The sequence below is a fragment of the Camellia sinensis genome, chromosome 7 (genome assembly GCF_055761805.1).
Source record: "Camellia sinensis isolate YWXY chromosome 7, ASM5576180v1, whole genome shotgun sequence".
Taxonomy (NCBI): domain Eukaryota; kingdom Viridiplantae; phylum Streptophyta; class Magnoliopsida; order Ericales; family Theaceae; genus Camellia; species Camellia sinensis.
The window spans coordinates 92,624,846-92,696,934 of NC_138967.1; the positions used below are offsets into that span (position 1 = coordinate 92,624,846).

The following is a 72,089-nucleotide window of genomic DNA, read 5'->3' on the forward strand; positions in this document are numbered from 1 at the left end:
GACATTTTAAAACTTAATTGTAGACTATTCTCCACCACTTTTCCATTTCTTTTCTCTCACAACTCATCTCCTCCATAAATCATAGCCTTCATAACCCTAGATTACCCAAATTTCACACAAGATTTTCCTCACTATCATCAAAGAAAAGGTGAAAGGGATAGTAGATCAACAATTCCACCAATTGCTTCACAAGTTTTTTGCCTTTTCATGTGTGGTTCGCTACCCTAGCTACAAATTCGAGGTAGGGGTGTCTTTAACTCTTTATGTCTTCAATTTTATGTAGTAATTTCATTAGTTATTCATGTGTATATATATATATATATGGATATATATATGAATGTATTGATTTGGGCTTGTTGACCAAAGATTGAGAACAATGAGGGTGAAATTTTGTGATGGTTAAAGGAATTACACTTATTGTGATGGAATATCATTGTTTATGATTGATGATTGCCTCAATTTCATAAAGGAGGGAAAAATCCCTATTTTTTTTTTTTTGGTTAAACCCTAAGTTTCAAACTTAATATATAAAAAGGGGTTTTACTCAATTAATTTCTAAAATGTGAAATTGAGTGTAATTACTTTGTTTTGGGTTTGAAATGCAAGTTTGGAGGTTCCCTCTTTATGTTGAAATTGTGATAAGATGATGAATGATGATGGGAATGCTTTGATTTATGAAATGGGAAGAGTTGCACTATTGTGAATTAATATCATCTTAGGAATATTATGCATTATTTACACACTCATGCACCATATTCATTGTTCATTTCTTTTGGTTCTACTTCTATGAAAACAATTGAACATAAAAAGGAGGTAAATGGTGTATGAGTCCGTGTAGTGAGTCAGGTTGGTTTTGAGTTGCATATCGTAATTGATACCAGCGCGGGAGTCGAGGTGCCCAATTACCCTGTCTGCGTATATCCCCGGACGAATATGGGAAAATGTTTTGGGTGTTCACGTTCTGTCGTTTCTGGAGTCGGCAAATGTGGAAAAATGGATGATTTTGGGTGTCCACTCCCTATCGTTTATGGAGTTTATGGAGCCAGCAAATGTGGAAGGTCAAAATGTTTTTTAGTGCCCATTGGCTCGCCATTTTTGGAGCCGACAAACGTGGGACTATTTTCAATATACAAAACTATATTACTTATGCATGTTTTGACTTTCAGCTCTTACTTAGGATGCCATAGTTAATTTACCACCCTCAATTGTAATGGAAAGGATAAGGCTGCATTCATGCATCATATTTACACATTTCATTTATGCACATTGTTTTATACTCTCTTTATATATACACACTCACATGGCATTGCATCACCATAAGTTCCTTATAGATTATATGAATTGTTAAATGCATCTCCTACTGAGCTCAGGCTCACCCCAAAGTTGACAATTTCAGGGAATGAAGAAGAAGTAACAGCCAAGAGATGAAGTTGGGGTTGGGAAGAAAACCTTTTGGGGAATTTGGTGGCTATTCTAGATCTTCTGTTAACTTGATATTGTGATTGTATTCGATTAAGGACTTGTAAGTTTTGTGCAGTTAAAAGAGAAATGTATTGTGGAAGGAAGTCACCACGGATTAAATGGTTGTATGTGTCTCTTCTCTTTGGAATTATTTGTGTAATATGAAATGTAAAATAGATTATGTCGTAAAACTCTTGGGAGTAGTTCAATCGAAAAGAGATGTATAATTGTTGCTACATTGTTTGTCGTGATCATTATGTTGGGTTACTTTGTATAAATGCCCGTGTGAATAGGATCAAGAGGGCCTTTTCTCAGGGCATTACACTTAGTGCTTAGCACGGTACCGATTTCCATGGCTCCATATGGATTTGCACCAGCCGAGTTGTATGAGTTGAAGATTCAACTCCAAGAGTTATTAGATAAGGGCTTCATAGTACATCACCTTGGGGAGCACTAGCTCACTTTGCTAAGAAGAATGATGGCACTTTGCGGCTGTGCATCGACTACCAAAAGTTGAACCGTGTAATTGCCAAGAACAAGTACCCATTACCTTGTATAGATGATCTGTTTGACTAGTTGAAGGGGTTTTGTTGCTTTCCTAAGGTTGACTTGACATTGGGTTATCACCAGTTAAGGGTGAAAGAGGAGGATATTCAGAAAATGAGATTTCATACGCAATATGGCTACTATGAGTTCTTAGTGATGCTTTTTGGGATAACCAATGCACCAGCTTTGTTTATAGAATTGATGAATCGAATCTTTCGTGAGTTCTTAGACCATTTTGTGGTTGTCTTTATTAATGACATCTTAGTCTACTCACCCCTCGACAAGGAACACGAGAAACACTTGCAAAACATACTTGAGTTGCTTAGAGCCCACTAAAATATGCTAAGTTTGGGAAGTGTGAGTTCTGGTTAAAAGAAGTTGAGTCCCTAGGCCATATGGTATCTGGAGAAGGAGTGACGGAAGACACTTCTAAGATAGAGGTAGTGCAAGATTGGGAACAACCTAAGAATGCTTTTGAGATCCGAAGTTTCTTGGGCATACTCGGGTATTATCGATGTTTTGTGAAAGACTTCTCTGGATTGGCCTCACCATTGAGTAGATTAACAAGGAAGGGGGTGAAGTTTGTGTGGAGTGAGACTTGTGAAAATTCGTTCCAAGAGCTTAAGGTGAGACTCACCACTGCTTTGGTATGGATTATTCCATAGAGGGATTTAGGCTATTCAGTTTATTGTGAGGCGTCTCGAGAAGGGTTTGGTTGTGTATAGATGCAAGAGGGAAAAATGGTAGCATACAATTCGCTGTAGTTGAAAACACATGAGAGAAATTATCTTACTCACGACTTAGAGCTAGCGATGGTGATTTTTGCCTTAAAAATCTGGTGGCATTACTTATATGGTGAGATATTCGAGGTGTTTTCTGATCACAAGAGTTTGAAGTATCTGTTTTCACATAAAGATTTGAATTTGAGATAGAGGAGGTGGATGGTGTTTATAGAGGATTATGATTTCAAGTTGCACTATCATCTGAGGAAGGCCAATGTAATGGCCGATGCTTTGAGTAGGAAGTTAGTAAACAGTATAGCTAGTATTGTCATCCGAGAATAGGAGATGTTAAGTGCTATTGGTGAGTTCGACTTGCATCTTAGCTATAGCGATCCCGGGTTTATCCTTGTTGTACAGAGATCCGGACATGTGTCCGTGGATGTTAGTAGTTGATTATTATCTTGTTTACATCCTTTTTACTTCGTATTTGGGTTATAGGATGTGTTGGGCGGATTTGTTTCAAGTTGGTTGAGTTTAGAAACCAAAACTAGTTGCCCAGTTTTTGGCCTGTCCGCTCGAGCGGGGGTGTTGGCGCTCGAGCGGGGAATACACCCATCCAGTATTTTTGTGCAGTGTTGTACGCTCGAGCGTGGGCTTGGCCGCTCGAGCGGGGTTGTGTGAGTGCCGCTCGAGCGGGGTGTTTTACGCTCGAGCGGGAGACTGGGTTTAAGTCCCGAAATTGTGACTTTTCAAATCACTTTTTCACTTTCTCTTCTCTCTCTTACTTTTCCAAAATCACCATTGTTGAGCCTCTCACTCTAGAACTCTACCTTCTCTCTAGGTTTTGATCTAGTAAGAGTTGTTTGCTCACCTTTGGCCTTTACAAAAAAAGTTGTTGATCGTCGAGGGCTACTTTTTAATCTGAAAATCACGGGTTTTGGAGTACGTTTGGTTTTGTCACCTTCTCCTTTGGAGCTCCGAATTTGAGGTAGGGATATCCTACTCCTCTCTATGGATTTTGTCTTTAAATTTTGGTATTTTGAGAAGTTGGGGTTGGTTTGGTAATTTTGTGAAAGTTTGGGGCTTTTGTGTAATTTTACAAAAGTTGGAGTTTTATTCATAATAAACCTATATGCATGTTTGGCATAGAGAAATGGAATAAATGTTAAATCATTGATGAAAATGGAACCTAAGGGTTGAAATGTTAATTATGGGAATTGACCTAATTACATTATTTAATTAATTGGGATAATTAATTGTGAAGAATGAGGAAATGAAATGTTGATTGAATATCCATTGTGCATTTATTTTCTGTTTAGAAATAACTGCTTTGAGCTATCGGTGGAGGATAGTCGTGATTGTTGTAGACAATGCATGATGATTAGGCAAACTGAAACTAATCAATGAAATGTGTCATGGAACTTCACGGTTGATAGAATACATTAACTGTATGTATTGGGTAATTGTATATAGAACCATTGTGTTTGTATACGTTATGTGTAGAGGAGGAGAAAGGGGATGTACTCCGCGGTTTAGGGGAAGATAGGGGATGTACCTCTAAACCGGATAGTGATGGGAGAAGATAGGGGATGAACTCCGTAGATACAGCTCATATGCTTGTCTAGAGAAGTGAAGATAGAGCTCTTATGCTTATCCTTGTGAAATGTGGATATAGCTTATATGCTTATCTGTGGATATTGTTGTTATGCATATCTGTTGTAGAATGTGGATATAGCTTATTTGCTTATCTGAGAATGTGGATATTGATGTTATACATATCTGTTGAGAATGTGGGTAGTGCTTTTATGCCTATCTGTTGAAAAAAGGGAAAATGAAAAGTAATTTGGACTCATAAGTCGTATGACATAAATGTGTAATTTATGTGAATGTATCAGTGTTGACCATCTATCAATTGCTAATATTTTAGTCATTGTTCATGGTTGGTTTAGTGTATTTCTACTGGGCTGTGGCTCACCCTATATGGGAATATCATTTTCAGGTACAGGTAGCATGCCACCTCCAAGGACATAGCTTGGGAGGCTAGAGGCGGGCACACTTTTGTTGATTTACTTTCGATGTATTATATGTAAACTCAAGCCAAGGGCTTAACGTGTACGAGTTAGTGCTCTTTTGATGTATCCAAGTGTTAACTTGGAAAGCTGTAAGCCCGTAGGGCATTTTGTTTTGATGTTAACATGTAATACTTATGTAATGAGACGCTAATGAATAATAGAAGGTGGTTTGTTTATATGTCAATGCATGTCTTATTTGATGGGTTTAATGTTATTATTTTGAGGGTGTTACATTAGCCAGTCCGTTGAGTTGGCTGTTTTGTTCACTGTAGTTGCTAAGTTCTAGAAGCACAGAGGGGCGATCACGAAATAAAGGTTATTAGAGGGAAAATAGCTGTGACAATCCTATTCCGTATTATGCTTTTAATTTGTTAATTATATATCTGTTTATATGCTTAATATGAATTTGAATGCTAATTATGTATCCTATGTATTTTTTTGGATGCCTATCTATTGATTGTAGACATATCTATTACAATTTCTGTTATAATCTGAAATTGAGGGCTGTAGAGGAGCCAGAAACCAAAATTGATTAATTTATTGTGATCAATGTAATTTTTAGACCTTACGATGAAATTTAATTGAAAACTGATTCGAATTAAAATAATTAGATTAATTTGAACTCAAAATGGGGAGTTTAGGCATAAACAGGCCTATATATATATGCTTGCCTAATCAACCTTGATTAGGGCTACTTAATTATGCTTTAATTCAATCATATTGAATCTAATTATTTTGATCCGATTCAATTTTTAATTAAATTCCACCGTAGGTTCAAAAAATCATGCTAAGCACAAAAATACTGTCAATTTCAGTTTCTGTCGCCTCTACGACCTTTAATTAAATTGAACAGCAGAAAATCAAATAGATTTTTCCTACGGTGAACAAATAAAAATTCAAAAACACATATAATCATAGAAATGACTCTCAAAATCATATTAGGCAATAATCACAATCATATGTAAGATTAATTAACATAACTCGGGACAGGGTTATCACAATCTTCCCCCCTTTAGGAAGTTTGGTCCCCCAAACTTATTTTACCTCTGTTCAGAAACAAATGCAGATAACATAGTTGCAACTCATCCTCCTTTTCCCACGCAGCGTCCTTCCCATATGTTCTTTCCATTCTACCTTCACCATCGGGATGGACTTATTTCTCAACTATTTCACTTGCCGGTCAATGATTCGTTCTGGCCATTCTTCGTATTCCATGTTTTTATCGAGAGCTGTCCTGTGTTAATCAATCACATGAAACGGATCTCGAAGATAACCCCTCAATATCGATACATGAAACACATTGTGCATTTGTTTGAATCCCGGTGGTAAGGCAACTCTATAAGCAACTGGACCAAGTCTTTCTAGAATTTGAACGGTTCAATGTAACGGGGTGACAATTTACCTTTCTTACCAAATCTCAGCTGGCCTTCCAATCAAATTCACACGAATGGTCGCCAACCTCATACTCAAGAAGCCTTCTTCGTACATCCGCATAATTCTTCTGTCGGCTCTATGCCGTCTTGAGCCTTTGTTGGATGATTTTAATCTTCTCGGAAGTGTCTTGCACAATTTCGGGGCCAAGTAGAGCCCTATCCTCAACTTTTATCCAACAAATTGGCGATCTACACTTTCTGCCATACAAGGCTTCATATGGTGCCATACCGATGCTGGAGTGGAAGCTGTTATTGTATGAAAATTTTGCTAGTGGCAATTAGTCTTCCCAACTCCCTTGAAAATCCAAGGCACACATCCTGAGCATGTCCTCTAAAGTTTGTATAGTTCATTCTGATTACTATCTGTTTGTGGATGGAATACGGTGTTGAATCTCAGTTCTGTTTCCATAGCTCTTTGCAAACTTTTCCACAATCTGGATACAAATTTTGGATCTTTATCCGAGACAATGGATACCAAAACCCCATGTAAACCGAACAATCTCATCAACATATATAATGATCAATCTATAAGCATCAAAAGTGGTCTTCACAGGTAGAAAATATGTGAAAATGCGCAGATTTAGTCAATCTATCAACTATGACCCAAATAGAATCCATACCTCTAGGAGTTCAAGGTAGGCTAATAACGAAATCCATGGTCACATGTTCCCACTTCCATTTCGAAATAGGGAGAGGTTGAAGCAAGCCACCTGGTTTTTGGTGCTCAGCCTAACTTGTTGACATTGAAGGCACTTAGACACATAGTCTGCAATTTGCTTCTTCATTTTGGGCCACCAATAGCTTTGCTTTAGATCCCGATACATTTTGTTGTTGCCCGAATGCATAGAAAACACCAACTTGTGAGCTTCATCTAGGATTCTTTCCTTTAGTTTAAGAATGTTTGGGACACACATTTGGCTTTGAAATCTCAATGCTTCATTCTCAATGTCGAATTCTAGTTTCAAGTTTAATTTAAAATCATCAATTATTTTCTTGAGGAACTTATCTTTTTTTTTTGCATTTGCTTGATTTCATTAATTATTGCTGGTTCAGCAGAAATGGCAGCCATTAACCCAACTTGTTCATGTAACACAACTTCAATCCCAACTTTCTCAAAATCTCGCAAGATCTCTTTCTGTTTAGGGAGTAGGCAAGCTAGGCTCCCCATCGATTTTATGCTCAAAGCATCAGCAACTGTATTGGCCTTCCCAGGGTGATAATGAATCTAAAAGTCATAATCTTTTATTAGTTCAAGCCATCTTCTCTGTCGCATATTCAATTCTTTCTGAGTAAAGAAGTACTTCAAACTTTTGTGATCCGTGTAGACTTTGCATTTTTCCCCATACAAGTAATGCCGCCATATTTTCAAAGCAAACACAACTGCAACCAATTCCAGGTCATGTGTTAGGTGGTGTTCTCATGTGGTCTTAATTGTTGAGAGGCATAAGCAATCACTCTTCCGTTTTGTATTAATACACAACCCAAACCTTTATAAGAAGCATCACTGTATATCTCAAAGTTTTCCATACCTGAGGGCAATGTCAAAACAGGTGCAATGGTTAGTCTCATTTTCAATTCTTGAAAAGAAAACTCCCTTTCATCAGTCCATTCAAATGTTTGCCCTTTGCGTCTGAGTTGGGTAAGTGGTACAGCTATTTTCAAAAAATCTTTCACAAACCTTCTGTAGTACCTGGCTAAGCCCATGAAACAACGGACTTCTGTTACATTTGTTGGTGTAGACCAACTTACAATTGCCTCTATTTTCTATGGGTCCACCAAAATCCATTCTTTGTTGATAACATGCCCTAAGAAAATAACTTCATCCAGCCAAAACTCACATTTCTTTAGTTTAGCAAATAATTTCTTGTCTCGAAGTGTTTGCAAGACAGTTCTCAAATGGTGTTCATGTTCAAGCCTACTCTTTGAATATATTAAGATATCATCAATAAAAACTATAACTAATTCATCGAGGTAAGTCTTAAAAATTCGGTTCATAAGGTTTGTAAATGTTGCAGGGGCATTAGTCACTCCAAATGGCATAACAAGGAATTCATAATGACCATGCCTCATTCTGAATGCGGTTTTCTCAACATCTTCTGCCTTTACCTTCAATTGGTGGTACCGGATCTCAAATCAATCTTAGAAAATACTTGTGAACCCTGACACTGATCAAACAAGTCATTAATACGGGGTAAAGGATATTTATTCTTTATTGTCACCTTGTCAGCTCTCGATAGTCAACATACAGGCGCAAGGTTCTATCTTTCTTTTTCACAAATAATACCGGTGCACCCCATGGTGAAGTGCTTGGTTGAATAAACCCTTTGTCCAGTAACTGTTCTTTCAATTCTTTCATTTTTGCAGTAGACATTCTGTAGGGAGCTTTTGAGATAGGCTGAATGCCTGCCATAACATCAATAGTAAACTTTATCTCTCTGTCAACCAATTTCCCTGGTAGTTCATCTCAGAATACATCTGGAAACTCTCTAACAACAGGAATACTGTTCAATTCAACATTCATAGATTGTTCAGACAATACACAACACAAATAGTCCTGACACCCTTTTCTGATCAATTTTCATGCTTTCATTGCAGATATCAAATAAGGTAGAGGCACTACCCGATTACCCGCAAACACAATTTTTTCCTGCCCTGGTGGTCTAAACACAACTTGTTTCGTAACACAATCGATGGTGGCACAATATTTAGATAACCAGTCCATATCCAGAATTACATCAAAATGTCTAACAAATCTAGATACAAGGTAGCATCCCCAATACGCACATCACAAAATCGACACACAAATGCACACAACACAGATTCCCCAGATGAAGCACATGCACATAACAAATATGGTAATAATTCTAGAGGTCTACCCAATCTAGATACAAATGCATAAGTTACAAAGGAGTGTGTTGATCCGGAGTCTATTAACACAAAAGCACCCTGATTACATATAGAAATAGTACCTGAGACGACGGCTTCCGTGTTTCGTGTATCACTCGAAACGAGTGCAAAGACTCTCCCTTGCCTCACGGTGTCTCCGATGGTAGTAGGCCTCATAGTGTTTCCCAGTTTTAGGATCGATGCAGTTGAGCTGGTAGCTAGTTTTCCACTATTTTGATTACAATCCCTGGCCATATGCCCTGTTTTACCACACTTAAAGTAGGCCCCTAATACACGATAGCAAACTCCGCGATGCCTTTTACCACAATGATTGCACATTGGAGACATATCTCTAAAAGAATTAGAAGTACTTGAGGAGCCAGTATTCTAGTTTTTTGAAAGTCTTTTCTTTGAAAAGAAGCCATGTCTCTTACTTTTCTAATCAGTTGATGATTTACTCTGCCTAGTTATGTTAGTTTCTGATATTATAGCCCGATCTAATACATCAATATAGGTTTCCAGCTTTAGTACATTCACCTTTTCTACAATGTCATCTCGAAGGCCTCCTTCAAAGTGTCTCGCTTTCTTATAGGCGACATCGACCATGTGTGGTGCAAATCTAGCCAATTTAGTAAATTGGCCTCATTGCTTTGCTTAAGTTCCATGAACTCCAACACTTTCCTATTGCGAACACATTGTGGAAAGTACTTGTTGTAGAAAATTTCTAAAAATCATGCCCAACCAATATCTTTATTGCTTTCACACATTAACATCCACCACCTTCTTACTCCATCTTCTAGTGTAAAGGTGGCTAGCACTACTTTCTGTGTTTCTTGACAAGGAAACACCTTAAACAATTTTTCTATCCCAAGGACCCATGCCTCTGCCTTCAATGGATCCAATCCTCCATGAAACTATGGCAGTTTCATTTTCTTGAACTCTTTAGTGAGAGCTATAGTTCGATCATCGTTTTACAAGTCTGGTACAGGTGGTGCCGGAGGTGGCGGTGGAGGTGAAGGGTGTAGCTGTTGCCACTGTTGTTGTTATCTCAATGTTTCTGCCATATCTTGTATTAATCTTTCCATTCAGTCCATTCTGGCAGTAGTAGACTCCTTTAATTCATCACCTATTGTTCTCACCATTATCTGATTAAACTTGCATTATTCCTTATAAAAAAATGTTCACAAGTATGCATATACAATGGAGCATACATATTCAAGTAGGTCATAATGTAAGCAAATCATAAAGTATATTGAACATAGTCATTCATTTCGTAACATTTAAGCATATTATCAATGCCTTCAAGTTCACACTTATCACATGAATGCATCCTAGATCTTTTCTAGATGCTTATTGCTTATTTCGACGAGTGTGTGAGTTATTAACTCATGCTCTGATACCACTCTGTCATGACCCGAACCCGCCCCTATGGATTAAGGTCATAACCGGCCAGTAATCATGAGATTACCTACGACCTCATTCAAAATTAGACATACTTTAATAAAATGGGGCCAAACGTAAGCAGACTTAAAAATTTATCCAATGACCTGTGCTTATATGGCATAGCAAAATTATTCCAAAAACATATCATAATAACTCACACATATAGGCAGACTCGACATTTTAGACATCCAGGAACCTCAAACAATTAGTCAGCCAAACAAAATTTATATACACGGGTGGTACAACGTATTCACCAAAACAAAAGTAAACAAAAGAATAAAACAAAGTCTCATGCATGAGACGTTTAGGTTGACTCCGCAAAAACTTGACTTCCTCTCATAATCTTCACTGAGGCTGGGTTTAGACGTCTCTTTGCTCACCTACATACACATAAATGAGAGTGAGCGAATGCCCAGTGAATAATATCAAAATAAAGAAGTCACATGAATGAAATTCATAATAGACATATCAAACGGCCATGGGCCCATTCATGTTTCGATCTAATGCATCAAACTGCCTCAGGCCCAAACGTATCAAACGGCCTCTAGCCCATCATGTCAAACGGCCCTGAGCCCAATTCATTCATATCGAACAGCCTTTGGCCCAATTATTTATATCAAATGGCCTTTGGCCCAATCATTCATGTCAAACGGCCTTTGGCCCAATTATTCATGTCAAATGGCCCTTGGCCCACTTATTCATGTCAAATGGCCTTTGACCCAATTATTCATGTCAAATGGCCTTTAGCCCAATTATTCATATCAAACGGCCTTTGGCCCAATTATTTATGTCAAACGGCCTTTGGCCTAATTATTCATGTCAAACGGCCTTTGGCCAATTATCTATGTCAAACGGCCTTTGGCCCAATTGTTCATGTCTGTGCACATTTCATACTTGAACTTCATGCTTGAATTATAATCATATCATATTCCAATGGCCTTATTCAATCATTGGCATAACGGACATTCATCCACAATTCGAAGTAACAAATCCATGAAACTTATACAAAAGTAGACATTTAGAAAGTAGCATATTTCAAATATCTTTACTAAGATATTACTCACAGTGTTCTGCCGTAGAATTTGCCATTGTGCTTGACCCTACACAATTTAGAACATATCGGGTCACAAGCGATTCAATCTGTTCTCAAATTGTTTATTTCTCTTAGGCCTCTTTCTTATCCTTTTACTCATTTACAATGTTCAATACATGCCTAAGAGTGCTTAGGAATGAAAGAGAACGGGAAAAGGAACATAAAATAACTTTTCAAAATTTCTAAACAGGGCTCTCTACTCGAGCGCAGGTTTGGTCACTTGAGTGGACTACAAAACTCTAAATAGTACTAGTTGTATGAATTTCATGCCCGAGCGAGGTTTTTGACGCTCAAGCGAGAAGCCTTTCAAAACAGGGCTTGCTCGAGCGCACACTTTGTTGCTCAAGCTATAGTACAAATCTATGCAAAACTTCTGGGAGCTAAAATTTCACGCTCGAGCGGACCAGTCGAATTCTGGGTTTTCCAGCAAACTGTTTAAGCTTCAAAACACAACCCCAAAGGCTTCAAAGTTTGCAAATCAATGCCAAATCATAGAAAAACATTGTGTATCACAAGAACTTGGATAATTTGAGACCAATTGTCTAAAATCGTGGTCCATTTCCAAATTCATTCCAAATTCTCCTTATCAATTTCAAAACTCATGCATCCAAACTTCATACAAACTTCATATCTTCGTGAATCATGCATGCATGCTAATTTTTGACTCCAACCCTACTTCAAATGGCACAAATGATGTTTAAAATCATGAAGCTCAAAAAAATTATCCATGCATGTGTGGTTTGGCACTCAATTCTTCATGATCATGAACATTCTTGGTAATTCTTTACATGCATGGAGATATTAACTTCAATTTCATCATGCATAACTTAAACCTTGTTCTTGATTACCAATTCTCTTTGAATTCATATAATTACAAACTCAAACTCATGAATTAAGGGTTGGTTACCCACTTAGAAGCTCCAATCCTTCCAAAATTAGCTAATTTCGTAAGTCTAGCTTCCAAATTCCCAAGCTTTGAGCCAAAATCCACAATTTGTGCCTCTTCTCTCTCTAGAACCGTCCCTCTCTCTTTAGATTGTATTTCAGATTTTTGAGCTCAAAATGGGGAGTTTAGGCAAAAATAGGCCTATATAAATGCTTGCCTAATCAACCTTGATTAGGGCTAGTTAATTATGCTTTAATTCAATCATATTGAATCTAATTATTTCGATCCAAATCAATTTTTAATTAAATTCCACCGTAGGTTCTAAAAGTCATGCTAAACACAAAAATACCGTCAATTTCAGTTTATGTTGCCTCTACGACCTTTAATTAAATTGAATAGCAGAAAGTCAAACTTATTTTTCCTACGGTGAACAGATAGAAATTCAAAAACATATATAATCATACAAATGGCTCTCAAAATCATATTAGGCACATAATCACAATCATAAGTAAGATTAATTAACATAACGCAGGACAGGATCATGACCCGTACCCGCCGCTATGGATTAAGGTCATAACCGGCCAGTAATCATGAGATTACTTACGATTTCAAATAGAAATCAATTAAAAATTAATAATACGGGGCCAAATGCGAAAGTAGACTTAAAAATTTTGAGCTATGCTTACATGGCAAATTAAAAACATTTCCCATATGCTTGATAATAACTCACACCACATACTAACAGTTAACATCTTGAACATCCAGGAACTTCAAACATGTAGTCAGCCAAACAAAAGTTTATGTACATAGGTGATCCAATGTATTCACCAAGATAGCAAAAAGGGAGTAAACAAAAGAACAAAAACAAAGTCTCGTGCGTGAGACATTCGAGCTGACTCCACAAAACTGACTTCCACTCACATTCTTCACTGAGGCTAGGTTTAGACATCTCTTTGCTCACCTACAAGCATATAAATGAGAGTGAGCTAAAGCTCAATGAATAATATCAAAATAAAGAAATGACATGAATGAAATTTGTAACCGACATATCAAACGGCCTTGGGCCCATTCATGTTTCTATGTAGTACATCAAACAGCCTCAAGCCCAAACATATCAAATGGCCTCGGCCCAATTCATTCTTATCAAATGGCCTCAGCCCGATTCATTCATGTCAAATGGCCTTTGGCCCAATTGTTTATGTCAAATGGCCTTTGACCCAATCATTCATGTCAAACGGCCTCTGGCCCAATTATTTATGTTAAACGGCCTTTGGCCCAATCGTTTATGTCAAACGGCCTTTGGCCCAATCATTTATGTCAAACGGCCTTTGGCCCAATCGTTTATGTCAAACAACCTTTAGCCCAATTATTTATGTCAAACGACCTTTGGCCCAATCGTTTATGTCAAACGGCCTATGGCCCAATCATTTATGTCAAATGGCCTTTGGCCCAATTCTTTATGTCAAACGGCCTTTGGCCCAATTCTTTATGTCAAACGGCCTTTGGCCCAATCCTTTATGTCAAACGGCCTTACTCAATCATTGGTATAACGGACATTCATTCACAATTCAAAGTAACAGTTCCATGACACTTATTCAGAGGTAGGCATTTAGAAAGTAGCATACTTCAAAATATCCTTACTAAGATATTACTCACAGAGTTCTACCGATGGATTTGTCCTTGCGCTTGACCCTACACATTTCATAACACATTGGGTCACAAGTGATTCAATCCATTCTTAACTTACTATTTCTCTTAGGCCTCTTTCTTAACCTTTTAGTTCATTTACAATGCTCAATTCATGCCTAAGAGTGCCTAGAAATGAAAGAGAACGGAAAACGAAACACAAAATAGCTTTTCAAAATTTCTGAAACAGGGTTCTCCGCTCAAGCGCAGCTTTGGTCGCTCGAGCGAACTGCAAAACTCTAAAAAGTACTAGTTGCATGAATTTCACGCTCGAGCGAGATTTTCGACGCTCGAGCGAGGAATCTTGCAAAACAGGGTTCGTTCAAGTGTAAAATCTACTACTCAAGCCACTGTGTAAATCTCTGTAAAACTTCTAGGAGCTAAATTTTCACGCTTGAGTGAAACTTCAATCGCCCGAGCGGACAGGTCGAATTCTGTGTTTTCCAGCAAGCTAGTTCAGTTTCAAAACACAACCCCAAAGGCTCCAAAGTTGCAAATTGATGCCAAAAATGTAGAAAAACATTGTGTGCCATAAAAACTTAGATAATGTGAAACCAAATGTCCCAAAATCACGGTTCATCTCCCGAATTTCCAAAACCAATTCAAGTTCTTCAAAGTTCATGCAATCAAGTTACATACCTTCATGAATTATGCATGCATGTAACCTATTGACTCTAATTCCATTTCAAATGGTACAAATGATGCTCATAATCACGGAGCTTAACAAAACTATGCTTGCATGTTTGAACCAAACTCCTGAAATTACATGGAAATACATATGGATGAGCTCAACTGTGTTATGGTTTGCCAAAATTAAGATCAAACTTCTATACATGCATCAATTCCCTTCCAAGACTTTCAAAACATGGAATTGAGCTTAATAACTTTATGATTCATGAATGCATTTAAGTGACAACTCCCAATTCAACATGGATTACAAAGTTCATGCAAGAAACATGAGAGATCATAACAAATTCATGCATGCATGTATGATTTAGCACCAATTTCCTTATTCCAAGCTCAATTCTTGCATTTTGGTTCATTGCCTTCTAGAATACACATAATTATTGACTTAAGCTCATAAATTAAGGTTCAAAAACCTACCTAGAGGCCTCAAGAACAATAATTCTTGCAAGATTATGAGTTGTCTTCTTCCATTCTTCAATCCTTGAGTAATTCTCCAAAGTTTTTGTTCTTCTCTCTCTCTCTCTCTACAAGGATGATTCTCTCTCTTTCTAGAGCTCCAGTAGATTTTATGTCTAAGTGTGAGCTCAAATAACATGGCTTATCATATATATATATATATAGGCCTCATTAATCTTATTGGCTTACCAAAGCTTAAGCTTAATCAAATAGGCGTAATTAAATCAAATTAATCTAATTATTTTAATCCGAATCAAATTTTAATTAAATTTCACCATAGGCTCTAAAAATTACATCGATCACAATAAATTAATCAATTTTGGTTTCTGGCACCTCTACAGCCCTCAATTTTGGATTATAGCAAAAATTGTGACTGATATGTCTACAATCAACAGATAGGCATCCAAAAAAAATACGTAGGACACATAATTAGCATTCAGATTCATATTAAGCATATAAACACATATATAATTAACCAATTAAAAGCTTAATACAGAATAGGATTGTCACAATAGCTAGTAGAAAGGTGGAGAAGGACTTAAACATGTATTTTGACTTGAGTATGAGGTATTTGAACCGTCTTTTCATGCCAGAATCTTGTAAGGAGGAGGTACTCTGAAAGTTTCACCATTCTTGCCTTACGGTACACCCGAGAAGCACAAAGATCTATCACGACCTTAGCCGCCAGTTTTGCTAGTGGGGGATAAAGAGCAGCGTAGCTTTGTTTGTCTCGAGGTGCCTTACTTGTCAACAAGTGAAGGCCGATCACCAGCGACCAGCGGGTTTGTTACAACCCTTACCTATAGCCAACTAAAAATAGGAGCATGTCACGTTGGATTTTGTTATGGTTCTTTTGAGGACTCAACGGGGTAATGATGTTGTGTGGATGATAGTTGACCAATTAACTAAATCAGCACACTTTGTATCTATGCACACGAGTGACTCGGTAGATTATGTTGGTGACCTTTATGTTAGGGACATAGTTCGACTTCATGGGGTCCCTGTGACTATCGGTTCAGATATAGATCCTCGTCTCATGGCTCGATTGTGGCAGAGCCTACAGAATGCCTTAGGCACTAGATTGACAGTTAGCATCGCTTATCATCCTCAGACTGACAGACAATCCGAGTGAACCATTCAGATTTTAGAAGATATGCTTTGGGGTTGGGTTCAAGATTTTAAGGGATTGTAGGAGAGGCATTTTACCTTTGGCGGACTTTGCCTATAATAACAGCTTTTAGGCAAGTATTGGTATAGTGCTGTTTGAGGCCTTGTATGGCGGACCGTGCAAATCTCCAGTGTGTTGGGCCAAGGTGGGTGACGCACCTATGTTAGGTTTTGAATTTGTCCAGAAAACGATAGAGAAGGTCACGCTTTTTCATAAGAGGTTGGTTTCGGCTCAGAATTGCTAGAAGAGCTATGCCGACCATAGGAGGAGACCTTTGTTCTTTGAGGTAGGAGATCACGTGTTCCTAAAGATATCGTTGAGGCGGGGTTTAATGAAATTCGGGAAGAGCGCAAAGTTGTCTCCTAGATTTATTGGACCTTTTGAGATTCTTGAGCAGATTGGGGAGATAGCTTACCGTTTGGCCTTGTCGCCCCAACTTTTCAGGATTCATGACGTGTTCCATATTTGTATGCTTTGGAAGTATGAGCCTAATCATTCACATGTGCTGGAATGAACCAAGTTAGAGGTAGATGAGGATGCCTCGTATAAGAAGAAACCGGTACAGGTTTTAGACTCTCGGGACCAAGTCTTGCGAGACAAGACTATTCCATTGGTTAAGGTGTTATGGTGACACCACAAGGTTAAAGAGGCAACTTGGGAGCATGTGGAAAAAGTCCGTGAGAAGTATCCAAACCTATTTGTCGATATTTGAGACTTGTGTTGAAAATCTTAGTTATGTTGTAATATATATAAACATTGTATATGTTTTAGGGAATTGAACTATAATAGTTGGTGTTGCAAAACTCAATGTATCCTTGTTACAAGTTTGGATGATATATGTTTTGTTTTACTTTCCATGAATGTTAGTTGATTTTAAATTTCAGTGACAAAATTCCTTAAGGGGGGAGATTATTACGATTTCGGTTTAGACCAAACCCATTTCTTGGTTTTGAATCCAAGAATCCAAATACTTAACTGTTGTTCATCTCATTTCCATCTTGTTGCCTGTTGAGTTTGGCTATTGGGAATTTTGGTTGCATTTGAAATAGGTTGGGAAGTTAGTTTTTCAATGAGTTGTTGCCCAGATTTTTGCTTGTTCGCTCAACCGGTCTTTTATAGTCTGCAAAACTACTAGAAGTGTGATATCTTCGCTCAAGCTGTCTTTTACAGGTTTGAACTTCTTGGAGGGGGTCATTGTGCGCTAAAGCAGCGGTTTTGGCCGTTTGAGCGGTGTCACTTATTGTGTCTTACGCTCGAGCGGTGTTTTGGTCGCTCGAGCGATCTGCGCATATATAAGTCCGAGAGAAGGCCATTTTGTGTCACTTTTTCATCTCTCTATCTCTCTAAACATTTCAAAACCCTAAAACTTTCACACTCTCTATCTCTAGTTCAAAATACTCTTAATCCATTGGTTTCCTCACCCTAGCCCTTTGGAGTAAAAGATTGAGCATGTTGAGGGCTTCATTCTAATCTGAGGAGTTAGTGTTTTCGGCTCCCCAAGTTCTACCTTTTGGTCTCCCTTTTCTTCTACTTTGAGGTAGGGATTTCTTTTATCTTTAATATCAATTTTAGCTTAGTTATTGGCTATTTGAAATGGGCTAGTGATTTGGGGATTTTTTAGGAAACCTAGGGCTTAATTTTGAAATCAAAAGAGGGGTTTTCCTAATGGGTTATTGAGAATGGTTGTGGGGATGTGTTTATGGTTGAGATATGTTAAAATGGTGGATATCCTTTCTTAAAATGGATTTTGTAAGAAAAGGGGATTTTGTTCTAAAATTTGGAAATTTTGGATTTGTGAAAGGAAATGGAAAATGATGTTCGGTTTTATAAGATTGCAACACTGCTTATGTTGATAATGATGGTGGAGTTGGATATGTAATATCATTCACATTGTAAAATGATAGAATATATATTTTGATTTGAAACTATCTGTTGTACAGAAATATCTATTTTGCGCTATCAATGGAGGATAGTCTTGATTGTTGTAGACATTGCATGAGGATTAGGTCAAATTGAAACTAATTTCTCATACATTGTGCATTGAGCATCAATTCATATTCAACATTGTAAATGTATTTATTTTGAGAGAAATGGGTGAATACATTGGTGAATCTGGTTAGAGGGTATAGTTGTGGTTATGATGTTGGCCTGCGTGTCATTAGTAAAAGTCTAGAAAGCCGCGCGATTACGTGCCGATCTTTTTGCTTGTATATCTTGCTGGAAGACACATACCTAGAGGTTCCTAGTGTTTTGTATCCACTGCCTTGTTTTCTGCTATAAAATGATATTTTTTTCATGAACTAATTTATAATCTAGCATTGCATTGTTTATAGATAAAAATAATAATAACAAATAAAAAAAAAGAGGAATGTTTGACAAGTGGTATGCATGTGCATTCACCTTATAATTTTGCTAAGATTCATATACTGTGTTAGAGTATCTATACTGGGCTTTGGCTCGCCCTATGTGGAAAACAAATTTCAGGTGTTGATGATATGCCTCCATTAAGGACGTAACTTGGAAGGATTTGGAGCCAATGGCTTCATTTTTGTTTATTGATGCAATTATTTTTGTTTAACCTTTAGGCTTTACTTGTATTGATTTGAACTCATTTTGCAGTACCTAAGCATCGACTTGGAAACTTGTAGCCATTAGGCCATATAATTATTTGGTTTTATTTTTACTTTAATTTATGTATCCAGGCCACCATATGCTTTGAATTCAAAATCCAAGATTTTTTTAATGTATATTGCATATGTCATCTTTTATATTGATCAAAGTTATGAATGGAATAGAAGATATGATGTTGTTGATCATTTATAAGTAATATTATGAGTTGGATTATTGTTATTTATTTCAGAGAGTTACAATAACCATTGAAATTAAAAATATAAATTATATCATTCCATGTTTTGAAATCACAAAATTTAAAGAAATAATACTAATATATTATTGATAATAATTAAGAGGATTTAAAAATTAACCAATAGTATTTTTATATAACAGTATAGATGGAAGTATAGATATAGATATATATTTCATACCATAACCATAGAAATTAAAAATAGTAATTACATCATTGCATATTTTAAATCACAAAATTTTAGAAAATAATACTAACATATAATTGGCAATGATTAAAAGGATTTAAACATTAATCAATAATATTTTTCCATAATAACATAGATAGAAATGTAGATATAAGTATAGATTTCATACCACCAACATTGAAACTAAAAATATTAATTACATCATTGCATGTTTTGAAATCATAAAATTTAAGGAAATAATAGTATAATATATTATTGACAACAATTAAGAGAATTTAAAAATTAAATCAATAATATTTTTATATAATATTATAGAATGAAGTATAGATATGGATATGGATTTCATACCATAACCATTGAAATTAAAAGATAGTAATTATATCATTGCATGTTTTGAAATCACAAAATTTAAGGAAATAATACTAATATATTATTGACAAAAATTGAGAGGATTAAAAATTAGTCAATAATATATTTTTATATAATAATATAGATGGAAGTATAGATATAGATATATATTTCATACCATATGCATTGAAATTAAAAATAGTAATTACATCATTGGATTTTTGAAATCACAAAATTTAAGAAAATAATACTAACTTTTTAGTGTCAATGATTAAGAGCATTTAAACATCAATCAATAATATTTTACATAATAGCATAGATAGAAGTGTAGATATAAATATAAATTTCGTGCCTATTTGGTGCAGTTTAAAAGCTGCTTATTTCAGCTTTCAGCTTAATTTAAGCTATTTTGATGTGTTTGGTTTAGCTTATAGCTTATAGCTTATAGCTTTTTGGAAGTCAAAAATCAGTTTATTCTTTGAGTGGGGCAGGAGATGCTTAATTTATAAGTCAGAAATCAACTTATGTTCATAGTTATAAGTTATAAGCTGTTTAGGTATAAGTTATAAGCACTTTTCCACAGCTCTACCAAACAGGGCCTACCATAACCATTAAAACTAAAAATAGTAATTGCATCATTGCATATTTTGAAATCACAAAGTTTAAGCAATTGCTATAAATACATTATTGACAATAATTAAGAGGATTTAAAATTTGACCAATAAGGTTTTCATATAATAGTATAGATAGAAGTATAGATATGGATATGAATTTCATACCATAATCATTGAAATTAAAAATAGTAATTATATCATTGCATGTTTTGAAATCACAAAAGTTAAGGAAATAATAGTAATATATTATTTTACAATAATTAAGAGGATTTAAAAATTAACTAATAATATTTTTATATAATAGTATAGATAGAAGTATAGATATAGATATGGATTTCATACCATAATCATTGAAATGAAAAATAGTAATTATATCATCGCATATTTTGAAATCAGAAAATTTAAGAAATAATATTAATATATTATTGACAATAATTAAGACCGGCTTAAAATTTAACCAATAATATTTTTATATAATAGTATAGATAGAAATGTAAATATAGATATATATTTAATACCATAACCATTGAAACTAAAAATAATAATTAAATCATTACATGTTTTGAAATCATAAAATTTAAGGAAATAATATTAATATATTACTTACAATAATTAAGTGGATTTAAAAATTATCTAATAATATTTTTATATAATAGTATAGCAGAAGTACAGATATAGATATATATTTATCATAACCATTGTAATTAAAAATAATAATTAAATCATTGCATTTTTGAAACCACACAAACTTAAAAAAATAATACTGATATATTATTAGCAATGATTAAGTGGATTTAGAAATTAACCAATAATATTTTTGTATTATAGTATAGATACAAGTGTTTATATAGATATAGATTTCATACCATAACTATTGAAACTAAAAATTGTAATTACATTATTGTATGTTTTAAAATTACAAAATTTAAGAAAATATTACTAATATACTATTGGCAATGATTGAGTGGATTTAAAAATTAAATTAATATATATATATATATATATATTGGATTTTTGACTAATCACAAAATCACATGTGTATTTTAAAGGATAAAAAATTCAAAAAAATATGAGAAAGTTATATTGTGACTTTCAACCTCAAAGAGGATATAATATTTTTACTTATATTATATAATTGTTAATTAAATAAATCAAGCTGTAGTCAAATTCCATCGGGGTTCATTATGGCCCTATTTTAATTATTTATTTTTAATATTTTAATGTATATATTATTTATGAAAAAAAATTAAATTAATTTGATAACCATAATTATATAATTTTATCATTTTTATCTTCAAAAACTGAATAATTTGTTTTGGAAATAATATTTATTGTTCATATTTTAAAAACAAATAAAAAATTATTTTGTTAAAAATCAATGTAATTTTCTTTTCATGAATAACCTATATTAAAAATACAAAATAATCGAATTATATAAAATTAAGGCCCGTAATGAATTTAATAGATAGAACATAATTCAAATTGTTATTTAATCTCACTTTTCATCAATAGCATTGCTACTCTTGTCCAAAGATTAAATACACTTTTTAAATCTAATAATGTGGCATTTTTTTTTAAATCTAATAATGTGGCATTTTATTAAACGGTGGTACTATATGCACTAATTAATGTACAAACTAGTGTACCAACTAGTATTATGCCATTATTACTGACCCCACCTATTATAAAAATTAAAAATATCCAAAATCTCTAAAATAATGTGCCATCATCTGTTAGTATACTAGTTGGTACATTAATTGGTACACACAACATTATTCTTTATTAAAATATTTAGGTTAACTCCTCTCTCTCTCTCTCTCTCTCTCTCTCTCTCTCTCTTATTTATTATCTAATCATCAACCAATTTTTTTGGAGTAATGTTAGGGATCCCAAATATTTTACCAAATATCTGACATGGGTGTGGGACCTACATGGTGTGGGACCCTATGTGGGTCTCACACCTATGTAAAACATTTGGTAGAGCATTTGGTAAAATATTTGAGACCCCTAGCATTTTTTATTTTTTTGTTATCACATCACTGGGTGTAAAAATTGGGTCTATAAAATGGATTTATATATCATTTTTCTTTCATCAATATCTCTGTCCTCTCTCACTCTTTTACAACCATCTCTCTCAAGTCTTAACAACACCAATCCAATGCCTCCTCCTTCTCCATTACCACCACCCCCACCACCACCATCATCTCTGCCGCTAAACCACCCAAAACATCTTGTGTTCGACGCATCTTTTCTCAAACACGAACTCAACATACCTCTAGAATTCATATGGCCAGACCATGAAAAACCTAGCCTCCACGAGCCACCACCGCTCCTCGTTCCGTCTATCGACTTGGGAGCCTTCCTCTCTGGTGACCCCCTCTCCGTCTCAACAGCTATTCAACTTGTCGATGAGGCTTGCAAGAAACATGGCTTCTTCTTAGTCATAAACCATGGAGTTAGCAAAGAGCTTATCAATGAAGCTCACAAGAACATGGACTTGTTTTTTGATATGTCATTGAAAGAGAAACAGAGAGCTCAGAGAAAAGTTGGAGATTATCATGGGTATGCTAGTAGCTTTACTGGTAGGTACTCTTCCAGGCTTCCATGGAAAGAAACTCTTTCTTTCAGGTATTGCGATGATGGTGGATCATCAAACGTGGTTGGAGAGTACTTGGTCAGCACAATGGGTGAAGATTTTAGGCAATTTGGGTATGAAAAACTTAGGTTGTTCTATTTCGCTATGTTTTTGTTTTCTTTGTTTTCATTTTTCAGTGTTTTGAAAACAAAGCACTGAAAAATTTAGAAATGCCATTTAGTCTAATATTATTTTCAACCATGCTATAAACTCATAAAAAACATCTAAAGAAACATATTTATGAATAATAATCGTTTTCCTTGTGGTCCACGTCCCATCAACTTTAAATCTACACTATATAGTTATTTCAGGGTAGATTTTAAAATAACTTTCCGCGCTTCATAGTATCTCTGATTATTTATATTTTTATAATTTTTTTTTTTTTATGTTTTTCAAAAGTAAGTATTAGGAAAATTTCCTCAAAAGGCTTTCAAATATATATGTTTATTAGCAAAAAAAAAGGAACCACAGTCTATGTAATTTGTGTTTTGCATTAATTTGATTACTATAGTTTTATTTTTGAATTTTTTACATTATGTCAATTTACCCTGATTCATAACAATCCTTTAGATGTTGAACTAAAATCAAGTGTGACATATCTCAGAGTAATTAAGGGGCTAACATCGGATTTGAAATTATTTATTCCTTTTTGAATGAATCATATTTTTCTTGCTTTTTTTTTTTCTCAAAATACAAAGCAAAAATTTTAAGAGCAAAATAATACAATTGAATTTATTGACATCAAATTGATACAATAATTAAATTAAAAAATCAAAATATAATTTAGTGAAAAAGAATATTATCAATGGATACCAAGAGAGGTACTAGATTTCTTATAGTTGTACCGTTTTAAATTATTTTAAGTAATTGCGTTAATTTCACTACTAAAGATGATTTTGTTTTGAATTTAACATGCCCACTTAAAAACATTAGATTTTTAAAGTGAGTCTTGAAATTTTCTTAATGAAAACCATTTTCAAAAGAATTTTTTTATTAGGATTTTTTTTTCTTTTTTTTTACCAATGTTGTAAAACGAAGAGTACAAAAAAAGTACTTGGTCAAAAATAGAATGTAACAATTCATTAAATATTTTTTTTGTTTTTATTATTAATTTTTTTTCTCAAAAATGAAAACACAAAACTAAGCAACCAACAATATAAAAATAAAAACACCCTTAATTATTCAGAACCATGTCTATCTCTCTCAATTTATTAGTTAGCTAAACTAGCATTTTTGTTTTTGTTTTTGTTTTTGTTTTTGTTGCTTGTTGTGTTTTCGTAGAAGGATATACCAAGATTATTGTGAAGCAATGAACACTCTTTCACTTAGAATCATGGAGCTATTGGGGATGAGCCTAGGAGTGGGCCCAGCCTATTTAAGAGAATTCTTTGAAGGAAATGAGTCAATAATGAGATTAAACAACTACCCTCCTTGCCTTAAAGCTCATGATACTCTTGGAACTGGTCCTCACTGTGATCCAAACTCACTCACTATCCTTCATCAAGACAATGTTGGTGGACTTCAAGTGTTTGTTGATCAACAATGGCACTCCATTCTTCCCAATTCACAAGCTTTTGTTGTCAACATTGGAGACACATTCATGGTGAGTACATATACAAATGTTGAATAGGGAAAAGGTTATGAATAGAAAAATAGTCTAGAAAGTAACCAAAAAGCGCTAAGTTTCCTCTTACTCTAAAATTAGGATGACAATTTTCTCATCCTCGATGAGAAAGCAAAGCGCGGACAAAGTTTTCTCGCCCGTCTTGCCGATTGTCATCCTTGTTTCTCGCCCCCAAAACACCTATAGTCATTGGATCATGTGAGGGTTCAAAAATCTCAAAACATATCTAATAGTTATAAATGTTTTGGGATGGGAGACACCAATATTTAGGAACAAATGATCCAGTCTTCCAAAACTGTAATAATAAACAAACACAAATATATAGAATTTATATACAGATTTATGTGACTCTATTAAAATGACATTTAATTATATGACATAATTATTTGGTAATTTTTATGTATATAAAAAACTATTGTTAAATAGAATTTGTTTAACAATCTATACATAATGATGTTGCAATAATATTTTTGTAAATTTGGCTACAATGATGGGTGTTTTCTCTTCAAATGAAAGGATTGCAAAATGTCGTATCATTCTGTAGACACCCCATTTTTGACCGTCCTCAAGACTTGGACGTCACCGTTTGAACACTCGGTGATTACCCATGTTTGTGTTTGTTTGGAGTTCCCGGAGGTCTCGGCTCGCGCGCCTTGCCTCAGGATCCCCGAACTCGACCGTTTAGTGTCTGGTTTCACACCAAACACTTGCATCTTGCCTTTGAGAGGTAGGGTAGGGCTTGTAGACCATCCCCACCCATCACCGGCAGTGGCTAGAGGCCACCGGCTGGTTTTTGTATCCACCGGCAATATAGTTTGCCGGCCGGCACTCTTTGTTGCCGGTCAGCACTATTTAGTGCCGGCCGGCACTCTTTTTGGCCAAGATGGCATTTTTGGCCGGCCGTTTGCTGTTCATCTGCTTTTGCAGATATTTTTAGACAGCTGTCTTGCTTTTTCTCCCCTCCATACACGTGTATGGAGGGATCTCTCTCTTGTAAAGCTTGTCTTGTAAGCTTTACAAGACAATATAGAGAGAAGCTCTCTCTAGTTGCAAAAAGAGACTTAGAGGGGAGACTTAGGATATTTTGAGAGCTTAGACAGCCATTGTTGAGCTCTAGTTCTAGGGTTTGAGTTACATACATTTTTCTATCTCTCTTTCCCTCTCTTTTGCACTCTAGGTGTTTTGTGTCTTACTATTGCACACAAACACCTAGTGTTTCACCTTCCTCTTGAAGCTGAGGTTCTAAGGGGTTTGTTTTGAAATTTTGGTGTTGGGTTCAAGCTAAAGGAGGCCATTGGAGCACCATTTGTGAAGGGGTCTTCAAGGGTGAGATTCTAGTCCCTTTATTCCCTATTTTTGCATTGATTTTCTACCTATCTTAGAGCTGTTTTTGTGCTTATTGTATAACATAAAAAAGTTCTATTTTTAGGCCATCTTTATTGTTTATTAAGAGTGTTTTGTTGTTTGAGGGTTGTTGATCCCCCTTAGGCCTTGAAAGGCCTCATTTTGAGCCATTTTGTGCTAGCTCCGGGATTTTGGTGTTGAGGTCTCTTCACCACTGAAATCTTGAGGGATTTCAGTGGTGAAGATGATGCTTTGAAGTCCCAAGAAGGAGAGGGCCACACCCTCTCCTTGTTGTCCTTGAAAAGGGCATGTTTTGGCCTCTTGAGAGAGCATTATGCTTGAGTGTGTGTTGAGCATGTTTAGGTTGTTTTTCATGCTTATATATCCATAATATAGCATGATTTTAAGTTGGTTTTGGTACTCCATGCATGCTTAGCATAGTTGCCTTGTAATGCCTTGTTATGCCTTAACATGTCTTAGGTTGTGTGCCTTTGTTTCTAGCATGTTTTAGGCTTACATTTGTGAAGATTTTGTGCTTATCTTGACATGTTCTAGGTCTGTCCTAGGTTGTTTGGGTTGATTTTGGCATGCTTGATATAGCTCCTTTGTATTTGGGCTTGTTAGCCTTGAGCATGTGCATGTGTAGCATGCCATCTTTGCATTGTTTTGGTGATTTGGGATCATCCTATATGCCATTTCAGTCCCATTTCCATGCTTGTTTGATTGCCTTGCATGTCTCTTTAATGCTTTGTAAGCTTGTGTAGCAATGCTCCATGTTTTGGGGCTTATGCATGCTTTTGTTTCGAGTCATTTGAATGCCATTTAAGTGATTCTTGAAGTTTGTTTTAGCATGATTTTAGAGCTCATGTTGCATGCTAATTGTTCATGATTGTCCCTTTCAAGTGTGCTTGAGGGTTGTCTAATTTGTGCCTAAGTGTTGGGCCTTAATCATATGTATGTGTGCATGTGTTTTGGTCTCCATTTTTGGGCATTATGGCCACTGTTTTAGGCCTTATTAAAGCTGCCTAATTCATGTATAAGACCACCTTAGCATTAGTTTGCATTGCCATATGTATGCTTGTATGTTTGCATAAGCTTGTCACCATGCCATGTTGCATCCTTAGTTTGTATGCCTAGGTTGCATTGCATCTTGCATGCATGCCTTGTTCCTTGACTTGATGATAGGAATTGGGCCTTGTTTTGTTTGATTGGTTTGCATTGCATTTGAAATCAAAGTTGCATACTTGGTTCTTTGGGCCATCATGCATGGAAATGCGTGATTGGTGGTCTGAGAATCGAGGTACATGCCCCTTTGAGTCATTGCCATGATAAGGGACATGATTGATGCATATATGCCTTGAATTGTGCTGCCATGCTTTGCCTTGCCCTCTGTTGCTGTGAGTTGCAGGTTCTGCAGGAATACTCTGCCGACCGGCAGTGTAAGGTGCCGACCGGCAACAATTTCTCTGCCGGCAGCTTTATTTTGTGCCGATGGCCGCACACCACTGCCGGTGGTAATTCCACTCAGCCGGTGACACTCCCCAGTGTCCAGGGATGCAGTCTTGAGGTTTTGACAACCTCTAGAGGAGTGAAGGAAGGAAAACAGAGGCAGCCCATGCATGGTGGCACGCTTCCCGAGGCGATTTACTGTTTTCCTAGATTAGTTAATTTGTTAATTAATTGATTTGTAATATTAATTAGCTTGCGTAGTTAATTAATTTGTAATATTTATTCGGTCCCTCCGAGTGAGGGCAAATCTGTAATAAGTGTGGGTGAGTGTGTGAATGTCTTCCAACCCCCACTTCTTTCTTCCCTTTTATTTACCTGCTTTGATGGTAGATTAGGGCATGTTTAATTTAGCATACCTTATGCTATGCATGCGTGCATTCATGCATTTGTATTACATGCATTAGGCTCGGCGCATCATACTAACTACATCTGTACTTCAATTCCCAAACTGAATATGTGATAGTTGTGCATTTTCACATACCATGATTAGGTTAGCCGAGCCTATCCTAGCAACATTCTGTATGCGATGCATTAGGCACTTAACATGGACTTGGATCATACATGTTTGCTAACAAGTTCTTTGTTTTGGCACGGAGTACTATGTAAGTATTTTAATGCTTTAGCATACCGCATGCGTGTGAATGCTATCATAACAGTATGTTTACCATGTGGCTAGATGCTTATGTGTTAAACTGTTTTAATACCTGTGGGTGGAGGTTGGATTGCTTGAGTTGGAAAAACTCGTTGAAATCCGCATTTTAGCCTACTTGCGAGTAGCAAATCCAAAACATTTTCCAAAACAAACGGATATGCAATGCTTATTTCCAAATTAGGCAATCTAGTCTATACTTGTTTGCTGCGCGCATAACATAGTAATTCTAGGCTAATAATTGGTATAAGAACACATAACGTTTTCAAAGTCGGATATCATGGTTAGTAGAGGCCGGTCTTCGGACCGGGCGAAAGGGGGTGCTCATAGCTGACCTTCCCCGATCGTATCCAAGCTCCCGAGCCGAGACAACTCCGGTGATGACGGACATGTGGCCTTCGGCACCGAGTCGAGTCAGGGTTTCCTAAATTCCCCCATAAAAAATATTTAGGTGGCGACTCTGTATCTGGCAAAGCAGTCCATGTTTGGCACTTCTTTTCAAAAATCTGTTTCTCAAAACGATTTGCCGGATTTGGACTCTTTGGTTCAGATTAAGAACCGTGACGATTTGAGAGTCCGAGCTGTAGTGACCCCAAATGAACAGAACGGGACTTAACCCTCCCGGGGCGTTCGAGGACGTCTACACATTCTATATGATTTTTTTGTTTTTTTTTTTACAAATTGTATTTTATATGACCGCTACAAGAAAAAAAACATATTTGGCGATCGAGGTATTTTTTTCATCGCCAAAGATGATTTTAACGACCATTTTTCTGACTCTATAACGTTGCTGAATGATTGACATGGCTATGGATTCCTTGTCATCTAATCCCTTTGTCTTTGTGTCTCAATGTACTCCTCTTAACTATTGAATCATGTGAGAATCTCATAATATAATTCAATAATTGAGGATGTATTGAGAGACGAACATGAAAATTTAGGGACAAAAGACCTTATGTCCAATGTTAGTGATGGTTTCAGAAAGCTGAGGATAAACTTGAATTTAGAAATAGAGGACCATGTGTTCAATCATGTGACAAACTCAAAATATATGAGAATCTTATTAAACTTTTTCTAATAAAGTTTATTAGCTTAAGTTTGAATTTCAATACATAAAAGTTTGAAAATGTTTCAGGCTCTATCAAATGGAATTTACAAGAGTTGCTTGCACAGAGCAGTGGTAAACAAACAAGTTCCAAGGAAGTCTCTAACCTTCTTTTTGTCTCCAAACATGGACAAAGTGGTGAGCCCACCTAATGGATTGGTGAATAGTCAAAATCCAAGGATATATCCCGACTTCACTTGGCCAACTCTTCTTGAATTCACTCAAAAGCATTACAGAGTTGACGTAGATACCATTGACGTCTTCTCAAATTGGCTTCAATGCAAAACCAACTGAAGATAGTCCAAGAAAAATAATAGAATCTTCACATTTTTTTTATTTATTTCACATTATTTATTTATTTTTTATTTTTACAGTGGTGATATGTGCTTGGAAAAAAATTCTCTATTGTAAATTTAGTGTGGTGTGAATTTAAATAAAAATGAATTTAATATGCATTTTATATTTTTTCCTAAATATTTTTTTCTAAATGTCCTTAGTTTGGCAATCTTCAAACAATCTATTTGGCTAAAAAGAAGTTAAATATAAAAAGTATGTTTGCTTTGACTAAATAATAAGTGATTTCTTCTTAAATAATTTTTTTTTTTATGTAAATAGTTGACTAATTATATAATCCTCAAAATATTTGTAAGAGAAACTTAACTATACTCTTCAATTCTGACTAGTTAAACTATAAAAAAGATAATTTCTTATTTTTTTTTCTATTTCTTTTATCATTTATGTACTCCAACGCTTCTCTTTATTTCACCTATCTATACACGCAAATTGTTTAAAGAGCCTTCTAACTCTTCAAATGTTGCTAACCTTGACAAATTTTGTTAAAACCATTATTGTAATAGCTAGCATGTTGAAAGAACTAAAATATGATAATGCTAACTATAATAGCTAACAAACCTCATTTAAAGAGTCCATTGGAGATGCTATAAATAATCTCTTACAGATCAACAACAATAAAACAAAAATTATGAATAAAATGCATTCAAGTTGGGTTTATTTACTTTTTTCAGATGATTTGAATCAAACTAAAACTATATATAATCAAGTCACGTCGAGTCAAGTTGTAACGCAACAAAATAATTAACAATAGATAATTTCGCAAAGTAAGCTAAACGTGTGAAAACAAATAATGTTTCATTCTTTCATTAACTCTCTTGAAAATATTACAGAAGATGCCACATACAATTATACATTGATAAACCCTAGATCCTAAATCTATAGCATGTGTCATATATCAATGCAAGGAAATGAAAGGAAATACACATAGGTTCATGCCTTAGTGGCTACATATTTCCAAGTTGATGCTTTGTTAACCCAAACAAGTAAAAAGCCCGAGGCTTGTGCAACAAATATTTACAACAAAAGTAAAGCAAAATAAACTTTTAGCTCCACGATCCTCCCAAGCTAAGTCCTTGGCGGAGGCATACCATCAGCACCTGAAAGATGGTTTCCACATAGGGTGAGCTAAAGCCCAGTAGAGAATACTTGAACACATTGTATGATGCTTAACATAGTCATAAGGTCAATACATATGCATGCCATTTACCAAATCATCACACTTTCTCTTTCAAAACAATGTAATATCATAATTATAAATCAATTCATAAAATAATACTTTTTAGAACAAAAAACAAGGTAGTGGATACACAACATGGGGAATCTCTAGATACGTGTCTGCCAGTTGGCTATACAAGTACTACCAAAAGCCATTTTACCGGTACTAACCAGAAGGATTAGTACCTAACCACACATGTTTTTGTACTTTCATTAAGGACACACAGGCCCACATGGATAATACCACGACCACACCCCTTAATTAGATTCACCAAGGTATTCACCATTTTTTCTCAAAACGATAAAATTTCAATGTATGAATATGAAACAATGTTCAATGCAAGATATATGAGTATTTAGTTTCAATTAACCTAATCCTCATGCAATTTCTACAACAATCAAAGGTATGCTCCACCGATAGCCCAAAACAGATATCTCTATACAAAAGATAAATCTCCAACAACAGTTATACTTTCATATTCTCAATATAGGAGTGATAATACATATCCAACTCCACTCTCATCATCAATATCTTTTCCTTTATTCTTAGGAGAAAACCAATGTTTTCTAACAAAACATCTATTTATTTCAAAAAACACATTTAAAGGAGAAATTCCAAATATTTCAACACAACTCAACAATATACTCATTTCTACAACATTTCCCATGAATCTATTTCAAAATCCCTCTTTTATATTCCCAAAACCACACCCTAAATCAAACCCACAACTCCCAAATCACAATACTTTTCAAGGAACACATAACGAGGCCAAGAATCATACAAGGAGGTTAAAGAAATCCCTATCTCAGGAGTAGAAGAAGAGGAGAACAAGACCGAACTTTTGAGGAAGTTAAAAATGAAAATGTTTCCAATTAGAATGTGCACCTTTACGAGCTCTACAATTTTCTCCAAAGCACTATGGCAACGAGATCAATGGATTTGGGTGTATTTGGGGTGTTTAGACAAGAACTAGAGAGAGATAGTGAAGAAATTTGGTAACGTTAACTTTTAGAGAGAGAGAGAGAGATCAAAAAGTGACTGAAAAGATTTTTTTTCCTATATAGATATAAACATAGACCGCTTGAGCGACCAAAACACCGCTCAAGCGTCAAACATAAGGAACTACTCGAGCATCAAACACAACGAACCGCTCTAGAGAAGAACTCAAGGCTTGAGTGCACAATGACACCTTCCCACTAGCTTAGACCTGTAAAATACCACTCAAGCAAAAGAAAGGTAGCTCAAGCGTCAGACACAAAATACCACTTGAGCGACCAACCCATGGTTCGAGGGAAGAACAACCTCCTCCTAGAAGTTCAAATCACAAACACAGATACTGGAAAGAACCAAAGACTGCTCGAGCTAAGGAGAAACTGCTCGAGCGAACCTGAAAAAAAAAACAGACTTAAACTCTTTTGAAAAACAAACCCTCAACCTGTTCACAACACATCCAAATAACTCTAAACAACCAATCCACACTACAACAAGGCAACAAAGATCATAAACAACAACCATGATCACTAGATTTCAGTCCAAGAATACAAAAGGGTCAGGTTTTAACCTGAGTTGCTATAATCTTCCCCCTATAGATAATTTCGTCTACAAAATTTAACCAATGCAATAGCAACCTAATAAATCATTAACAACAACAATAACTCATGTTAACAAATGATAGATAGACATAACAATCCATTCCAAAATACTATGATTACAATCCTCCAAAACATTCATAATGTTTATATATTCCAATCCAAGTAAAATCTAGCACAAAAGATTCACACATCAACAAACAGATTTCGGTACTTCTCACTAACTTTAGCCTCACGCTCCCAAGTCACCTCCTCGACTCCATGGTGTCACCATAACACCTTAACCAATGGAATAGTCTTGCTCCTCAAGATTTGATCCCCGAGTATCTAACACCCGAACTGGTCTCTCTTCATATGTAGCATCCTCACCTACCTCTAAATCAGTCCAATCCAACACGTATAAATGATCAGGCTCGTACTTCCGGGGCAAACAAATCTGAAACATGTCATGAACCTTGGAAAGTTGGGGCGTCAAGGCCAAATGATAGCTACCTCTCCAAATCCACTCTAGAATCTCAAAGGTCCCAATGAATCTGGGAGACAACTTCTCAAATCTCATCAAACCTCATCTCAATGATATTATTGGAAACACGTGATCCCCTACCTCAAAAGACAGGGGTCTCCTCCTTCGATTGGCATAGCTCTTCTAATGACATTAAGCCAAAACCAACCTTTTATGGATAAGTGAGACCTTCTCCAACGTTTCATGGACCCATTCTGGACCTAGCATAGGTGTGTCATTGTCACAACCTGAACCCGCCCCTATAGGTTTAGTGTCATGATTGGTCAGTAATCCTGAGATTACTTACGGTCTCAATAAATAAAATCAATCTCAATATAATTTATGGGGCTTAGCGGAAGTGTATCACAATATTAATCCTTAGCACTTAGTACATGATTCAAACATCCAAAAATACATCCATAGGTTTAAGTTCAAAATAACCCCCAAATAACAAAACAAAAAATACAAAATAAAAAGTGTATCACAATAGGGATTTTGTCTTGGTTGGCTCCACTCAAGCTTAAGCTTACTCCAACCAAGGAGCTTTCAAAATGGCTAACACATGGGTAGACTCTGAGGCTTCTCTATCCTTGATGCTCAGTTTGCTCACCTACATATACATATAAATAGTAAGCTACGGCCCAGTGAGTAATAACAGAATAAAGGAGTTAAACTGTTCGATGATGTTTCAATACAATTCCCATTGCAATTTAATTCGCAATGAGCCAATAATAGCACAATAACTATAGTCTTTTCAAATGATGCATCCAATAAAGTAACAATATTTCGATATCAATGGGACCACAAAGGTTGATCAATGGGACCATGAGGGTCGATCAATAGGACCATGAGGGTCAATTAATGTTCTATAGTCAATGTGACTACGAAGGTCTAACATTAGAGATCTCTGTGTTTCAATTAATCAATGGGTCACGGTATTGTTTACCCCAGGCAAGGGTCAATGGACCATGGTATTGTTTTCCCTAGGCAAGGGCCAATTAATCAATGGGCCATAGTATTGTTATCCCCAGGCAAGGGCCTCACTATTGGATGCCACAAACACAATTCAAAGAAAAACTTCAGTCATTAAAGGAAAATAACATTCCAATAAACCAATCATATAACAATTTCAAAAGTAAATATAGTTTGAACATATCTTTATAAAGTTACTGCAATGACTCGGATTCTAATTCGTACCGGATTGGTGTAAATTTGTGTCTGTCACCTTAAAACTTGCATGCTTGTTGGACTCTTGGCATTGATAGGTTGGCAAGTGAACCTTAAATATTTTAATTGTGGATCCTTGGGTGATGTTTGGAACCTTGATTGAAGCCTTAACATGGTATTTAGGCGAGATTAGATCAAAAATCCCAAATTTGAGTTTTTGTTTTGGACCAATCTTCACTCTTTTGCCTTTTTCTACTTCCACACTTTGAATTTGAATGTGAGGCCAGAACCATTGGAAATCTTGTTTATGGGCCTTCGATTTGGACACAAGAACGACATAAAACGGAGTCTGAACGAGAGAGTTATACTTGTTTGAATTTTGAGTTTTAATGCTGGAAGCATGCTCGCTCGAGTGAACTGTACGATTTTCAAATATTCTGGGAGCTTCTTTTCCATGCTCGAGCCAAGCTTCCTTCGCTTGAGTGACCAAGTCGCTAACAGACATTATAAAGTGACTTTTTGGTCCAAAAACCTTACTTTGTCTTTCTCTCTTCTTCTCCCATTCTCCATGTCCGAAAACCTAGCCCTCAAAACTTTGATTTCATCCATTTTTACCAACAATCCACCATGGATCTTGCATCAAATATGAAGAACAAGAGAAGATCAACATTTTTAACCGATCAGATTTTTGATTTTTGAAAAAATGTTCCTGATCTAGCTTCCTTGCTTCCAATTTTGAGGTAAGGGTGTCTTTAAATCCTTATATCTTCAATTTGAGTAGCTTATGTGGTAATCTCATTAGCTATTCATGTATATATATATATGTATTGATTTGAGCTTGTTGACTAAAGATTGAGAACAATGAGGGTGAAATTTTTTGATTGTTGAAGGAATTACACTTATTATGATGGAATATCATTGTTTATGATTGTTGATTGCCTCAATTTCGTAATGGAGAGAAAGACCCCAATTTTTCTCATTTTTCTCAAACCCTAATTTTCAGACTTAATTTATAAAAAAAAAAATTTACTCAATTAATTTCTAAAATATGAAATTGACTGTAATTACTTGGTTTTGGGTTTGAAATGCAAGTTTGGAAGTTCCCTTTTGATGTTGAACTTGAGATGAGATAATGAATGATGATGGAAATGCCTTCATTTATGAAATGGGAAAAGTTGCACTATTGTGAATTGATATCATCTTAGGAAAATTGTGCATTCTTTACAAATTCATGCATCACATGCATTGTGCATTTCTTTTGGTATTACCTTTGTGCCAGTGGTTAAAAGTTAAAAATGGTGGTAATTAGCCTATGAGTCCGGGTAGTGAGTCGGGTTGGATTTGAGTTGCGTATTGTAATTGGTACCCGCGCGGGGAGCCAAGGTGCCCAATTGTCCTGTCGGCGTATATCGCTGGACGAATGTAGAAAAATGTTTTGGGTGTCCATGAGCTGGCTATTTCAAGAGCCGGCAAATGTGGAAAAACGGATGGTTTTGGGTGTCCACATCCCCGCCTTTTATGGAGCTGGCAAATCTGGAAGGTTGTGGTGTTTTGGGAGCCCATCGCCCGCCGTTTTTGGAGTCGGCAAATGTGGGATTATTTTCTATATATGACTATAATTGTCTATGTATGTTTGATTTTGGGCTCTTACCTGTGGATGTCATGGCTGAGTTACCATCCAATGAGAATGTGGAAAAGATGAGATATGTTCAATGCATTTGCATCCTATCAATAGCATACTCTAGCATTGCTTTATATTCATTTCATGCATTCCCCTGAATTGCATTGCATGAGCATAAGTTTTTCAAATGATTATATAATTTGTTAAATACATCACCTACTGAGCTTTCGCTCACCCCAAAGCTAACAAATTTTCAGGAAATGATGTTGAGGCACCTTCGCAAGTGTGGATATATGATATGAAGTTAGATGAAGGCATGGATGCTTTTCTATTGATGTTTTATGATTTGGCTTGGATTATCTTGTATGGACTATTTGTATAGAGGAATTAGAAATTTATCTTGTATATGAATGTAATTTAACAATGACTTATTTTGAGATAGTTCAATTGGAAAGAGGAGTTAGTGGATTGTATTATTGTTAATATTTGTTATATGTATACTTGTATTATTGTTGTTTGTATTAAGGTATCAAGGGAGTTGAGAGATATTTCTCCAGGGCATTACAGATTGGTATTAGAGCAATAGGTTCGAATACCTTAGGCTCGTGGGAAGTGACTTTTGTCACAATGGGATTCCTAGGCTAGGATGGAATGTTTGTGTACCTTGTGTGCCTTGTGTATGTATGTGGTTATATGTGTATGGGGTTAACTTCTGGGATATAGCTTTTATCCATTGCACTCATCGAGATCCTTTTGGAAAGGCATTTGATCAATGTTTTTTTCCAATTGGAGGTCCTTGATTGCCATGGGATTAGCTAGTGTGTTAGAAAGGTAACCTGCATGTGCTTTCTATGATTGCATGATAATGTGGATTGTCTTATGTGAAAGTAGATATTTGTGTAAATACTTGTTTAAATGGCATGTAGAGCATGAAAATCTTGAGTGGAGCACCTTAGTGTGTGTCCCATGGGTTAGGTGTTGGCATAGGTTTGCCCTAGTGGTGGTTGGTATGTCTTGAGAAGCAATAATACTTCCGGATCCTTTGTGGTAGTGTGAGTGGTTATGGCACAAGGGGGATTGTGATGAGTGAACAGAGACTAATTGATTAAAAATTTGGCTAATTTGGGATCCAATAGAGAATTTGTTTTTAGAAAGTGAGTTAAATGTAGAGTCGTGAGGTAAATTAGACTGTGTATAGTAAGTGATAGAGGTTGTAATAATGGTGTTGAATCTCTAGTGGTGGAGATAGTGACTTAAGGATTAGTGAAGTCGAATCGGTATGTCCTCAAGAAAATTTGTGCCTGATGGTTTGAGAATCATTGATGTTAATTCTTCCATGGCTGCTTTTGACTATGAGCTAAAAGTTTTATAATGGTTAAAGGTGTATGTAAGTATTTTAATTGGGTTTAGAAGTGTTTGTGATGAGATAGCTTCTAATAATTGTGTAAAGATAAACTTTGGTGCCTGTATCTCATCTATAAGGTAGAGTTATGTTAAGTTAGTCACTAGTTGGGGTGCACATGTAGAGATTTCCTCGAGTAAGAGTTATCTTAATTTTTTTTGGGAGCATAAGCTTTTGACTTAGTTTTCCCATGATGTTGTGAGCATGGAGGAGATTTTAGGTTGCTAGTGGGTCGGTGTAGCATTACCATTGCGCTTGGTTTTATGTTTGCCTAATCTTGAATGTTTGGAGTTAGCTCGGATTCGAGGGTACTTAGTTTCCCTTGCTAAAAGAAGACGATTCCTTACCTTTAGTTTTAATTGAAAGCATTTGTTAGTGATGGTATTTTATATATTTCTTGATTAGACTATTTCCTTGGAGGAAGTAGCTAGTGTGGAGGATATTTCTGTTGTTGTTTTTAGTCTTGAAACTTATTCTTGGGTGCCTTACTCTTGTGGGAATGTTAGCGGTGTCTTTGGAATGAATGGTTGGAATATGCCTCATGATCATTACTTTTGAAAATCTTATATAGAAATGGTTTGACTATTGGTTTCAGGCGGACTCTTGAGGTCGAATATGACAGCGTGATTGTTGGTTGATGTAACCTTGACGTGAATCATGCTAGCCTTGTAGTTGTTTCACAAAAAAATAAATAAATAATAATAATAATATAATAAAATAAATTTGTGAAGTGACTACTTGATAGGAGATAGGAACTGTTAGTTGGCCTAAGGGATTGTATTGTTGCTCTGTACTATGTGGATGGTGTTAGTGGGTTATCGCTAAGTAGAGGCTGGGTATTGCGAATCATCGTAATACTCGTGTAGTGTTGTGTGCTAATTTTGGGGATGGTTCTAGAGTGTGTTGGATTTAAGGAATAGGTGTTGATGTGAGTTAGCTTGCCGACTTGGGGTGTTGAAATATGGTTTAGTTATATACCTAGTTATGAAAGAGCCCAAAATGAACTTAGAACATATTATTGGAAATTTTTGGTGAACACCACATAGGAGTAAAACTAGTTGACTTGATGTTGATAGGTTGTGGAGGTTGTCAGTAGTTATTGGCCGTAAATTTATTAACTACCGCGAGGAAAGGAGATGGTAGGTGAGTAATTTTCATGGAAATTTGTGTTTGGTACTTACCCAAAAAAATTTGTGTTTGGTCCACTACTAGTGATTGGTGTTAATTCTTAGAATCACTCTTACCTAAAGGATAGAAATTGTGAATATGAGAAGTGTATGTGAGTATTTTCGGTTAAGTTTGGTGTGTGTGACGACAAAGTTTTCATGCAATTGAAATGGGGGTTATTTTGTAGCCCTTGCCCTTTAGTTATAAAAATTGTTTCGTATCCTTGGAGTAAGAGCTGTGAACTCTTTATATTGGTCCTTTATTTTTCTATAAGAGTGGTGACAAATTGTGTTATTGGTAGGTTGATCGAATACGATTATTGGGTTTACTTTGGATGCATTTGACTTTTAGTGGTAAATGGTTTTCTTAATTAGATTATGCCTACTAGAGGGTGATCCCTTATTTCAACTTTGTTCCATGACATTTGTAAAGGTATCATCTTATAAGAAGTTATTCGGTGGACTCCTTGTCAAGTAATAAAATGGTACTAAGTGCCTTTGTAATTTGGTTAGTTAAGGAAATTGTCTTGGAGTGACTATTATTGACCTAGAAATTCTTTAAAGTGAAAGAGTATTCGCTGGTGTACCCTTTCATCTTGAGTTGTATAGGCTTTAATGAAAGGTTTGAGATGATGGTTGGTGCTATGGTTTTGTGACTTGAGCAATTATGAGAAATAAATTTTAATTTCATTAGGTAAGCTGTGGTGAATGACCTTCTAAGTTAAATTATTTCAGTGGTGGAGCAGCTGTAGTAGTGACTGGATTGAAGTACTGAATGTACGATATTGTTAGAATTTTAAATTAGAGGCATAGTACCATCATTAATAGTGAGAGTGCTTGTTATGGAGTAAGTCTGTGTTATAAAAGGTGTTGAATTTGGGTTTGACCTCCTAGGACATCATAATCTTAATATGGTGGGGAGCCGTGTTTTAACTTTGAAAGTAAATACCATGGCATTGACTTTAGAGAATGCGGTGTACAGTACAAGTATAGGTTGATGGTTTTTCTTTAGGTTGTGTTAGTAATTGTGGTGTTAGTGAGTATGTGTGTGTCACTCAGGGGAGTGACAAGTCGTGAAAATTGCTTGGAAATTATTTTTTGTTGATTGTGTGCGATTCCCCAAAATGTGGTTAATGGTGAAAATTGTGATGCAAATATAAAATAAATAGAAGGTAATTAGTGGATATTGGTAGTGGTTGTAAATGGGATATGTTTTCCTTAGACTCCTGATGTTTAGTTTATTTGTGTTGTTATGTGTGGCTTTTGCTTGAATAACTATAAATAGATTATGGCATCACTATAGTGATGGGATTATTGGTTAGGTGACGGTTGAGAGTGACCGATCGAAATATGTTAAAGAACAGAATTGGGAACGGAGTTCTCTCATTCAGCATGATCTTGTTTTACCGAAATTGGGAATATATTTTGATAGATGTTCTTTTTCTTTTTGGTTATTAAATATTTTAAATTCACAAGTGAGTAATGAGAAGGCATCATACCAGTTGTGTTGTAAGCACGAGGTTTGAGGTGCTTGGTTTCGTTGAGTTGTGTTTTGTTAAAGGCCATGATTGCCAGATAAAACATTTATTAAAGTCTTTTATTCTCATGAAAAAGGATTGAGGACTTGGGTTGTAATGTGAGGTAATTTTTTGGAAATTTGTTCACCGAGAGACCGATAATTGTTTCTTGGGGTGTGAATGTAAGGTGAAAGCTCATTCTCCTAAGGTTCTAGGTTGTTAGACAACTGAGAATTAATTCCTTGAGGTTAAGTTTGTTTGAGATACAACTGTAGGGTACGTTAGAGATGCCTTCACTTGACTTCTTGTTTCATAGAATCGATGATGGTTTGTTAGGGGTAATCATGTGAATAAGTTGAAAAGAGGTTCACCACTTTGGAATTGTCGTTTGTGTTATTTGGGTGTTATCAGAATATCAGTGTGGGATTGAAATATGGAAGTTTCTTTAGTTTTCGAGTTAGATTTTTGGTGTGGCAAATGTAAACCAATTGGGAGCTGTTTCTTGTCCAACTCGTGAAATTCGTTGCGTTGGAGAACTCTTCTAGAGACTTGCGATTGAGTAGAGATTATTTATGATTAGTTGGAGTAAGTGTTAATTTTAGTATCCATTTCATTTTGAATTGTCTAATTTCGTGGACAAAATTTCCTAAGGTGGGGAGATTGTAATGACTCGGATTCTAATTCATATCGGATTGGTCAAAATTTCCTAAGGTGGGGAGATTGTAATGACTCGGATTCTAATTCATATCGGATTTGTGTAAATTGGTGCCAGTCACCTTAAAACTTGCATGGTTGTTAGACTCTCGACATTGATGGGTTGGAAAGTGAACCTTACCTATTATAATTTTGGATCCTTGGGTGATGTTTAGAACCTTGATTGAAGCCTTAACAAGGTATTTAGGCAAGATTAGATCAAAAATTGCAAATTTGAGTTTTTGTTTTTCACCAATCTTCTCTCTTTTTCCCTTTTTCTACTTCCATACTTTGAAATTGAATGTGAGGCTAGAACCATTGGAAAGATTTTTTTTGGGGCTTCGATTTGGACACAAGAACGACCTAAAACGGAGTCCGAACGAGAGAGTTATACTTGTTTGAATTTTGAGTTTTTATACTGGAAGCATGCTCGCTCGAGTGAACTGTGCGATTTTCAGATATTCTGGGAGATGCTTTTCCACGCTCGAGCCAAGTTTTGTTTGCTCGAGCGACCAAGTCGCTAACAGACATTATAAAGTGACTTTTTGGACTAAACACCTTACTTTTTCTTTCTCTCTTCTTCTCCCCTCCTCCATGTCCAAAAACCTAGCCCTCAAAACTTTGATTTCATCCATTTTTACCAAAAATCCACCATGGGTCTTGCATCAAATATGAAGAACAAGAGAAGATCAACATTTTCAACCGATTAGATTTTGGATTTTTGAAAGAATGCTCCTGATCTAGCTTCCTTGCTTCCAATTTTGAGGTAGGGGTGTCTTTAACTCCTTATATCTTCAATTTGAGTAGCTTGTGGTAATCTCATTATCTATTCATGTATATATATATATATATATGTATAGATGTGTGAATTGATTTGATCTTGTTGACTAAAGATTGAGAACAATGAGGGTGACATTTTTTGATTGTCGAAGGAATTACACTTACTATGATGGAATATCATTATTTATAATTGTTGATTGCCACAATTTCATAATAGAGAGAAAGACCCCAATTTTTTCTCATTTTTCTCAAACCCTAATTTTTAGACTTAACTTATAAAAAAAAGGATTTTACTCTATTAATTTCTAAAATATGAAATTGACTGTAATTACTTGGTTTTGGGTTTGAAATGCAAGTTTGGAAGTTCCCTTTTGATGTTGAACTTGAGATGAGATAATGAATGATGATGGAAATGCCTTGATTTATGAAATAGGAAGGGTTGCACTATTACGAATTGATATCATCTTAGGAAAATTGTGCATTCTTTGCAAATTCATGCATCACATGCATTGTGCATTTCTTTTGGTATTACTTTCGTGCCAACGGTTGAAAGTTAAAAATGGTGGTAATTAGCCTATGAGTCCGGGTAGTGAGTCGGGTTGGATTTGAGTTGCGTATTGTAATTGGTACCCTCGCGAGAAGTCAAGGTGCCCAATTTCCCTGTCTGCGCATATCGCCGGACGAATGTGGGAAAATGTTTTGGGCTGTCCACGAGCCGGCTTTTTCTAGAGCCGTCAAATGTGAAAAAACGGATGGTTTTTGGTGTCCATGTCCCCGCTGTTTATGGAGCAGGCAAATGTGGAAGGTTGTGATGTTTTGGGTGCCCATCGCCCCGCCGTTTCTGGAGTCGACAAATGTGGGATTATTTTCTATATATGACTATAATTATCTATGTATGTTTGATTTTGGGCTCTTACCTATGGATGTTATGGCTGAGTTACCGCCTGATGAGAATGTGGAAAAGATAAGATATGTTCAATGCATTTGCATCATATCAATAGCATACTCTAGCATTGTTTTACATTCCTTTCATGCATTCCCCTGAATTGCATTGCATGAGCATAGGTTTTTCAAATTATTATATAATTTGTTAAATACATCACCTACTGAGCTTTCGCTCACCCCAAAGCTAACAAATTTGCAGGAAATGATATTGAGGCACCTTCGCAAGTGTAGATATATGAAATGAAGTTGGATGAGGACATGGATGCTTCTCTGTTGATGTTTTATGATTTGGCTTGGATTATCTTGTATGGACTATTTTTATGGAGGAATTGGAAATTTATCTTGTATATGAATGTAATTTAACAATGACTTATTTTGAGATAGTTCAATCGGAAAGAGGAGTTAGTGGATTGTATTATTGTTAATGTTTGTTATCTGTATACGTGTATTATTGTTGTCTGTATTAAGGTATCAAGGGAATTAAGAGGTATTTCTCCAGGGCGTTACAATTACTACGCACAGTGGGTTAAATTGACGCTTGGCCTCGGACGTCCACCTATACAAAATACATAGCAAAACACATTGAGGTTCAATTTCAATTTAACGTTTAATCTCAATTCAATTCACTTCTTGTATGTTTCTACATCAATTCCTTATTATTGATGCCTTAATCAATATCTAATAATGCTCTAATAAGCATGAGGATGCACTAAGGCACTCATGAAAGCTTTTCGAAAGTTGCTGAAAATAAGGTGTTCGCTTGAGCGGTCCATCAATATGCAAGGGGTTCGCTCCAGCTCACACTTGGTTGCTTGAGCCGTCTGTAAAGACTGCAAAAGTACTGGATGCACAATTTTAATGCTCGACGGTCGCTCGATAATCGCTCTAGCCAAGTACTGAGTAAAAGTGGGTTCGTTCAAGCGCACACTTGGTTGCTCGAGCCATTGTGCAATTGTCTATAAAACTACTGGGAGCTTAAATTGTATGCTCGAGCAACACTTTTATCGCTAGAGCGAACTGCTCAAATTCTAGAATTTCCAGAATTATGTTTGAAGTTCAAACTTGCACCTTAGTGGTTCAAACTTTGCATGGTTGGTACAAAAACCTGATAAATCATTTCAGAACATGAAAACATAGTCAATTTGAAACCAAATGCTCAAAATCATGCTTCGAATTCCAAATTCAAACTTGAACTATAAAGTTGAAACCATGCATAACATGAATTGCACTCTTTTCTTTTCTAAACTCCCATGTATGAGATGATAAGTGTTAGAACTATGAAGGATCTTCAAAAATGTCAAATATAGCTTCATGCATGTGGAAAATTTCATGGAATTCAAACTCAAATTGGTGAGTCATGCATGCATGTATACAATCATGCTCAATTCTTCCAAATTCATGGTAATTCTAGCTTCCTCTACACAATTACATGCAAATGAACTTAGGAACAGTATGAATTCAACTTCTATGTGTTTCATTTTCAAAGTTTAAGGATAAATTTCATACCTAGAGTTGAATTGAAGTGCAATCCTAGCTCAATTCTTCAAGTCTGCTACTATCTCTTCCTTCTCTCTATATATATTGTTGAATTCTTAAGTCTCTTACTCTCTAGTTTCAGCTCAAGAGTTGAAGAAATGAGCTCCTAAGATTAATTAACACATATATACAAGTTGATTAAGCCTCACTAATTACATGTGATTAAGACTAAACAATGGGGCTTAAGTCTAATCAATTAAGATAATTTTATTCTAATTATTTTGATCCGACTTGAATCTTAATTAAAGTTGCCATAAAATTCTAAATATTCTAATTAGTATATTGGGCTACCCAATTTCGATTTCTGAAGCTGTTAAGTCCCTCAATTTCTATCTCCAAGTCAGCAATTCTAACAGGTATTCCATATACAAACAGATATTCAAACTTAGACATATAATTAAGCAATTAAACTCACACAAATAATATAAAACAATAATGTACGTGTTGGGGTCGTGATAGTCTCTCCCTCTTACAAAGTTTGGTCCTCCAAACTGAAGTTACATTCGTACGGAAAAAAAAATGCGACTATTGTTGTTTCATCCCATCCTTGTTTTCCCAAGTTGCTTCTTTCCCATAACGTTCTCTCCATTCTACTTTCACTATCGAAATCGATCTATTTCTCAACTATTTCACCCGTTGGTTAATAATCTGCACAGGCCATTGGATCATATCTTCATCTAGAGCAATTCAGTGATAATCAATTACATGAAATGGATCTCTAAGATAAACTTGAAGTATAGACACATGAAATACGTTGTGTATCTGTTCCATTCCCGGTGGTAAGGCAATTCAGTAAGCAACATGACCCAATCTTTCAAGGATCTGGAACAGTCTAATGTAACGACTAGTCAATTTCCCCTTTCTACCGAATCTTGTCTGCCCTTTCATTGGTGTTACTTTGGTAAACACCTTTCATTGGTGTTACTTTGGTAAACACATGATCTCCCACTTCATACTCTAAATCTTTTCTTTGCTGATCTGCGTAATTTTTCTGTCAGCTTTGTGCAGTTTTGAGCTGTTGTTGAATGATCTTTATCTTATCAATCCTTTATTGTACAAGTTATGTCATATATATAGTCCTATCACCAACCTCAGTCCAACAAACTGGAGATCTACACTTTCTACCATACAGTGCCTCATATGGCACCATACTGATGCTAGTGTGCAAATTGTTATTCTAAGCAAATTCAGCTAATGACAAATACGTTTCTCAGCTGCCTTGGAATTCTAACACACATATACAAAGCATGTCCTCTAAAGTCTAAATGGTTCTCTCTGTTTGTCCACCAATTTGCGGATGAAAAACTGTGCTGAACCTTAACTCTGTTTCCATTGCACTCTGTCGACTATGCCAAAATCTAGAAACAAATTTAGGATCCCTATCTGATACAATAGACACCGGAACCCCATGTAAAAGGATAATCTCATTGATTTAAATGGTGAAAAGTCTATAGGCATTAAATGAGGTTTTCACAACAAGAAAATAAGCAGACTTTGTTAACCTATCAGCTATAACCCAAATAGCATTCATATCTCTATATGTTCAAGTTAGACCGACGATGAAGTCTATGGTTATGTGTTCCCATTTCCATTTTAGAATAAAGAGGAACTGAAGCGAGCCTGCCAATTTTTGATGCTCCGCTTTCACTTGTTGACATTGTAAGCATTTGGGAGTTGAATTCGACAATCTCTATTTTCATATTAGGCCACCAATACACTAACTTCAAATCTTGATATATTTTGCTATTCCCCGAGTGCATGGCTAACATTGACTTATGACCTTCTTTTAGAACTCTTCTTTTTAGTTCCGTATCATTAGGAACATAAAGTCTCCCCTGAAATTTTAATACTTGAATCCCGGTTTAGGTTTAGCTTCAATCTTATCACAAATCTTCTTCAGAAACTTTTCATTCATTTCCTTTTGTTTGATCTCTTTGATAATTGTCGGTTGTGCGGACATCGTGGGTATCAAACCATTTCGTTCAAAAGGCACCACTTCTATTTCATGCTTTTCAAATTCTTGTAGAAGCTCTTTCTAATCTGTAGTATTAGGCTTGCCCGGGTGGTAATGAATTTGTAGATCATAATCTTGGGTCAATTCAAGCCATCACCTCTGTCACATGTTTAATTCATTTTACATGAAAAAGTACTTCAGGCTTTTATGATTTGTGTACTTCACATTTAACCCCATACAAGTAATGTCGCCATATTTTCAATGCAAACACAACTGCGGCAAGCTCTAAGTCGTGTGTTGGGTAATTCTTCTCATGTGGTCTCAACTGTCGAGAGGCATGTGCAATCACCACGCCATTCTGCATTAAAACACAACCCAAATCCTTATAAAATGCATCGTTATAAGTTACAAATCCTTCAGTACTTGAGGGTATAGTAAGGATTGGAGCTGTGGTCAATCTTGTTTTCAGTTCTCGAAAAGCTGATTCCTTCTGTTTTGTGCACACAAATGGTTCCCTTTTCATGTCAACTGGGTCAACGGTACATCAATTTTTTAGAAGTCTTTAGCAAATCTATGATAATAACCTGCCAATCCCATAAAACTGCGGACCTGGGTCACGTTAGTCATAGTAAACCAATCAATAATTGCTTCTATCTTTTGAGAGTCACTAGAGATACCATCCTTATCGATGACATGTCTCAAAAATGAAATCTTATCTAACCAGAATTCACACTTTTTGAATTTCCCATACAATTGTTTTTCCCTAAGTGTCTGAAGGGTCATTCTCAAGTGTTGTTCATGGTCATTTCTACTTTTTGAATAGATCAAAATGTCATCAATAAACACAACAATGAATTCATCTAAAAAGCGTTTAAAAATTCTATTCACCAAATCCATGAATGTTGTGGATGCATTTGTTACTCCGAAAGGCATGACTAAAAACTCATAGTGTTCGTACCTGGTTCAGAATATAGTCTTTTCAATATCTTCAGCCCTTACCTTCAACTGATGATATCCCAATCTCAAGTCAATTTTTGAAAATATCTGAGCCCACTGCAACTGATCAAATAAATCGTTAATACAAGGCAACGAATATTTGTTCTTCACGGTAGTCTCATGGGCACTCGTGAAAGCCATATTTTCTTTTTGCTTTTTCTTAGAAATTTGGTGGGCTTCATAAGTCTGCAAATTTCCAACCAATTGATCGAGCTTGAGGGTATCAACATTCTGAGCCTCCTCAATGGCTGTCACCTTTGGTTGGAACCTCTCGGGAAGGGACCTCAAAATTTTTCCAACAACTTTTGCTTCCGGGATTTTTTCACCGAGGGTGAAACAGGAATTCACGATATCACTGAGTTTTGCATAAAATTCATCGAACGTCTCATCGTCGCGCATAAAAAGGGTTTCAAAGGCGGACGTGAGACGTTGAAGTTTTGACCTTTTAACAGAGGTAGTACCTTCGTGAATCATTTCAAGAATATCCCACGCCTCTTTTGCTATTTCACACGTGCAAATTCGACGGAATTCTTCAGGTGTGACAGAGCAGAAGAGGGAGTTGAGAGCTTTGCTGTTCCAACTCGAATTCTGGTAATCGGTTGTGTCCCATTTATCAAGGGGTTTAGGAATATCAATCCCATCAATGGTGATTGTAGGTTCACTCCACCCAAAGATTACGGAGTGCCAAACTTTCTCATCGATGGATTTTAAAAATGCTCTCATACGAGCTTTCCAATAAGAATAGTTTGTACCGTCAAGTAATGGGGGTCTATGAGTCGAGTTACCTTCACGAATAGAATCCATGATACTAATCACACAAAATCACACTCCTATAGTTTTGAAAAAACAAAGAGTGACCTGCTCTGATACCAATTGAAAATCCTACGTGATTTGTGATTAGATCAAGATTAACTTATTCCAAATCCCAATTAATTCAAAACACTCAACCTAAAATCATCAAACACTTACGAGAGTGATTTTAGTTTGTTTGTTTTTGAGAATAAACAATAAATCGACACAAACGATTTTTTACGTGGAAAAAACCACAATTGAAGAACCTTCAATTGTAATCAAAAACCACGGGCAAACCGCCACTATCAATCCACTACTGAAGAACAAAAAGATTACAAAGATACCATACAAATTACCCAACTCAGTCAATTTGTCTCTGAATCTTCTGTAACTCTTTTCACCACACCTTCGTCACGGAATTGATCCTGAAGTTGATTCCACACCACAACTTCACTTGTCGAATTAACGACTGCGTAGAATCAAACGCCTTTTGGATTCTACGCTTTAATCTTCGGAATCCGCCGAAGAGAACTTACTTGAAACTTAAGAAGCAACCTCCTTGATATATGAATCTCAATGCATAAGTTCAGAACTCTCTCAAGAACATCAAGGAAAACTATGAAAAATCTCCAAAGAAAACTTTAAACACAACCCTAGTGCTTGTAGATCAGATCTAGGAAAACTTCCTCAAAAAAACACCCTTAACAGCTTTAAATAGGAATCTGGATCCGCGATCTCCGCTCGAGCTCAACACAGCCCGCTCGAGCGGACTGACCAAAAACTGCGTGCGAACAAACTGAGATGCGCTCGAGCGTAGGAGAATCCGCTCAAGCGTAAAATCACACCCACCAGTATTTTTTGCTTGCCCTGACAAAATACTGAGACCTGCTAATCTACGCTCGAGCTCACAAGGCTCCGCTCGAGCGGACAGAACAAAAACACAAAAAATTATATTTGAATCAACACAATGTTTTGTCTCCGGATTTGACAACATAGGGACCTAACAGTTGATAATACTCGGCTAAGCCACAAAAACTCCGGATCTCAAAGGTGTTCTTAGCTTGCTCCCAAACTTGTATTGCGTCTATCTTTAATCAATCTATATAGTCACCCCTTCCCCAGATACCATTTGGCCTAGAAACTTAACTTGATTGAGCCAAAACTCACTTTCCAGACTTAGCATACAGATGGAGTACTCTAAGCAACTCAAGCACAACCCGCAACCCGCAAATATTCATCGTGTTCCTCCTTGGAGGGTGAGTAGACTAAGATGTCATCGACGAAAACAACCACAAACTAATCTAGGAACTCACGAAAGACTCGATTCATCAAAGTTCATAAATGAAGCCAGTGCATTGGTCAGCCCAAAAGGCATCACTAAAAACTCGTAATGGCCATACAGCAAATGAAATGCCATTTTCTGAATATCCTCCTTCTTCACCCTCAACTAGTGATACCTTAATCTCAAATCAATCTTTGAAAAACAACACAACCCTTTAACTGGTCAAACATATCATCTATTCGCGGTAATAGGTATTTGTTCTTTAACAGTTATCCAGTTTAACTTTTGGTAATCGGTGCATAGTCGTAATGTGCCATCTTTCTTCTTTGCAAAGTGAGTCGATGCTCCCTAAGGCAAGGTACTAGGGCAAATGAAACCTTTATTTAATAAATCCTGGAGCTATACCTTTAACTCACACAACTTGGCTGGCGCAAACTTATACGATGCCATGGAAATTAGAGTCATGCCTAGCACTAAAACAATAGAGAACTCAATCTTCCTATGTGGTGGTAACCCTGTGAGATCCTCCGAAAAGACATCTGGATACTCTCTAACTACTCTCGATAATTCACTTCGGATCATGCTACCCTCATCAGCTACCGAGATGGCAAAAAGAAAACTCAACTCTACTTGACCCTTAAGGTCATATAACAGAAGACTAAGACTATCACCCTGATCGGACATAAAGTAGAAACACTCACATTGTAATAACCCACGTTCATGTCTTAGTCATGTTCATGTACATTGCGTGATTTTGTCTTGTTAAGCTTGCATTTGCAGACTTTGACTTGTTTTGCCTAAGTAAAGGTGCCTGTCTTGTTTTGTGCTTATGAGATTTGCCTAAGTGTTGTATGCATGTTTTGTTCCTTCCTTGCTATGTTAAGCCTAGGTCATGCCAAGCCTAGGTCATGTTAAGCCTAGGTCATGTCAAGCCTAGGTCATGTTAAGCCTAGGTCATGTTATGCCTAGGTCATGCCAAGCCTAGGTCATGCCAAGCCGAGGTCATCTTAAGCCTAGGTCACACCTTTGAACCTCTTACACCTTGGACCATCTTGGAACCGCTTTTGTGACCTCCACCATCACCTAGGCATATTGGCCGAGATGTTATCACCTAGGCATCCGAGATCCTTAATCCTTGCACCTAGTGATCTTGTTCTGGGACTGGAATGACCTAGACCGAGGTGTGGCACATCTAGGCCGAGGTGTGGCACAGCTAGGTCAAGTGTTATCCTTCCTAGCCGAGGTCATTGGAACCTTACTTGCCGAAGCTTTGTCCTAAGCCGAGATCATTACTTGCCGGAGTTCCCTTGCCATCTAGCTTGTTGAGTACGCCTTGTCAGGGCCTTGTCTTGTCAATCTATCACCTTTTTGAAGAGAACCAACCAACCGTTGCCACGTGTCCGAGCTGAGAGTTAAGTCAGCCGGCAGAGAGAGAAACCCCTCATTTGTTGTATCTTGTTTTGAAGAGTAGAGAGAGAAGCTCTAGAAGGGGGAGAGGAGTTCTTGAGGAAGAGTAGATTTGCAAGCTTGATCCCTAGAGATCGAACCGTTAGATTCGTGTTCTAAGGTTAGATTCTTGATCTGCTCATGTTGTTCTTTATGTTCATGTTACTGCATTGCATGATTGAATATGATTTGTAAGCCATGCATTGCTTTGAAGTTCGGTTTTAGAAAGAGAAAATGGTTTTCATGTGTTCTTCAAGAAAAGTCATGTTTTGATCCGAAATCTCATGCCAAGATCCATGTTTTTGTGTTTGTTTCCACATGATTTTCAAGTATGGGTACCCAGGTCCATGTTTTCGAACTCATGTCATGAAATCCCAGATCTCGTAATAACAAGTTATGATTTTAGCATTCATGTTCTTCATGTTCTTCATGCTCATGTTCTTCATGTTCTTCAAGGAGGAAACCCAGATTTCCAGGCTTCATTTCCCTAGGTGTGATCACCGAGACCACTCTTGCCTAGATCACACACCTTGGCCTACCTTGCATGATCACTTGCACGTTAGTTTATCTTGCATGCACACCTAGGCTAACCACTGCACACCTAGGCCAACCATGGTACACCCATGCCGGCACCTTGTAACACCTCGGCAGACAGCTGCATACTGAAGCCTAGGTAACCACACCTCGGCCAAGAGGTGTGGGACCTCGGCCAAGACCTCCTGAGTTCACCCAGCTAGGTCGTTTTAGCCTAGATCATCTCTGTGCATCCATTCCAGGACCTGGTTGGTACCCAGCATGTTTTCCCTAGGTGTTTTCAGCATGTTTTCCCTAGGTATTTTCAGCATGTTTTCCTAGGTGTTTTCAGCATGTTTTCCCTAGATCATTTGCATTCATGTGAAGCTTGTTTTTAAGAGTGCATTCAATAGACTTTGACATGTGTTTGTAGGACTTGGACCTTTGCCTTGATCCCGACGTCCCAAGAACTAGGTGAGTGGTATTTTTAATAAAGTTATGTTATAACGTTTTGATAAGCTTTGCCTTGTTTTGATAAAAGTATTTGTTAAGCATGAATGATATCCCTATTATATATATCAAGTATAAACTTTGTTTTAATGTCAATCTTTGAAAGTCCGTACGTGCCAGGGGACTTTAAGCATTAGTGGCACAAGTCCGTATGTGCTAGGGGACTTTAAGCATTAGTAGCACACATGTGAAGTCCGTACGTGCCAGGGGACTTTAAGCATTAGTGGCACAAGTCCGTATGTGCTAGGGGACTTTAAGCATTAGTAGCACACATGTTAAGCAAGCAAGTTTTGAAGGACCAAGGTTATGCCGAGGTTATGTTATAAGTTTTGACGCATGTTAAGTATGTAAGTTTTGCAAGATTAAGTTTGATGAACAAGATTTATCTCATGTTTTGTACAAGCTATGATAGGTATGGTTTTGACAAAATATATTATGTATTGTTTTGAAAGACCTCGGGAATCATTCATGTAACCCCTTTATTACTTGTACCATTCACTGAGTATCCAAGCTCACCCTCCCTATGTATATATGTAGGTAACAAGCAAGAAGTCGGCTACGCCGAGATGTGTGTTTTGCAAGATGTTTTGGATGCATGTTATGTCGGCAATGTTTATGTCGGCAATCCGAAGATTATATTTCTTAACTTGCATTTCATGTATTTTGTTTATGTCGGCTTGTGAAAGCCCTTTGTAAGATGTAATATGTATTTTTGTAATTGGCTTTAATTGTGTTCAAGTTGTAAAGCTCTGTAAAGATGTATGCCATTCCATTTGACTTATGCACTGCTCTTATGGACCACTTGTATTTTAGATTATTGCTTCCGCACTTGTGAGCCCCCTATATCTATACTCTGATTATGTGTGAATTTTGAAAGTTGGCCTTCGGTAATTACGGATTACTGGCCATCACGGCACCAAACTACTAGGGGCGGTTTGGGGTCGTGACAGAATGGTATCAGAGCACAAGATCCTTATAGTACGTTATTCACACACTTTGAGTCCTAAAGAGCATAGGATGTCCCTTAGAAGAATGTTAGGATTGCATCATGTTGCTTGCTACTTGAAAAGGTGTGCATCATCTCGGCATGAGCATTTTGTTACATCGGCATGATCATGTTTACTTGCATACACGTTCATTTGTTCATTTTATTCTAAGAGTCACACCCTGCATACCCCCAGTATCATGAGAAGAGGTAGACCCCCAGTTGGCCGAGATCAATCCGAGGACAGAATAGACAGATTAGAAAGATTGGTTGAAAGTTTGACCAACGAGTTAAGGCAGGCAAGGCAGCAGAACACCGGTACCACCTCCACCCAGGCCGAGCAGACAGATGGCCAACATGCAGTTCCACCACCGCCAGTACCACAAGTGCCTCCGCAGCCAGCTTTGTATGGAGATGACACATTGACCCTGATCAGAGAATTTAAGAAGATGAAACCGCCAAAGTTCCATGGAGGTATAGAGCCGATGAAGGCAGAAGCATGGATTCTTGAGATGGAGAAGTTGTTCGAGGTTTTTCCCAGCACCGACGCTCAGAAAGTGTCATTAGCAGCATTCACTTTGGAGGACGACGCTCGAAGATGGTGGATGATGATCCGAGAAGGTAACCCAGACTTGACTTGGGCCAGATTTTTGGAGCTGTTCTATGACAAGCATTTCCCACTCAGTGTCCGAGATCGCAAAACCACAGAATTTCAGATGTTGACCCAGGGTAGCAAAACAGTGGCGGAGTATGATCGTGCTTTCACCGAGTTGGCAAGGTATGCACCTCACATGGTCGACAACGAATACAGGAAAGCTCGCAAGTTTGAGAGTGGACTTCGAGGGCCAATTCAAGACCGGGTTAATTTGCTTAACATGCCGACGTATGCTGGAGTGTTAGATAAAGCCATCCTTGCAGAAGCCAACTTGAACAGAAGTCAGAGTTTAGGGGAGAATCAGAAAAAGAGGCAGACCTATGACAATCGCCAAGACCAGCATAATGCCGAGAAGAAGACGAATGTGGACAATTCCAATAACACAAATCGGGAAGGTGGCGCCAGGCCGACATGTACAAGTTGCCAGAAGCGACATTTTGGAGTTTGTCATTGGGCATCGGGGGCTTGCTTTGAATGTGGTGAGATGGGTCATCGTATTAAGGATTGTCCCAAGGTAAAGGCTAAGGATGATAAGAAGAGATAAGAACTCGACATCGGGAGTCGTTTTGGAACAAGGTAAGTGAAGTTTGGGGACCAAACTTCTTTAAGGGGGGAAGTATGTAATAACCCACGTTCATGTCTTAGTCATGTTCATGTACATTGCGTGATTTTGTCTTGTTAAGCTTGCATTTGCAGACTTTGACTTGTTTTGCCTAAGTAAAGGTGCCTGTCTTGTTTTGTGCTTATGAGATTTGCCTAAGTGTTGTATGCATGTTTTGTTCCTTCCTTGCTATGTTAAGCCTAGGTCATGCCAAGCCTAGGTCATGTTAAGCCTAGGTCATGTCAAGCCTAGGTCATGTTAAGCCTAGGTCATGTTATGCCTAGGTCATGCCAAGCCTAGGTCATGCCAAGCCGAGGTCATCTTAAGCCTAGGTCACACCTTTGAACCTCTTACACCTTGGACCATCTTGGAACCGCTTTTGTGACCTCCACCATCACCTAGGCATATTGGCCGAGATGTTATCACCTAGGCATCCGAGATCCTTAATCCTTGCACCTAGTGATCTTGTTCTGGGACTGGAATGACCTAGACCGAGGTGTGGCACATCTAGGCCGAGGTGTGGCACAGCTAGGTCAAGTGTTATCCTTCCTAGCCGAGGTCATTGGAACCTTACTTGCCGAAGCTTTGTCCTAAGCCGAGATCATTACTTGCCGGAGTTCCCTTGCCATCTAGCTTGTTGAGTACGCCTTGTCAGGGCCTTGTCTTGTCAATCTATCACCTTTTTGAAGAGAACCAACCAACCGTTGCCACGTGTCCGAGCTGAGAGTTAAGTCAGCCGGCAGAGAGAGAAACCCCTCATTTGTTGTATCTTGTTTTGAAGAGTAGAGAGAGAAGCTCTAGAAGGGGGAGAGGAGTTCTTGAGGAAGAGTAGATTTGCAAGCTTGATCCCTAGAGATCGAACCGTTAGATTCGTGTTCTAAGGTTAGATTCTTGATCTGCTCATGTTGTTCTTTATGTTCATGTTACTGCATTGCATGATTGAATATGATTTGTAAGCCATGCATTGCTTTGAAGTTCGGTTTTAGAAAGAGAAAATGGTTTTCATGTGTTCTTCAAGAAAAGTCATGTTTTGATCCGAAATCTCATGCCAAGATCCATGTTTTTGTGTTTGTTTCCACATGATTTTCAAGTATGGGTACCCAGGTCCATGTTTTCGAACTCATGTCATGAAATCCCAGATCTCGTAATAACAAGTTATGATTTTAGCATTCATGTTCTTCATGTTCTTCATGCTCATGTTCTTCATGTTCTTCAAGGAGGAAACCCAGATTTCCAGGCTTCATTTCCCTAGGTGTGATCACCGAGACCACTCTTGCCTAGATCACACACCTTGGCCTACCTTGCATGATCACTTGCACGTTAGTTTATCTTGCATGCACACCTAGGCTAACCACTGCACACCTAGGCCAACCATGGTACACCCATGCCGGCACCTTGTAACACCTCGGCAGACAGCTGCATACTGAAGCCTAGGTAACCACACCTCGGCCAAGAGGTGTGGGACCTCGGCCAAGACCTCCTGAGTTCACCCAGCTAGGTCGTTTTAGCCTAGATCATCTCTGTGCATCCATTCCAGGACCTGGTTGGTACCCAGCATGTTTTCCCTAGGTGTTTTCAGCATGTTTTCCCTAGGTATTTTCAGCATGTTTTCCTAGGTGTTTTCAGCATGTTTTCCCTAGATCATTTGCATTCATGTGAAGCTTGTTTTTAAGAGTGCATTCAATAGACTTTGACATGTGTTTGTAGGACTTGGACCTTTGCCTTGATCCCGACGTCCCAAGAACTAGGTGAGTGGTATTTTTAATAAAGTTATGTTATAACGTTTTGATAAGCTTTGCCTTGTTTTGATAAAAGTATTTGTTAAGCATGAATGATATCCCTATTATATATATCAAGTATAAACTTTGTTTTAATGTCAATCTTTGAAAGTCCGTACGTGCCAGGGGACTTTAAGCATTAGTGGCACAAGTCCGTATGTGCTAGGGGACTTTAAGCATTAGTAGCACACATGTGAAGTCCGTACGTGCCAGGGGACTTTAAGCATTAGTGGCACAAGTCCGTATGTGCTAGGGGACTTTAAGCATTAGTAGCACACATGTTAAGCAAGCAAGTTTTGAAGGACCAAGGTTATGCCGAGGTTATGTTATAAGTTTTGACGCATGTTAAGTATGTAAGTTTTGCAAGATTAAGTTTGATGAACAAGATTTATCTCATGTTTTGTACAAGCTATGATAGGTATGGTTTTGACAAAATATATTATGTATTGTTTTGAAAGACCTCGGGAATCATTCATGTAACCCCTTTATTACTTGTACCATTCACTGAGTATCCAAGCTCACCCTCCCTATGTATATATGTAGGTAACAAGCAAGAAGTCGGCTACGCCGAGATGTGTGTTTTGCAAGATGTTTTGGATGCATGTTATGTCGGCAATGTTTATGTCGGCAATCCGAAGATTATATTTCTTAACTTGCATTTCATGTATTTTGTTTATGTCGGCTTGTGAAAGCCCTTTGTAAGATGTAATATGTATTTTTGTAATTGGCTTTAATTGTGTTCAAGTTGTAAAGCTCTGTAAAGATGTATGCCATTCCATTTGACTTATGCACTGCTCTTATGGACCACTTGTATTTTAGATTATTGCTTCCGCACTTGTGAGCCCCCTATATCTATACTCTGATTATGTGTGAATTTTGAAAGTTGGCCTTCGGTAATTACGGATTACTGGCCATCACGGCACCAAACTACTAGGGGCGGTTTGGGGTCGTGACACACATGATAGTGTACACACCGACACCCTTTTGCGATGGCAATCTATCGAACCCTAAAAATAAGTAAACCAATCTATACTTAGAATCACATTGAAAGCATGCATGTCAAGAACAAAAAAATCAAAATAGAGTCGATGATCTGTGACCTCAATCTCACAAGATGAGCATACTCGACCCAATGCCACTCTACTCCTAATAGGTGTCTCAACAAGCAGAGGAGACTCCAATAGATTAGACTCTAAACCCAAGGCAGATGCAAAAAAATACGAAATGAAGGAATGAGATGCAGTAGTATCAATCAACATGTAACACCCCAAATTTCTAGAGCAAATGATAATGCAACAATCATGGCTCTCTTAAAGGAAAGCCAAACATAACTTCCCATACTTGCATTACATAATAATAATAGTTCTTCATGCGATATTACATTGATTCAACAACAAATAAATAACCAAATAAGCACCCCCACGGCTTTACAATCTTCCAAGGCTTAAGCCCGGTTACACAAAATGGTTATTCAAACCCACAAATACATAGCCATTGGCTTACAAATAGGATCACAGCAAATGAGAACTTTAATGCTCTCAACGCACACATTTCCACGCCCTCAATTAGGCGGATTCACCACGTATTTTCCTGCACAAAAATCCCGTAGGGTGAGCATAAAGCCCAGTAGGAAAATCCTTCACAAAGTATATACATTTTATACAAATCTCAAGAGATGAATGCACATGCTATGCCATGCCTTTTTGAAAATAAAACTCATCTTCATCTTTTGAAAACCATCATGCTCAATGATGTTATGCAACTTCAACTGTTCAAAATTTATCAATTTAATTCAAGGGGCGGTAAATACAACTCTGGTAGTCTCTAGGTCTGTGTCTGCAAGTAGACTATATGAGTAATACCAATTTGTCCTTTTTACTAGTATCAACTGGAGGGCTCGACACCCATAATCTGTCATTTTTACCAGTATTAACTGAAAGGCTCAACACCTATCCTCTACACTACCTTTCAAGACTTATCACTATATTTACCCCAAAACCATTTCATGGAAACTTGTTTCTCAGCATTCCTTTCTCAATGCAAGTTTTCAAATCAACTTTCAAGGTTCAATGTAATCAAATGAATTAATATGCCAACGCAACAATAATCAATACAATACAACAATTCTTCCATTTCCAATTCTTCCACACAATATTACCATTGTGATCAAAATTCTCATTTCTCCTTTCCATGCAATTTCACAAGATAAATTAGTATACATTTATTTCAATTCATCCAAGGAATAACACATCTTCCATATTTCGAGCATCATTTTCAACAAATTAGCCATTTCAAGACCAAATTAACATTTTGAATAACGATTTTCAAAGTGAACAACAACTCTCATATTTCTCAAAATTTATCATTTATACAATATAAACAAGAGATTTTCCAAACATCACTTATTTTGGGCATTCAAAATAAATATAACAATATCAACCATGGATTTTCAACTTCTTTTAAAAATCCCCAATTTCTTGGTTTTCTCACCAAAACCATCCATCTTCAAACATTTGAGAAAAATCGCACTGAAATCCTCTTTCTTCAATCAACATAGTTCAAAATCCTCAACTTCTATTTTTAAGGAAACAAGATAGTAAACCCACTTTCAAAATTACTCATCTTCTTAAATTAACTACCCATTTTCAAAGCAAATCAAAGGATGATTTCAAAATCATCTAGATCTTGCAAAAAACATATATATAACTCAAAGAAAATCTCTACCTCAAGTTTGAAGAAGAAATGAGTAGAAAATCCCAAAACCAACGACAATGAAACTCGATCTCCACCGCACACAACGTAACTCTCGCCTAGACAACCAACTTTGATGAAGAACTTGGATCTAAATCCCAATGGATTTGGAGAAATCAAAGATCTTGTGAGATTTTTGGTAGGAAATGTAGAGAAAAGGAAGAAGAAATGTTTTTAGAGAGAGAGATATATACAAAAAGTGACATTCAATCAGCCCAAAGAGAGAAGAAAGGGAAAAATTCCAGATCTACCTAACTTCCCGCACTTGCGGAGCCTCCTCCCGCACATGCAACGCGTGTTCCCGTACGTGCGACCCTCACCCCTGCACGTGCGGCCTCCTTCTCCCGCACCTCACCCCGCACCTGCCTTTTTAGCATAATACTACACCCTCTGCCCCTGTTTCCCGCACGTGTAGCCTAGCCTCCCGCACGTGCAGCCCTTCTCCCGTACATGCGGCCCAAGGCCCAACACATGCGGCCCTGGCCCCCAGCCTGAAATTTCCTCAGTACAACTTCCGACTCACCGGACCCGACTCCGCACCCTCCAAGACAAGTGAAACTTAACACCGGCATGAACAAGAGTGAGAACTTTTTGAGAACAACCTAAACACAACTTAACTCAAATGAGCAACAAGACTCCACGTCGAAACCGACACTCTACAAGTGTAAACCAAAGGCGCATAATGAAACCGGTCGTCACAACCTCCCCACCACAGGAAATTTCGTCCCCGAAATTAGATCAAACTACTCAACAAGGGTTTCCAGCGATCAAAACCACGCTGCTTCATTTTTAAATCACAATATTAGTTCCCAATCAAATCTCACCATTACATTACGGTGACCTCATTAACAACAACCTTACAACTACTCATAAACATGAAGTTTCCCAAAAAGAAATGACAACCCACATCAACCTCATGCTTAAATTGACAACATACAATCAACATGTGATTAACATTTTTAATACATTTCCCTCAAACACTAGGGAAGATTACAACGAAAAGCAACTCAAACATTCTCAAACAAATCCGGATATTTGGAGCTGACTTCTACCTCCCGTTCCCACGTTGCATCCTTTGAATATAGTTTTACCCCGTAGCACTTGCTCTCGAGTATCTAAAATTTGAACCGGTTGCTCTTCATAAGAGGCATCCTCATCTACCTCCAAATTAACCCAATCAAGTATATGTGAAGGGTCAGGTTCATACTTACTAAGCATAGATACATGGAACACATTGTGAACCCCCGAAAACTCTGGCGGTACGGCCAACCGATATGCCACTTCCCCAATTCGTTCTAAGATTTCAACAGGTCCAATGAACCTTGGAGACAATTTACCACGCTTACCAATCCCCGCCTTGGTGAGAGTTTTAGAAACACATGATCACTAACTTCAAAGGATAAAGGTCATCTCCTCTCATCGGCATAACTCTTTTGTCGGCTTTGGGCTGTAGCTAACCTCTTCCGAATGAGAACAACTTTCTCGGTTGTCTCTCTAACAATTTTTGGACCCAACAACAGTGTATCACCTACCTCAGCCCAACAAACCGGTGATCTACAAGGTCGGCCATACAAGGCCTCAAATGGTGCCATCCCAATACTAGCTTGGTAACTATTGTTATATGCGAACTCAACCAAGGTTAAATGATTCACCCACGACCCCTTGAAATCAAGGACACAAGCTCTAAGCATGTCCTCCAAAATCTGAATGGTATGCTCCGACTGCCGATCGGTTTGAGGATGGTAAGTAGTGCTAAAGGTCAACTTCGTTCCCAACGCCTCTTGAAGGCTTTGCCATAACCGGGCAGTAAAACGAGGATCTTTATCTGACACAATGGTCACAGGGACTCCATGAAGTCGAACTATCTCTCTAATGTACAACTCTGCCAAGCATTCAACTGAGTCGTTGGTACTCATCGGAATGAAATGGGTAGACTTAGTCAATCTATCCACAATTACCCAAACGGCGTCATTGCGTTGCTGTGTTCTTGGAAGCCTAACTACAAAATCCATGGTAACTCACTCTCATTTCCACTCGGCTATCAGTAAGAGCTATAACAAACTCGCTGGTCTTTGGTGTTCGGCCTTCACTTGTTGACAAATAAAGCACTTCGATATAAATAAAGCGACATCCCGTTTCATACCCCTCTACCAAAACTGACGACTAAGATCATGATACATTTTTGTGCCTCCCGGGTGTACCGCAAGGCATGAGTGATGGAACTCCCAAAGTACTTCCTCTCTACAAGATTCTGGTACAAACAAACAGTCTAGGTAATGTACACTCAGATCCGAGTGAATGTTCAAACCTTTCTCTTCCTTCCCATTGGAAATCTTAACACGGATTAATTCCACATCACGGTCTCCTCGTTGTGCCTCTATGACCTTACTAACCAAGATAGGTTGAGCATTCAAAGTAAACAAGGTAACACTCTCTCTGAACTCTCCCAAGTGCAAATCAAACTTGCCAATAACATCTAGCATATCCCATTTCCAAATGGCCACACTTGCCAAACTGCTCACAGATTTTTGACTCAAAGCATCGGCCACCACATTGGCCTTCCTCGGATGATAGTGTAACTCGAAGTCATAGTCCTCCATAAATTACATCCATCTCCATTGACGTAGATTCAAATCTTTTTGAGAAAACAAATACTTAAGACTCTTATGATCGGAGAAAACCTCGAACTTCTCACCATACAAGTAATGCCTCCAAATTTTTAAGGCAAAAATTACTGCCGCTAATTCTAAATCATTGGTGGGATAATTCTTCTCGTGAGTTTTCAATTGTCGTGATCCGTAGGCCACAACTTTTTCTTCTTGCATCAAGACACAACCTAGTCCATCCCCAGACGCATCACAATAGACGGTGTAATCCAAACCCCTTTCAGGAATTATCAAAACCGGTGATGTAGTCAATCTAGTCTTAAGTTCTTGGAAAGACTTTTCACAAGCCTCGTTCCACACAAACTTGACACCCTTCCTAGTCAACTTAGTCAAAGGTGCAGCTAGTCTAGAGAAGTCCCTTACAAAGTGTTGATAGTACCCTACTAACCCCGAGAAACTCTGGATCTCAAAAACATTATTGGGTTGTTCCCAATCCTGTACCGTGTCTATCTTTGAGGGGTCTACAGTTGTAGACACCCCATTTTTGACCGACCTTGAGACTCAGACGTCACCAGTTGAGCACTTGGTGATATTGCATAATGTGCTTGTTCAGAAGTTTCAGAGTCACGGCCGTGAGCCCTACCTTCGGACTTCCGAACCCTCTTCTGTGCCTTGTCTCGGTTGGCGAACCAGACTTGGTTTCCTCTGTTTCTTTTCCTAAGGGAAGGGAGAGGTCCCGTAGACCATCTCTCAATGTCCGTAGGCTACATTTGGTGGCCGTAGGCCATTTTTCCCATTTCGGAGTTCGGTTTCCGGTTTTCGGGGCCGTCAGGCCGTGTGCCTCGGTTCGGGACCGCTTAACCATCTCCTTTTGCTCCGGTTTTTGGCATACTTCCTATTTGCTCCCTTTTGAGGGACACTGGGGTCCCGGAAACCCACTTCGTGGCTGAACGCCATTTTCGATGCTTAACAGCCCATTTTCGGGATCCCGAACTGCGTGTTTTGGCCCCCGAACATTCGTTTTGCATCGGTTTTCGTTCATTTTTGGCAGGTACCTCTGTTTTATCACCAGGAAGGTCACTGAAGGGTGGGAGGCTAGTAATTGTTGCAGCAACCAGTTATCTCTCCTCCGGAGCCTCCCGGCGCCCGTTTTTCTGACTTCCGGGCCAATGTTGAACACCCTGGGGCTGCCCCCTGCCCAAACTCTGACTCTGCGGTCTAGCTGAAGAAGAAGCAGCTTTCTGACCCCCACCCTTCTGCGGGCAAACAGAAACCTTGTGACCCAACTGGCCACACTTGTAACAGGTGAAATCCCCCTGACCACCTCTCCTGGAGCCTGCACTCGGCACTGGGAAGGTCGATCTAGCAACACCACCTTGCGACTGCTGAGGGTTAGAACCCCTCTGCCTCCTGCCATCACCCTGACTATCCTGGCTCCTCTTGGAGCCTCTCTGCCCCTCATCCTCCTCCTGCATCATGAGCTCCATATGAGCTGCAGCATCCACTAGGTGTCTATACTCTCGGATATAAGACCCACCAACTCTCAACTTGAGGCCCCGCCTCAACTTCCGCTCAAACTCATAGCAACGGCGTTCCTCAGATGCCACCAGTTCCGGTGCAAACCTGGACAGACTGGTAAAAGTAGTCTCAAACTCGGCCACTGACAAGCCCTGCTGATTAAGCCGGCTGAACTGATCCCTCAGCTTCTCCCTAGCTGCTGCAGACAAAAACCTCTCCTGAAAAGCATTTATAAACGCCTCCCAAGTACTGCCCACACGAGCCTTCTCGTACTTCCACCATTGACCCGCATCTCCCTTCAGCTGGAAGGATGCCAAGGTCACTTTCAGTGCTCCGTCCTCAATGCCAAGCATCTCGAACGTCTTACTCAACTGTTCTAACCACTCATCAGCCTTCAGTGGCTCCTTCGGATCCCCGATAAACTCATCCGGATTAGACCGGAAGAACTCCCTCTTCAAGAAAGAAGGCCCTGTCTCAGCTGCCTGATTCCCAGCTCTAAGAATACCCAAAGCTCCTGCTATCTCTCTGGCCAAGGCACCCATAGCCTGCTGACCTACTGGTTCGGCCACAGTGGCCTGCCCAACCCCCTCCTGTACTGCCGGAATCTCACCAGGTAACGGTACTTCCTGCCTCGCAGGTCTACCACGCCTAGCACCTCTTCCTCGTCCTGACATCCTAATAAAGGCAACACAGAACATTAGCACATTCATAAATGTGCCGAAACTAAACACTCACGTCCTAATACATGAACAACTGTAATTCACTCCACATAAGCACATAAACACATAAGCACTTACGAATTTCATTTCCGGATAATGATAGTCCCGAGACGTTACTAGAGTTCCGGTTAGAAACAGCATTGATCAAGTGCTTTTCCAACAAGACTCCCAGAAACTCAAGCATCCAATCAATATCCCAGAAATTAAATCCCATACCCACATAGTCACATAAGCATGTTATCACTTAAACACATAGCATATGATACTACATCTAAGTCTCTATCAAGCGAGACAAACCCATTGTGATCCTAATCACTTCCCACGTACCCAAAGTATTCGAACCCGGTACGCTCTGATACCAAGTTGTAACGCCCTCAAAATAACAACAATAAACCCATCAGATAAGACATGCATTTACATATAAACTAACCACACTCTTTTATTCATTAGAGTTTCATTACATAAGTATTACATGTTACTATCAAAAACAAAATGCCCTACGGGCTTACAGCTTTCCAAGTTAACACTTGGTTACAACAAAAGAGTACTAACTCGTTTACACATTAAGCCCTAGGCTTGAAGTTACATGTAATACATCAAAAGTTAAGCGACAAAAGTATGTCCACCACTAGTCTCCCAGCTATGTCCTTGGAGGTGGCATGCTTCCTGCACCTGAAAATGATATTCCCATATAGGGTGAGCCACAGCCCAGTAGAAATACACTAAACCAACCATGGACAATGACTAAAATATTAGCAATTGATAGATGGTCAACACTGATACAATCACATAAATCACATATTTATGTCTTACAACTTATGAGTCTAAGTTACCTTTCATTTTCCCTTTTTCAACAGATAAGCATGCTAGCTCTATCATCATTTCCACAGATATGTATAAAAACTATATCTCACATTCAGATAAGCATAAAAGCTATATCCACATTCTCAACAGATATGTATAACAACAATATCCCACATTCACAGATAAGCATATAAGCTGTATCCACACTTCACAAAGATAAGCATATGAGCTCTATCTTCACTTCTCTAGACAAGCATATGAGCTGTGTCTACGGAGTTCATCCCCTATCTTCTCCCAATACTTATCCGGTTTAGAGGTACATCCCCTATCTTCCCCTAAACCGCGAAGTACATCCCCTATCTCCTCCTCTACACATAACGTATATAAACACATTGGTTCTATATACAATCACCCAATACATACAATTAATGTATTCTATCAACCGTCAAATTCCATGACACATTTCATTGATTAGTTTCAGTTTACCTAATCATCATGCATTGTCTACAACAATCACGACTATCCTCCACCGATAGCCCAAAGCAGTTATTTCTAAACAGAAAATAAATGCACAATGGATATTCAATCAACATTTCATTTCTTCATTCTTCTCAATTAATTATCCCAATTAATTAAACAATGTAATTAGGTCAATTCCCATAATTAACATTTCAATCCTTAGGTCCCATTTTCATCAATGATTCAACAATCATTCCATTTTTTTTCATGCCAAACATGCATCTAGGTTTATTATGAATAAAACCCCAACTTTTGTAAAATTACACAAAAGCCCCAAACTTTCACAAAATTACCAAACCAAGCCCAACATCTCAAAATACCAAAATTTAAAGACAAAACCCATAGAGAGGAGTAGGATATCCCTACCTCAAATTCGGAGTCCCAAAGGAGAAGACGACAAAACCCAACGTGCTCCAAAACCCGAGATTTTCAGATTAAAATGAAGCCCTCGACGATCAACAACTTTTTTGTAAAGGCCAAAGGTGAGTAAATCACTCCTACTAGATCAAAACCTAGAGAGAAGGTAGAGTCTAGAGTGAGAGGCTCAACAATGGTGATTTTGGAAAAGTAGGAGAGAGAAGAGAAAGTAAAAAGTGATTTGAAAAGTCACAAATTCGGGACTTTAACCCAGGTCTCCGCTCGAGCGTAAAACACCCCGCTCGAGCGTCCACTCACAGACTTCCGCTCGAGCGGCCAACCTCCCGCTCGAGCGCAGAATGCACTCGCCCAGCACTTTCGCAGAACCAGGCCTCCGCTCGAGCTCTCAACCCTACGCTCGAGCGTACAACACTGCATAACAAATACTGGATGGGTGTATTCCCCGCTCGAGCGCCAACACCTCCGCTCGAGCGTAAAGGCCAAAAATCTGGGCAACTAGTTTTGGTTTCTAAACTCAACCAACCTGAAACAAATCCGCCCAACACATCCTATAACTCAAATACATAGTAAAAAGGATGTAAACAAGATAATAGTCAACTACCAACATCCACGGACACATGTCCGGATCACTGTATAACAAGGGTAAACCCGAGATCGCTATATTGGGAGAGGCTCTTCTCTCTCTCTCTTAAATTTTGCTGGCCTCCCAACTCAAGAAAAGGGGTTACAAGGCTTGCTTGGAGGAGATACATACATAGCACCCCATTTCCTTCAAGTTTTGGGTTCCATTTCTTCATCATCTTCAAGCTCTACCACCACCCTTCCATTCCAGCAGCAAGGGGAAGAATTCCAGAAGCTTAGAGTCACCAAATCTGGTCCAAGAAGCAACAAAAGTGTTGGTCTTCAAAGGTAAGTCCAATTTCCTTCTTTTCTAGCTCATTCTTGCACCATCTCTAAGCCATACATTCTTATTAATTTGAGCTCCGACCAAAACTGAAAAGGGCCCTCTTTTGAGCTCATCTTCACTTTTCATTAAGGGCTCAACCCTGTTTGAGCCCCCCATGACACACTTGCTTCATTGATCCTCTTGTATGTCATAATTTTGCATGCTATTTTTGACCCATGAGAAATTTATTTTCGAGCATGTTGTAAACTGATATTAGGTTTATTTTAAGCCCCTCTTCAACATTGAAGAAGGGCTCAACACCATTTGGGACTTCCATGTTGTACCTACCTTTATACTCCTATTTTCTTCCCCATTCTTGCATGCAATGGCAGCCTACCATGCTTTTGTTTTTGGCCATTTTACAGTTCTGAAAAAGTTCTTATTTTGGTCTATACTTCATGTTTCATTTAGGTCCTTTCATGGTTTGGGGCTTCCATAGGTCACTTCATGTTATATCCCTCTTTTATTCCCCATTCTTGCATGTTTAGTTAGCCTACCATGCTTTTGTTTTTGGCCATTTTACAGTTCTAGAAAAGTGCTTATTTTGGTCCATTCTACATGTTTTATTAAGGGTCTTTGGCTGTTTGGTGATTATTTTGTATACCTCATGTTATAGCCACTTTTGAGCCTTATTTTGCATCACATTTCTATCATGTTTGTATACTGATTTTGAGGCTGCCATATACTGTAAATATTCATATTTTTGGTCCCTCTTCAGTGTTGTAGAAGGAAATTTTTCAGTTTGGGTTTTGCTTATATCACTTGCTTCATTACCCCTCTCTTGGCCTCTATTCTTGCATGCTATTTTTGCCATACCTATGCTTGCTGTTTGGCCATGTTTATAACTGTGAAAGTTCATCTTTTGGGACTGTCTAGCTTCTGTCTTTGCATTGCGTGTCCATATTGTGCATGTTTGGCATAGCTATAGGTCATTTCGGGTACCTAAATTCGCATTCCGGGACAATTCCATGCATTTCATGTCATTTCGCCTCATTTCGGGACTGTTTTCCCCCATATTTTAGTGCTGAAATTCTATTACCATGTGTTGCATATCATTTCCCATGTCATTTCATCGCATTTTGTCGTCGCCTCGATTTGCGTGCCCGTGTGCACGCATTTCGAGGCACTTCATTTTTATCCGCCGGCATCCTATGTGAGTGTGGCTGAGGCTCACTCATGTTGGTATAAGCCCATTTGTCATTTCCATGTCATTTCATCGCATTTTGTCGTCGCCTCGGTTTGCGTGCCCGTGTGCACGCATTTCGAGGCACTTCATTTTTATCCGCCGGCATCCTATGTGAGTGTGGCTGAGGTTCACTCATGTTGGTATAAGCCCATTTGTCATTTCCATGTCATTTCATCGCATTTTGTCGTCGCCTCGGTTTGCGTGCCCGTGTGCACGCATTTCGAGGCACTCCATTTTTATCCGCCGGCATCCTATGTGAGTGTGGCTGAGGTTCACTCATGTTGGTATAAGCCCATTTGTCATTTCCATGTCATTTCATCGCATTTTGTCGTCGCCTCGGTTTGCGTGCCCGTGTGCACGCATTTCGAGGCACTTCATTTTCATCATTCGGCATCCTATGTAAGTATGGCTGAGGCTCACTCATGTTAGTATAAGTCCATTGTTGCATCTTCCATGCCATTTTAGTCACTTGCATTGCGTATACCATTGCCTCGATTTGCGTGCCTGTGTGCACGCACTTCGAGGCACCTCATTTTCATAGCATAGTGCATACTAGGTTGTATCTTAGATTGCATTCTGTCATTTTCTCGGTTTGCGTGCCCGTGTGTATGCACTTCGAGGCATCTCATTTTCATAGCATAGTGCATACGAGGTTGTATCTTAGATTGCATTCTGTCATTTTCTCGGTTTGCGTGCCCGTGTGCACGCACTTCGAGGCATCTCATTTCCATAGCATTGTGTATGTTAGGATTATATCTTAGTTGCAATTCATGCATATCATGCATATTGCATCGTGTCCGGAATAGGAGTTAGCCCGGGCACGGGAAACGAGGTACATTTCGTATTCCGAGTGACGGAATGTGTCTCAATTCCCCAGTCACCGACACGCCGGATTATCCATGATGGAGTTAGGTTTTAGCTGTAGTTTCATGTGCATTCATCCTATATTGAGTTGTGCATTTCGACTCCTCGGCCATCATGCCTCGATATGCATGATTGGTGGCACGAGGATCGAGACATGCATATATCTGTGCAAATACATTGTTATGCCCCTTTCCTGCTCTCTGTTGCAGAAAAACCAGGAATCAGCAACTTTTTGGGGCTTGGCACGCATTTCAAGAACAGGTGTAAACAGAGGCTAATTGGGGCATTCCAGTGGATTTCCGCGCAAGACAATCCGGACATGCATCATCCACCAGAAGCAAGGCAGTCCCTGGCTTGCATGCCAGTTTTATTGGTTTTCTTAGTTAATTCATTAATTAATTAGGATTTTGTAATATTTTGGACTGTAATATTCTTTTATTCGGGACTGTAATATTGGGACTGTATATTTATTCGGACCCTCTGAGCGAGGGCATAACTGTAATAAGTGTGCGTGAGTGTGATGTATGTCTTCCAACCCCACGTCTTTCTCCCTTTTATTTATCCGCTTTTGATGGTTAGATTAGGGCATGTTTAAATTAGCATACAGTATGACAGCATGTTTGCATCATTCATCTGTATTGCATGCACCGGGCTCGGCGCATCATACTAACTGCATTGTATTTTCGATTTCAAAGTTGAATACATGATAGTTGTAGCATTTCATATGCCATGTTTAGAATAGCCGAGCCTGTTATAGTTGCATTTTGCATGTGTTGCACTATGCATTTTTGTATACTTAGGATCATGCATGATTTCTAATGTGGTTTCTATTTTGGCTTGGAGTACTCGGTGAGTTTTATGCTTTAGCATCCTTGCATGCGTGTGAGTGTTGCCATGAATAGCATGCTTACCATGAGGCTATGTGCTTATGTGATATAACTGCCTGAATGCCTGTGGATGAAGGTTGGGTTATCTGAATTGGAATAAATCATCAAATGTTTCAAGCCTACCTGCGGGTAGCAAACCATTTTCAAAAACAAGCATGAAATGTTTTATTCCAATCTAGGCGACCCGGTCTATACTTATATGCTGTGAGCATCACATAGTAACCTAGGCTAATAACCGGAATAAGAACACACAAAGTTTTCAAAAATTGATATCATGGTTAGTAGAGGCCGGTCTATGACCGGGCGAGCGGGGGTGCTCACGAAGTGACCTTCCCCAATCGTACCCAAGTTCCCGAGCCGAGGCAACTTTGGTGATGACGGACACGTGGCCTTTTGGCACCGAGTCAGGGTTTCCTAAATTTCCCAAAATAAAATATTTAGGTGGCGACTCTATATCTGGCAAAGCAGTCCATGTTTGGCACTACTTTTTCAAAAATCAGTTTCTCAAAACGATTTTCCGGATTTGGACTCTTTGGTTCAGATTAGGAACCGTGACATTTTAAGAGTCCGAGCTGTAGTAACCCCAAATGAACAGAACGGGAGCTAACCCTTCCGGGACGTTCGGGGGACGTCTACAGTTTCTGGCGACTCTGCTGGGGATTTAGAGAGCTTGACTCGAACTCATGATATCTGTTTTTGACTACACTTGTGTGTTTCTTTGCATTGCATTTGCATTGGTGCGCCTAGGACACCGTGTTTGCCATCTGCTATTCCTGAACGGTTCGCCGGAGGCTTGTCTTGTCAAGGCATGACCATAAGGCTGACCGGTTGTGGGCTCTGCCAGTATGGGAACACAAACCCCGGTTTTACCGGGGCACCCTTTTTGACCATTCGACCTAGTGCATATTCGGATCCATAGTGACCATTCCAAACTAGGACAGGTTGCTTACCCGTTTATAGGTTGTTTGAAACCGCTGCGTGCGTAATGAAACCCTAGCTCCTGACAAAATAGGACAGGGAAACCCTACCCCAACATAGGGGTGTTTTGGCTCTCACTCATCTGTTATGTGCTTTAGAGTGCGTCTCTACAGGAATGCATGTATCAGTGTATGAGTTTGGGCATCACGTCTGCGGGCATCAATCAGTATCTCGGAATCAGTTTTGCCTGAGGGTATCAATTCACCGGCAGAATTTTGGGCAGAATTCAATAGAGAGCACACTCATTCAACTATGCTCGTATCTGTTCAGGTGAAGTCAGGCTGAGGTGCTGCCTGTTTTCTCTTTTGCTAGGTAATCTTGGAACTGTCGCTTCAGAAGGCTCCGATATCCCCCGAGGTTCATCGAACTTGTGCTGATAGACTTTGTCAGGTCAGAGATTCAATTCAAGGGCAACCAGTGTTCTTTCGCTGAGGCAAGGTAAAGAAAAGCCGGTCAGGGCTCATCTGTTCATCTAATCCGTCAGTCGCCAGTCACATCACCTTTGTTCGGACTCAGTAGACCGTGATGGCACAAGGTTCGGAAGAATTTGCGGCCATGACAGCAGCGCTAAATCGGGGAACTGCCATGCAACCTGAGACCAGTATTGAAACGCAGCGCCCATCTGGGGCATCTGCCTCACATCCAGCTTTGGGACCCCAGCCGAACTTTGACCCAATTCTGCCAGTTGAAGATTTGCAGTGTCTAAATCCTCAAGAAGGGTTGGCTCAAGCTCAGGTGCTCAAACCCCTGGTGCAGCCTAATGAGAAAACTCAACCCTTTCATGTTGATGAGTTCAATCCGACTGCAGTGAAAATTGCAAACCTTGAGAAGCAATTCAAAAGGGCACAGGGCCTTAACTCCATTCCTGGCATTGAGGATGGGCACACCGAGGCTTCCATCCGGCTCCCAGACAGATTCAAAATGCCATATATCGACCGTTTCGACGGGTCTGGAGATCCAATGGTACATATCCGAGTTTTCTTAGATGTCCTGAAGCCGATGGGTCTGACTAAGCCACAGAAACTCTCTCTGTATGGAAGAACCCTGTCGGGTGTGGCAGCTACTTGGTATACCAAACTGGAGGATACAGTGAAGCAAAACTGGGAAGAACTGGCTGAGGCCTTTGTCGATCAGTATTCCTACAATACCCAAGTTGAAATGACCATCCAAGAGCTTGAAGCAACCCGCCAGAACCCAACAGAGCCTTTTGTGGAATTCATTGCAAGGTGGAGAGCAAAGGCAGCACAAATGACAGATCGTCGCCCTTCTGAGAAGGATCAAGTGCAGATGATGGTCCGAAACCTCGAGCATGATATGTTGCAAAAGTTGATAGTCGCTCCACTATTCACTTTCAAAAGTTTGCATGAACTGGGGGTTCAAGTCGAGAATGCGTTCAACAGCGGGATCATTCCCAGGACAAGGGAACTGACAAGGAAGGTGATTTCAAGGAGTACCAACGCTGGTAGTAGCGCTATTCCCAAACCCACCGAAATCAATACGGTCGCCACAGCCGACCCTTTTGCCAAACCGAGCCTACAAACAGCTGGCCCAGCCCGAACTCAGGGTAGAACTTTCACCCCCCTCTATATGAGCCTGACTAGCACACTAAAAGCCTTGATGGAAAAAGGGCATCTCAAACCCCTCGATCCTCAACCTCTTCCCAACCCACTCCCAGCCAAACATAACCCCGCCAAGTACTGTGTGTACCATCAGCAGCGCGGTCATGGCACCGACCGTTGCTACCGCCTTCGTCATGAGATCCAAAATCTCATCGACAACCGGACGATAGCTCCACCTTTAGACCCCAATGACCAAACATCTCCTGCCTACCTCAATCACATCCACATACTGCCATCCACCTTTGACCCCAGCATATACATCACCCCGGCCCATCTACCCAAGCCTGAGGTGTTTATCCCAAAGAGCATGGACTTATGCATGATGGGTGCACCTGAACCTCAACCATCTCAAACCCGTGAACCCACTACTTCTGAGTTGATGGGAATGATTAAAGATCTTCAAAAAACCGTGACAGATCTGGCCTCCGGGAAATTGGCTCCATCATCGACCACATCACATACCGGGAACTTCATGTCAAGAGACTCCCCGATGTTGGGACGGGCTGCATTTGAGGAAGGCCAATCCCTTGGCAGAATGGAGGTGAGTGGGAGGAACAAGATAGGGGCAGGCATTGGTCCCCATGAACACCTTCGGTGGGATATTGAGGCTTTGAAAGCTGAAGGACTGAACAAAGTGCAAGTCCTCGCAGTTGTTGTAAAAGCTGTGGATGACACTTTCGCTGCTCAAGTTGGGGGCGGTCTGGATCAAAGGGAACATCGGGAGAAGGACTGTCATACTAGAGACGATCCTGTTATCTCTAATCCTCCACTCGGAAGAGATCACCAAGCTAGGCCAGCACTTGCTAATCCCCCTGCTGGTGCGTCCAGCAAAAATCCACAAACCTTGAAATACCAACCCCGAGGTCGGAGGGTCTTCCATGCCCTCTATATGCCTTT

The 72,089-nt window shown here is 38.4% G+C and overlaps 1 protein-coding gene across 1 annotated transcript; it reads left to right on the forward strand.

Annotated features, from left to right (window-relative positions):
* Positions 1–13,747: 13,747 nt before the first annotated feature.
* LOC114293010 (gibberellin 20 oxidase 1-D-like) lies at positions 13,748–29,711 on the forward strand. The gene is made up of 4 exons (XM_082877099.1): positions 13,748–13,797; positions 22,763–23,260; positions 24,468–24,789; positions 29,448–29,711. Exons 1-4 carry the CDS (start codon positions 13,748–13,750, stop codon positions 29,709–29,711), a joined length of 1,134 nt encoding a protein of 377 aa, XP_082733225.1.
* The last annotated feature ends 42,378 nt before the right edge of the window (positions 29,712–72,089 follow it).

Excerpts from the sequence above, each read along its gene's own strand:
- LOC114293010 (XM_082877099.1), top strand. The coding sequence starts at position 13,748 with ATGGCCTTTGACCCAATCATTCATGTCAAACGGCCTCTGGCCCAATTA. Across the intron at positions 13,798-22,762 it reads CGGCCTCTGGCCCAATTATT|GCTAAACCACCCAAAACATC; the intron begins TATGTTAAACGG and ends ATCATCTCTGCC. Across the intron at positions 24,790-29,447 it reads ACATTGGAGACACATTCATG|GCTCTATCAAATGGAATTTA; the intron begins GTGAGTACATAT and ends AAAATGTTTCAG.